Genomic DNA, 72,089 nt, shown 5'->3' on the forward strand with positions numbered 1-72,089 from the left:
TATGTGTTATGTTAGCAAATACGTGTTTATGTTATGCTATGTTCAGACAGTTCCGGACTTCGCTCCGATGCAGTTAGTTCCGGACTCCGGTCCGATGCAGGGGACAAGGTCCCAGTCAGATCCGGACTTCGGTCCGATGCAGCTAGTTCCGGACTTCGGTCCGATGCAGTCAGTTCCGGACTTCGGTCCGATGTAGCTAGTTCCGGACTTCGGTCCGATGCAGTTAGTTCCGGACATCAGTCCGATGCAGTGGGCAAGGCCCAGTATGTGTTTTATTTGTTATTGTGTGGTATGTGGTAGTTTGGGGGAGCTCACTAAGCTTCGTGCTTACGGTTTCAGTTTTTGGTTTCAGGTACTTCCGCAAGTAAAGGGAAGAGCTCGGGATGATGGCATCGCACACACCACATCTTCAGTTTTTGTCCTGGGAGTTGATACAGTTTTCTTAGATATGTTTTGATACAGTTGTGACATAGCTTTCTCACAGTATTTTAGTATGGTTTGAGATACGTAGCGTATGGTTTTATTATATGATACTCAGTTTTATGATTTTTGGTTATATTAAAAATGAAATTTTCGGGTCATATTTTTGGGATGTTTCAACAAAGCTTAGTGAGTTCCCCGAAATACCATGCACAAAATAATTAGCCACTCGAGGCTATTGCTCTGTAAGACCCTCTGGTAAATGTGTCTCAGTGGGACCCTCCAGTCCCATAGCTCATTGGACCCTCCGATACGGTCTAAGTGAGGACCCTCCGGTCTCATAGCTCGTTGGACCCTCCGGTCTGGTCAAAGTATCACATAATATAACAGTTAGCACATATTACACAGAAGATGCATAACTCAAGCAAGAAAATATGACCCTCTGGTCACACATAATTACCACTCTAGGTAAAGTATAGTGAGAAGACTCACCTCGTAGCTAAGAAGTAATAGACACGTACTCGGAAATCTCGAACTAGCCTCCGCCTAACATATTAGATAAGCATCTCTAATCAATATCCCACTCTTACTCAAATACACCAAAAGTTCTCTTACACTCTTTCTATCCCTTGGAATGGGTAAAATACCATTTTACCCCTCCCTTGTCTCAAATGCTCATACTTGACCCAACCATAAAGTCAACAGAAGTCAATACGAGTCAACAGTCAAAGTTGACCTGACTTGCCAAGTCTAATCGTATCCTCAGAGCTCTTCTTAGGGTTTCACTCATCCTGTCGATTTGACCCCTAACTCGTCGAGTTATCACTAGGTCCAGAACACCGGGGCAACCTGATCCGACTCGTCGAGTCATCTCATAGACTCGGCGAGTTGACTCATTCGAATTTCTCATTTGGGAACCTGAGGTTAGAGTAATATATGCCATGCATGTCCATCACTACTCCATTAATGCTTCCAAAACACAAAGCTCCTTGGTTGATTCACTAAGGCTCTAAACTTTTGGACTCTTTGGACCTCACAAGGTCCAGATCTTAAGTCTAAACTTGAAAAGGGGCTTGATGCATCCATAGCCCCATCAAGAAGGTGTTACAATCCCTAAATCTCAAGAACATGAGATCTAATCATTCTATAAGAAAGTTAAAAGCTTTTTACCTTGATCTGAAGCTTGATATGAAGAAGAAACAGATCTACTAGCCCTCCCTTCTTGATCTTTGATGAACCTTCCTTCCTCTTCAAGGAAATGAGCCAAAATGAACACAAGATTAGCTATCCTCACCACTCTAGCTCACTATGGATGTTAGGGTTTCTCTCAAGGGTGTAAGGGTTCTGGTGAGACGAACTGGAGGCTATAAGTGCCCTTAAATAGGCCGCAGGCCCAAGAATTTAGGGTTTCCTTCAGCAACGCTGACTTGGCGAGTCGGCTCTTAGACTCGTCGAGTCAACTCATTAATCCACGTCACCAGTTGCGACTCTACTCGACGAGTCGAGGCACGAACTTGTTGAGTTACTCGGCAAACTTCAAAAGTAAATAAGTAAATTAATATACCTAGGAATCCGGATGCTACAATTCTCCCCCACTAGAACTAGACTTCGCCCTCGAAGTCTTGCTCTGCAAATAATTCAGGATGATGTTCCCGAATCTCTGACTCCGGCTGATGTTCAAGAATCTCTGACTCCGGCTCCCAAGGCAAATCGGACCCCATCCGATGTTACCACTGGACCTGAACCAGGGGCACTTCCTTGTTTCTCAGAACCTTCACCTTTCGATCCAAGATCACGATCGGCCTCTCATAATAATTCAGGCTCGCTTCTACCTGAATATCCTTTAGTGGTACCATTGTCGTCTCATCGACCACACACTTCCTCAACTGGGGCACTTGGAAGGTGTTATGGATCTTACTCAACTATGCAGGTAGCTCCAACTGGTATGTTACTCTACCCACTCTGGCGGTCACTTTGAAAGGACTGATGTATCGGGGTCCCAGCTTACGCTGCTTCTTGAATCGGTTCACCCCTTTCCATGGGGATACCTTCAGGAGCACAAAATCTCCGACCTGAAATTCTAGCTTGGATCGTCGCTTGTCCGCATAACTCTTTTGGCGACTCTGTGCCATCAGTAACCTTTGTCTAACCTGCTGAATCGGCTCGGTCATTTTCAACACTATTTCTGTGCCACCCATCACTCTCTGTCTCACTTCTCCCCAGCAAATTGGAGTCCAACACCTTCTCTCATACAGAAGCTCACAGGGAGGTATACCAATACTCGAATGATAGCTGTTATTGCAGGAAAAATCTGCCAGTGGTATGTAGGTGTCCCAACTTCCTTCGAAGTCCATGACACATGACCGCAACATGTCCTCAAGCGTCTTAATCATCCGCTCGCTCTGCCCGTTCGTTTGTGGGTGATACGTCGTACTGAAATGCAAGCACGTGCCCAACTCCTCATGAAATTTCTTCCAAAACCTAGAAGCAAAACGCATGTCTCGACCCGACACTATCGAGACTGACACACCATGACGCGCTACCACTTCTCTCACATAGATCTCAACCAATCTCTCCGCAGAAGAGCTCTCACTAATAGCAAGGAAGTGAGCACTCTTCGTCAGTCGGTCCACAATCACCCAAATCGCGTCAACTCCACGCGCAGTCCTTGGCAACTCGGTGATAAAGTCCATCGAGATCTGTTCCTACTTCCACTGGGGAATCTCAAGAGGCTGCAATGGACCATTTGGACGCTGGTGCTCTGCCTTGACCCGACGACAGGTCAAGCACCTCTCAACTATCCAAGCAAGATCCCTCTTCATACATGGCCACCAATAATCTTTCTTCATGTCTAAATACATCTTAGTAGTACGGGATGGATTGAGAACCTCGATCTATGCGCCTCCTCCATCAGTATACGCCGAGCTCTACTCGTATAGGGCACCCAAATCCGCCCTCAGAATGTCATAAGTCATCGGCTATCCGTCACAAACTCGGACACCTGCCCAATCACCCGCTCCTTCTTGCGGTTCTCCGGTTTCATGGCCTCCGCCTGGGCCTCTCGAATGATATCCAAGACTGGAGTCATCACTGTCATCCTCATACACACATCTCGAATCGGGGCACTCTCTGCTCTACGGCTCAGGGCGTCCGCTACCACGTTAGCCTTGCCCGGATGATACAGGATCTCACAGTCATAGTCTTTCACCACATCCAACCATCTCCTCTGCCGCATATTCAGTTTGGGCTGATCCATGAGATACTTCAGGATCTTGTGGTTCATGTATATGGTACACCGAACCCATACAAATAGTGGCACCATATCTTGAGGGAGAACACCACCGCCCCCACTCTAGATCGTGGGTGGGGTATCACGTCTCATGAGGCTTCAACTGCCACGATGCGTATGATATCACGTGCCCTCTCTGCATTAGCACCGCACCCAAACCGGATATAGATGCATCGCAATAAACCACAAAGTCCTCCATTCCCTCGGGAAGAGCTAAAATCGGGGCTTCGCACAACCTCTGGCGAAGAGTCTTAAATGAGGTCTGCTACTGGGGACCCCAAGTAAAATAACGCCCTTCCGGGTCAACCTGGTGAGGGGAACGACAATCTTGGATAAATCTCAGATAAATCTTCGATAGTAGTCGACCAATCCCAGAAAACTCCTAATCTCGGTGGGGGATCTCGACAGCTCCCATCTCATAATCGCCTCAGTCTTGGCCGGATCGACCAAAATCCCATTCTGATTAACGAGGTGTCCCAGGAACTGAACCTCTCATAACCAGAAATCACACTTGGAGAATTTGGCATAAAGCCTCTCCGATCTCAATACTCCAAGAAGCTCTCTCAAATGCTCCCCATGCTACTCTATGGATCTCGAATACACCAAAATATCGTCGATGAACACGATCACCGATCGATCCAACATAGACCTACACACCCGGTTCATGAGATCCATGAACGCCGCCGATGTGTTGGTGAGTCCAAAAGGCATCACCACGAACTCGTAATGCCCATAACGAGTCCTAAAGGCCGTCTTCTGGATATCCTCCTTACGTAATCTCATCTGATGATAACCAGACCTCAAATCGATCTTGAAAAACCAAGACGCACCCTGCAACCGATCGAACAGATCGTCGATCCTTGGAAGTGGATAATGGTTCTTGATCGTCATCTTGTTCAACTCCCGATAATCAATGCACATCCGATGTGAACCATCCTTTTTATTGAATAAAAGGATCGGTGCTCCCCATGGTGAGCTGCTCGGTCAGATAAAGCCCTTCCCCAATAGCTCCTAAAGCTGTGAGGATAACTCCTGCATCTCAGGCGGAGCAAGGCAATAAGGTGCCTTGGCGATAGGCGCCACTCCCAGAACTAAATCAATCCGGAACTCCACTTGCCTCTCGAGAGGCACACCCGACAACTCCTTGGGAAAAACAATCGGAAACTCACTCACTATGGGGACCTCCGCGATGGAACTAGGTCTCTCAGCAGCAACTCGTGTATCCATCACATACGCTACAAAACCCATGCAACCCTGCTGTAGACTCTGTCTTGCTCTGGCAGTCGAACAGAATGCTGACCCAGATCGCGTACCCTTTCCATACATTATAAGAACCCCCCCCCCCCCAATAGGGTCTCGTATGGTCACCAACTGACGCTCACAGTCGATCACAACTCCAAATCGACTCAACCAGTCCATGCCCACAATGACACAGACATCACCCATCTCGATCGGGACCAGATCTATCGGGTACTCAACACCAAAAATCTCGAGCACACATCCCCGCATCACATCAGTCGCAAACACCACATGCTCTTTGGCTATGGAAACTCTCAAAGGTCAACTTAATGCCTCTCGTCGGATACTGATGTGATGACTAAACACTAACGATACGAAGGACCGACTCGCACCCGAGTCAAATAACACCAAGGCAGGTACATAAATCACAAGAAAAGTACCTAATCATACCACAATGTAAGCACACTATAAATCGAAACAAAATAAGTAAAAGAACACATGTCGGCCACAACATCAGGTGCTGCACGAACCTCCTCCGCTGTCAGCTGGAAGGCTCTCCCACGAACCCTTGGTAGCTTGGCCTTCACTGGCCGGCTCTTTGTGGCTCGTGTAGCAGCAGGGGCAGATCCATATGCTGATCCATGAAGTAGTTGTGGGCACTCGGCCCTCTGATGGCCAGTCTGGTTGTAGTCAAAGCAAACTACAAACCCCTTGGGGCAATCCCTCGTGATATGCCCCTCCTTGCCACACTTGTAGCACACACCCGCTCTACAAACCCCATCGTGACTCTTTCTGCACTTCCATTAAGTGCGGACCTTCTGGCCTCCAGATCTCGAATCAGCGGGCTTCGCCCGCTTGGATGCCGGCCGAGACTATGCTGGCCGCCGATCCCTCCCCTGAGACTCCGCCTCCTCCCTGGCTTGAGTCTCCAACTCTATCTCCCTCTTCCGGGCATTATCCTGAAGCTCAAAAAATTTCCGGTAAGTCGAGTTTGCTACGAAATTGCGAATGTCTCTCCTCAAAATGCTCAGATACCGGCTCATACGTGCCTGCTCGGTAGACATGTGCTCAGGGAAGAACAACGCCCTCTCATGGAACATCCTCGTAATCACTGTCACTGACTATGTCCTCTGCTTGAGGGACAGAAACTCCTAGGCCAACCATTCCCTCTCCACCGAGGGAACATACTCATCTCAAAACATCGCCGTAAACCTCTCCCATGACATTATAGCGAGCTCTGCAGAAGTGAAACTAGTTGTCACAAACTTCCACCAGTCCTTCGCTCCCAAGCGAAGCTGGTTCAGCGCGAACCGTACCCTCAAATGTTCCGAACAGGAACAAGTGTAGAAACACCCCTCGATGTCAGAGATCCATCTCATTGGGGCAATCGGATCCCGAGTCCCATTAAACTCTGGTGGCTTCGTGTTGCTGAACTCTCGGTACAACAATGAGTCACCCCCTGTGGCCTGACAGCAACAGCCGCCTCGGTAACAGCAACATATCGCTCGTCAAACATCTTAATCCATGTGGTCTTAATAGACCCAAACATCTCTAGTATCGCCTCTCGAATAGCTGCGAACACTTCCTCGTGGATCATCCTATGAATCTCCTCGTCACTGGTACCACTGGTACCGCTGCCCCTGGGTTGTGGCGCGTAACCACCATGATGTCTCTGAAACACAACATAAAATAATCAGAGACTCGCTCGAGTATACTCACACTCGATCACTCGCCCCTATTTGTTCCTTAGCACCCTAAGATTCTTACTTGGACTGCTCATTGATTTGGTATTTCCAGTAGTACGGACCCAATACTACATTCCACACCGCATCCATGTTCACCCCAAGTCTTCCTCCTAGGATTCCAGATCACAAGTACTCTATATCTCATCAAACACAGACTGCTCTCTTAGTAGACTTCTCATAAGCTCATCTCTACTACATACTCGTACTCAAAGCAAATCACAGGTAGCAGTAACCCCGAGGCTAAGGCATAACAAATCATGCCACTCTAGTCCTAAAATATGAAATACCTAGCCTACTCTCTAGCATGCATAATATATCTCATAAATATCTCATAACACTGAAAGTAAGGGTATTTTGGGAAAATCATCGTTCGGGCGCTGGCTGATTATACACACTACTCTTTCCCGTTTTTCTCTTAAAAACTTTTACTCATTTTAGAAAAATCGTTTCTCTTGAAAATATTCACAAATCCTCAGTTTGAGTCCAAACATACCCAAAGGTGCATCCGAATCCCTGAAACCAAGGCTCTAATACCAACTTGTAACAACAAAAATTTCCAAACCAAAATTTTCCATTTTCCAAACACAATAAAACACATATCACATTTCACCAAAAACCTCAAGTATCAAATATCAGTACACTTTTCAAAAATCGTTTGTCACAAATCTAGGATCCAAAATAAATATAACTCCAGCTCAGATGTGTGTGTATACAATCAAGCCGCTGCCTTCCCGCGATCCTCGGAAGTACCTGAAACACATAACACATAACATGGTAAGCACAAAGCTTAGTGAGTTCCCCAAAATACCATGCACAAATTAATTAGCCACTCAAGGCTATAGCTCTGTAAGACCCTCCGGTAAATGTGTCTCAGTGGGACCCTCCAGTCCCATAGCTCGTTGGACCCTCCGGTTCGGTCTAAGTGAGGACCCTCCGGTCTCATAGCTCGTTGGACCCTCCGGTCCGGTCTAAGTATCACATAATATAACAGTTAGCACATATTACATAGAAGATGCATAACTCAAGCAAGCATATATGACCCTCTGGTCACACATAATTACCACTCTAGGTAAAGTATAGTGAGAAGACTCACCTCGTAGCTAGGAAGTAATAGACACGTACTAAGAAATCTCGAACCAGCCTCCGCCTAACATATTAGATAAGCATCTCTAATCAATATCCTACTCTTACTCAAATACACCAAAAGTTCTCTTACACTCTTTCTATCCCTTGGAATGGGTAAAAGACCATTTTACCCCTCCCTTGTCTCAAATGCTCATACTTGACCCAACCATAAAGTCAACAGAAGTCAATACGAGTCAACAGTAAAAGTTGACCTGACTCGCCGAGTCTAATCGTATCCTTAGAGCTCTTTCTAGGGTTTCACTCAACCCATCGAGTTGACCCCTAACTCGTCGAGTTATCACTGGGTCCAGAACGCTGGGGAAACCTGATCCGACTCGTCGAGTCATCTCATAGACTCGACGAGTTGACTCATTCGAATTTCTCATTTGATCTTGATGACCATGCATGGCATATATTGCTCTATATGCGATCACTACTCCATTAATGCTTCCAAAACACAAAACTCCTTGGTTGATTCACTAAGGCTCTAAACTTTTGGACTCTCTGGACCTCACAAGGTCCATATATGAAGTATAAACTCGAAAAGGGGCTTGATGCATCCATAGCCCCATCAAGAAGGTGTTACAAGCCCTAAATCTCAAGAACATGAGATCTAATCATTCTACAAGAAAGGTAAAAGCTTTTTACGTTGATCTGAAGCTTGAGATGAAGAAGAAACAGATCTACTGGCCCTCCCTTCTTGATCTTTGATGAACCTTCCTACCTCTTCAAGGAAATGAGCCAAAATGAACACAAGATTAATTATCCTCACAACTCTAGCTCACTATGGATGTTAGGATTTCTCTCAAGGGTGTAAGGGTTCTCGTGAGACGAAATGGAGGATATAAGTTCCCTTGAATAGGCCATAGGCCCGAGAATTTAGGGTTTCCTTCATCAGCGCTGACTCGGCGAGTCGGCTCTCAGACTCGTCGAGTCAGCTCATTAATCCACGTCACCAGTCGCGACTCTACTTGACGAGTCGAGGCACCAACTTGTCGAGTTACTCGGCAAACTCCAAAAGTAAATAAGTAAATTAATATAACTGAGAATATGGATGCTACAACCAGCAGCTCGTGTGTGAGATTTATTCATTGACCGATTGAGGTGAGTCTCTTCACTATACTCGTGGGTGGAAGGCACCAATGTCGGCCCATTGGTTTGTATGATGCTAGCTGTCTTTGTGAATCTTGCCTGTGATTGTATGTTTTATATGGGCGAGGTCCGATTATGCATGTTCTAGATGAGCGAGGCATTATTATTTGGGAAGGGCTCGTTATGCGGTTTCGGCGGGGCCGATTATGTAGTTTAAGCAGGGCTTGTTTATATGTATGTGGTATGTGGTGTTTTGGGGAACTCACTAAGCTTTGTGTTTACAGTGTAACGTCCCATTTAACCAACAATTTTCATTTTTATTAAGGTAAAATTCCATATAATAAAACCGTATTAAGAAAACATTTGCTCCAGATTACATTTATAAAATCAGAGTAATATTAAAATGTGAAATCTTCATTGTTGCTGATGAATGTGTACAGTCACGACTTCGCCTTCCCATGATAATTGATGATACCTGAAACAATAAACAACTGGATAAACACAAGGCTTAGTGAGTTTCCCCATAAAATACCCCATACAAGAAACATACTAGCATGCATAACAGGCCTACTATGATACCACATGAAGGTTCGTAAATTAGATACAAACAAGTTATAATGAAGAACACATGATTATCAAAATATGTTTTTTCACTAAGAAAAAGTTCTCACAAAGAGAACGGAGGCACAAAGCAGGTCACACAGACGATCACCAAGATCTGTTAGGGTTTACCCTAACACATGATTATATACTAATCTAATTTAGAGAATCCCTTCAAACAAGGGATTGATTCTAATATAATCTAAACATGTAAATTAATCATTATCACCAAGATATCAGATCAATTATCTAAAATACAATAGAATATTATAATTACATACAACATAATATATAAAAGATTACACACTAATGCTGGTGTTGGTGCTGATGGTCAGTATGTGTTAGTTTTTGACTTATCAGATCATAAGGCTTGACCTTACAGCGGGGGGGGGGGGGGGGGGGGGGAGAGAGAGAGAGAGAGAGAGAGAGAGGTGGTGTAGGTTCCATATTTTAATTTAATAAAACATTAAATTAAATAGAAAAAACATAAAAAATTATCAAGAGAGCATATTTGTTATTTCAGTTTATCGAGGAACCAAAATCACACAAAGTTGCTAAAAAAGATCACCAGTCAAAAAAACTTGGGGTTTGGACCAAAACAGAAAAAAATGCATACAACAGGGACCATTTTTATAGTTTTGGCCTATTTATTTTTATATCAACCACTAAAAAATGTTGGAGCATATAAGTTATTTGTTTATTTTGTTAACCACTCAATATATATTTAGTGGTTAGTATATTTCTATGCTTATTAAATCCAATCTCTCATTTTCTAATCATATTTTATTTTATTCCTTTAATTATATTTTAGTTTTAAGGGTTTTATTTATTTATGTTCTAGTTAATAGTTATATTTAATATTTGATGACAATTATATAAAATGTATATCGAGTATATAATATTTTCCATAATTTTTATTTTTACAACTATTGCCTAATATTTTTTTTTTCGTATTTTATTTATATAAATATAAAGACTCAATATAGTTATATATTTTTTTATTTGTTTGTGGCATTTTAGATATAATTTATGTTTAAAAAACAATTAATTAAGTAAACGGTTTTATAGAACATTTTAGATAAATTAGTTAATTTTTTTAAAAAACTATTAAAAAGGTTTAATAATTAGAAAAGTCATTTAATTAGTGATTAAAATTAATAAAATGATAAATTATTTATTTTTAAGTTATAATATAGCATAATCATCTTGTGAACACGAATGAATTACTGGTCAATAATATGGATCAAAGTTTACTTTTTTATTGAACTTGCATTTAGTCACCTTTAATTATAATCCATAGCCAAATTAATAAATTCAGATGATTACTTCGAACGAGAGGGTAATTACATAGATCTTATAACAAAATTTAAATTAAAACGGTAGAAAATGGTGTCAAAACTCAAAACAAAGGGTTTGGAAGCGTTAACTCAAAACGAAGGGTTTGGATTTTGGAACATCTAAATGATCAAGTTGGTGTTTGTTTTTTGGTAAAAAAAGCGTTTTTAGAAAGAAATAGTTTGTTTTTCAAAAGATGTAAAAAACTCTTTTTGACATATTTTCCATAAGACAAAATAGACAAAAGGTAGTTTATGATTTTTGAAGTTCTAACCCTAATTTCATTTTTTCCCCACAAATATTGTTGTTGCTACCACGCCATCAATCTCATCATTGCTACCGCTATTTCTGCAACCTCTGCCATCACATCCACCGACATCACCCCATCACCAACGCCACCACCTTCGGCGCCACCTCCTCTACCAACCCCACCACCTCCATCACCAAAAACCAACATCACCATCGCCGCAACCAAAACCATTGTCGTCTCCACCTCCACCTCCACCACCTGTGCACCACAGCCACCACCTCGAGTCTGTAAGTTTTTAAAAAACAAATAATTTTATATAAGAATCAAATATATGGAAAAATATATGTAATATATATTTTATTCAATAGACATAAAAAAAACCCAAAGGTAAAGAAAAAAAATCACCTAAATGTTTAACGACGAATTATCGAGTTACGTACTTTTTATGTTTAGAAAATGAGAAATCCAACATGCCAATAAATCATGTGGTAGGCATTATGCCTTAGTGTCTCCTGATAGATCCCATCTTTATGATTAATGTTTGACTTTCAACCTCTTTTATATTCCCCTGAAACAATGCCATCCTTTCATTTCCTTTATACATTATTCTAAGTAATAATGTTTTTTCTTTCAACTTTTCCATTATAAAAATACACAAGTGGGAATATATATATATATATATATATATATATATATATATATATATATATATATATATATATATATATATATATATATATATATATATTCCATTATAACAATACATGATTCATCACACTAAAAAAATTCACCAGAAAACAAATACATATGAATGTGTAAACTAACAAAATGATTTATTGGTTGTATGTTACATCCTAAAAGAACCCTCTAATTCTACCCTTTAGGTTATCCGAAATAAATATCAAGGACACATCAGTGGTCTACTTGACAACAACCACTATCTGTAAACACCATCCCGATAGTTAGTGTGTAACGTCCTGATCCTGGTATGTATTTTAAATCAAATTATTTATTTTTGTAAAATGACTCGACGAGTTGGAGGCTGCAAACTCGTCGAATAAGAATGGAATTTGGACACAGGACTTGAAGTCTACTCGAAGAGTTGAGAGCCTCAACTCGACGAGTAGGCTGCCAGAGTGAAACCTTAATATTCAGGGTTTTGCACCCTATTTAAACTCCTTAACCTCCAAAGGTTGGCCTCATTTGCAGCCTCCATCATCCTAAACCCTAGCTACGAAACCCTAATCCACTTTTGAGTGTTTTTGAGCCATTGTTGTGTGTTCTTTGTGATTTTGAAGCTTGAGAAGGAAAGAAAAGCTTGGGGATTCAAGAGGAATCCGAAGTTTGAGCTGCATTTTTGACATTTGAGGTATAAATTTAATACCTTGACTTTCTATTACTTAGATCTTCATTTAAGGTAGTGTGTTGTCACTTTTGGGCCATATTGAAGTCATTTTCGAGATTTGAGTGTATCATGAAGATTTGACTTCAGATCTACGTACTCATGAGCTTATAAGGCTTAAGTGCCAACTTTATCAAGCCTTGGCCCTTCCCCATGCCCTAGATCTCTTATATAGCTTATTTTTGGTATTTCTAGCTTCATGACATCATGCATGAATGTAAGCACCACTCAGCCCTTGTGGCCATGGAGGTTCGCCTGCAGTGACTCCAGGGCATGAGGTAAAGCTTTATGTTTGCAGCGGGGGATTAGTCGGTGCGCGAAAGCTGGCCCGGAAACCCTCGTTAGGGAAGTTCCCTTTCTAAAAAAACTTTACATGGTAACTTAGTCCTAGGGAACCAGATCTATGGTTTGGAAGCATTGAACACGACTGGAGGTGACTGAATGGATTTAGACTAAGGGGGACTCGGCGAGTTGTTTATCCAACTCGGTGAGTTGGGTCGTGGTCCCCCAACCTTTTCTGTTACAGAGCAAACTTGTCGAATCTAGGAGATGAGTCAGCGAGTTGGCTATGGTTTTTGGGCTTTGAAGATTGAAGAACTCGACGAGTTCAAGGAGGAACTCGGCGAGTTGTGAGTGAAATGCCCTGAATCTGTTATGAGGAGGAACTTGACGAGTTAGATCGAGATTTCCAGGGTTTTATAGATCATGGAACTCGATGAGTTGATGGACCAACTCAGCGAGTTGAGTCAACCAGGAAGTTGACTTTGACTTTGACTTTGACCATTGACCGAAGTTAACCCTTAGAGGGGTTATGAGTATGAAAAGGGTAATTAAAGGAAATGCTTATGTGTGGGAGTCTGAGAGGGATTGATTTCAAAGCAGGAGCCTTTACAACTATTTCTCAGTTATCAAGGTGAGTTGCCTTTCGGTAGAAGTGGGTCAAAGGCACCAATGTCGGCCCACTAGTAGTTGATTATAGTTGAGACGATTGTCTTTGTGATAATTGTCTGGTATGCCACTATCTGTTATGCTTTATGCGCTAGCATGCTATGTTATTATGTGGCATTGGTAAGGGTAGGTTAGACCCCGTAGTCGGTTGGGATAAACCGGAGGGTAGGTTGGGCACCTAGATATGCCTGGCAGTATGTTATGCTATGTTATTATGTGGTAGTGGTAGGGATGAAATAGTCCCCATAACTGGTTGAAATAAACCGGAGGGTAAGTCGAAGACTTAGATATGCCTGGCAGGGTAGGTCGAGCACCTAAATATGCTTGACAGGGGTAGGTCGGGCACCTCGGTAAACCTGACAAGGGTAGGTTGAGCACCCAAATATGCTTAGTAGGGTAGGTCGGGCACCCAGATATGCCCGAAAGTATGTTTATTGTATGGTATGTGGTATGATGGGGGAACTCACTAAGCTTTGTGCTTACAGTTTTCAGTTTTTGTTTCAGGTCCTTCTTCTTCGAAGGGAAAGGAGCGGCACGATAGCAACGCATCACACACACGATTTTCCGCACATGAGATTCTTGGGATTTGTACTCTAACATTATTTTCCTATGATATGTTTTTGAGATTGTTGACTTGTGGTATTCATGATATCAGATAACATTGATGACATTTTATGTAATCTGTTTTATGAATCTTTAAATTAAAAATGAAAATTTTGGTCTTGAAATTTAGGATGTGACATAGTGGTCGATAGTGGTTAGTTGTTGTTATGGTCATTTGTGGTGGGAAGGACGAACCATAACGTCCAACTAGTTTATTTCTCATTATCTCTCTTTAACTCTCTCTACAGTTTAATTAGTTAAAAAAAACATATTTTTATTTAAATAATAAAAAATAAGAGATATAATGACGTGGAATGGTGGGTATACCTAGTGATGAAAGTGAGTCCAAATCCGGCTCAGATGGACTCGAACTCGAAAAACCTAGAAACCAGTTAACATGATTTTGTAGTACTGAACCGGTATATATGAACCGATTCAAGTTCGGTTCTAAGCAAAGTGTGTCTAGAACCAAAAAACCCAAAAACGTCAAATTGGGTCGGGTGGAACCGGATAAAGTGGGTTGAGAACCGGAAAACCCGAGAAAACCCGATTTTTTTGATAATTACTTAGTGGGTTGAACTTTAAACGTTTATAGATTTGGTATCAAGACATTGGGGATAGTAAGTCACTGAATTTCAAGCCAAAAATATCAAAATTATAGTCTAAAACCATATACGAACTCTAATATACACGTTGGAAAATTATCACATGCTAATCCGACTTCAAACGAATTAGATATACATGTTCTAAATTTTCACAAAAAAAAAACCTGACATTTTTTAGCTTTAATATCCTGACTTTTGGGGAATATAAGTCAATGAATATGAAATCAAAAATAACAAAATTATAGTATAAAATTATGTACAAAATCTAAACTATACGTTAGAAAAACCTCATGCTAATAAAACTTCAAACAAATTAGAGATGCATGTTTTAAAATTTTCACAAAATACAAAAAAAAAATTGAAAAATCGAAAATTTCCTGATTTGATATCCTGAATTTGGAGGAATTTAATTCAATGAATATGAAACCAAAAATGACACAATTATAGTCTAAAACCTTGTACAAACTCTAAACTACACTCTGGTAAAAACCGCATGCCCATCCGACTTCAAACGAATGAAATATACATATTTTAAACTTTTAGAGAAACTAATTTTGTCCCCTAAAACCGATTCTAGTTCCAAGCATCGGTTCCAGTTCTTAAACCCGATTTATGTTGACCCGAAGGACCCAAACCGAAAACCATTCTTTAAACCCAAAACTCGGACCGGCTGTACATATTCCGGTTATAATGGTTCTGGTTCCGGTTTTAAATCTCATTCCTAGGTATTTCAACCTTTAGTGCATGGCAGATCCAATGTAGAGTCCGGGGTAGCCCATGATGCCCCTTAAATTTTTTTAGGAAAATTTCCTTTTATGTAGTGTACATATACGCATCCTTCACATATAAACACAAACAAACAATTGGTCTGTTGGTTAAGGCACCGACTTATTGAAGCAAATGTCTCAGGATCAATTCTCACTCCTTTACATATCTTTTGTTTACCTTTGTTTTATTTTCCCAACTATTCTATCTCACATTGTCAAACACATATAAACTTAACCATTTTCGTATATTATATAAACTTGTTATCCTCATGCTTTCATTTGATATCTACTTAGTCCTACATCGATTCAAGTATCAAAACATACTTCAACTTCATGTTTATATAACAAGACTTGAGGTTAACTAAGGATTCAATTAATGTTGAGTTTAAAACCAAAAATAAAACAAGGAAACCCGAGATACAAACCGAAACACTGAACCTATGGGTTTGGGTTTGGTTCGGTTTTAAAAGTTTCAAAACCGAGGTTGTCGGTTTTGGGTTCGGTTTTAGGTCAAAACCAACCCAACCTAGCCCATACTCGGTTGTTACTGTGATACCCCATGATTTTTTTTGGAATACTCTTTACTTTGACATTGACTCTCTCATTGCTTCAATGTGATACCCCATGATTTTTTTTGGATGATATGACATCCACCATATCTATGGTTAGTGGTAAGTCTTCATGAAGACTTTACATGTTTGAGATTCTTCTTTACAAGTTTGAACTTCTATAACTTTACAAGCTTTGATTAATATATAAAAGTTTGGAATGCTCATAGTTATTTCATTAAAGAAGAAAACTTTAACTACAAATATCAAGAAAATCATATATCCGATCTTAACCTTCATCTTTCAATTATGACATACGGCTTAGCATACATAAGATCATCCAATTCAAAACTAAATCTCCCATGAACATGAAGTACAAGCTCGTATCCAAATTATGGTTATGCACGATGAGTTAATACGATACAAGGCTTACTTGATCGACCTTGTGGAATTTACAAGGCTTACTAGATCGACCTTGTGGAATTCTAAATGTACAAACAAATACACCCAAAAATACAGATCTTGAATTTTCAACAAGTATTATATATAAAGAAAATTACACAATCATATGTACATGATATATATCTTTTTTTTTTTTTTTTCTGTTTTTGGTGGTTCTATTTCTTGAAAATAAAAAATAAAACCCTCATATATATCACAAAACCACTCAACTCTCCATAACTTCAGAACCTCTCATGATTCTAATTCTTCTACAAGAAGTAAGAAACATATCCCATGGTACATCTCCAACAAGCATCCAATCTCCATCTTTGTCTTCATATGTAGGTGCATGTTCAGACTTGTACCCTTCCCTCTCAGAGTACAACCCTATAATGCACTTAAACATATCTTGTAATCCTTTCGTGAGTTCTCCGTAGCTTTTGTACACTTTTAAGTCAACTTTTCTCAAGTAGGGAGCCCCATCCATGCTTACTTTCACATATATGCCGGAACCAATCTCGGATTCGTATTTTTTCCCTTGAAGTACGTTTTTCCGGTAAGATCTAACCGGCGGCCACCCTACAACTTGTGCCCTGAAAACCATTTAACAGTTTACATAAGTATATGCATCTGAATGTCTTTGTATGTGTATGTGTGTGCCTTAGGTGTGGATTTAGTTAAGATTTTGCATCGGTTTTGTAACTTACTTGGATGGTGGGGGAGATCTTGATGAATCATTTTCATCTGAGATACTTGAATCCATTTCCGATGAGCTTCTTTTGTTGGTGTTCACCGTAGAAGGTGGTGGTTTTGTCTCCGGTAGATCGTCGGTTGTTCCCGGCAATCCTAATCTTAGCTCGGTTGCTTCGAAATTAATTAGATCCATGTATCTGTCTTGTGTAAATCGACCAAAGATGAAAGTAGAGGTCGGAAAAGTGCTCTTGATTCTTGAATGGAAGAAGATGATTTCCGGCGAGGGAGTTTGAGAGGAAATTGGTTTGTGGATTGGTTTTGTGATTGGAAGATAAGTTATATAAAAGATGAGGGCTGTGACATGATTTAGGTGACTTATTCTGTATGTGAATGAATTTCATAACACGAGGAACTCGACGCCCACTCGCATACTCGCCTAACGTGATATTCACTCGCCATTCAATGGAAAAAACTCAAATGGTTTTCCAAAGAGATTAGAAATCACGCGCGTAAAGAGAGTCGGTGGTTAGTTGTCAACGGAGGAGACAAGGAGTTGGATGATACAGCCATGAGATGTTGGTCAATGACCGGCAGTTTCGGGTAAGCTGTGAATACAACAGGGAACATACCCAAGACAGGCTGTGTGGTCCTCCATACCAACGGCTGTGATGCGCTGTTTCTTTTTCCTTTCTGGATATTAAATCCTCAACGTTGGATCACGGACCCATTGAGTGGTGAGAAAACCATGTGATGTAGGCCCGGGTAATGTCGAGGAAGATGGTGACATTGCCCATGTGTCGACTCTGATTGGTGGCACCACGCATGAAAATTGTTCTCTTTTTATTTATTTATTAAATCTAACAAGTATAATATAAATTATAACAGTCAATTATTTTATGGAATAATCACAGATATAGATATATATTTTTGAAACGACAGGATAATCACAAATATAAAACGTCAAAGATGCATCTTATTTTATCATCATCATAATAATAATATATACTTATTAAAACAGTTTTAGAAACTTAAAATTGGTTAAGATTTGTTGCTATGGTTAGAAATTATGTTCGCAAAATTCGAGAACAGTTTGAAAGATTCTATGTTTTAGCGAAATATCCACATTTGGTTACATAAAAAGATGTAGTTTCATGAAGAAATCATAAAATCTTTATTTTCATTATATTTAGTATTTCAAAGAGTGACTACACAAATGTTTCCAATAAAAGTAGACATTCAACCATAAAAGACATCGTGTGGGTTCAGAGACTTATGGTAAACAACTACCATCACCATTTGTGGTTTGATCATTTGGTAAGCAACTATCATCACCATGTATGGTTTAATCACTAATATCTGATGGTACTAACGATCTTGAAACATAATACCATAAACGCGTAGCAAATTACATGGACGTTATTGAGTCGGAGACCAAATGGAAAAGGGAATTAATGTACATCTCATAACTATGAACAAATTTGAAAACAACTTGATGTTTTTAAAAGCTATAAACTTTGTATAAAAACTTTAGCGGAAAATCCCAAAATAATATAAACATTTTAAAATATAAAAAATGCATGATTTTTTTTTTTTTTTTTGATTTTCAATTGCACTTCTATAAAAAAATAAAATTTAAAAAAAGACACAACTGCAACATTGGTCCTTGTGGTATTTAAAAAACTTTAGATAGGATCCAAAAAGTTTCCAATTTGCATAGAAGGTACAAAATCAAAGCATTTATGTGATTTTGATCCAAAAAAACTTAAAAAGACGACTATGCCCCTTTTTGTATTTTTTTTAATTATTGTAATACTATTTTAATCTACTTTAATAAATGAAAATATTTTTGTTACATGTCACATTCTTATGGATTTGACCACATGTTATTTTATAGTTATTTTCAATTAAAATTTTTCTACATGATATTTTGTGGTTTTTTCAATTATATTAAATTGCACATAATATTTAAATATACTAACTGTAATAAATGTAATAACAAATACATATCAATTTTAATAATTGACTTTCCTTCTAATTTCAACATTTCTAAATTCAATTTTCATTAGTTTACTTTGTTTATTTATCTGAGTTATTTGTTTAAATTTAAAAGAAAAAAAAACACATTGATTTTAATAATTCAATATTTTTTTAATTTTCTTATAAATTCAAACATTTTCAAATGTTTAAAATCTTTATATTTAATTTTTTTTAATAAACTCATGTAATACATGAGTCTTATACCCAGTTAAATAATAAAGAAAAAAGAAAAAAAAATTATCCCCACCCCACCCACCCACCGTTCTTTCTTTCTTTCTTTCTTTCTTTCTTTCTCTTTCTCTCTCTCTCTCTCTCTCTCTCACTCTCTCACACACACATACATACGACCTTTTCATTTAGATCTTCTTCCCTACCCTTCATCTTCAACCCATCTTGTTGTATCTTCCACAAATTAGAGACACGACATCGCAAATACTTCACTTCGTGAGGAATTTTCAATTTGTTCACCTCACGCTTCTTCCCCTCGTGTTTCTTCACCTCAAGTTTCTTCTCTGAGATCGACTAAGATCAAATCGGTGATTCCAGCTCCAATGGTGTGCATCAGGGACAACTCCGATTAGGGTCGATGAAGGTTCCCCTGTTCACGTTGCTTTCTGTATCTTTGAACACCATTAAGCCTAGATCGAGCACAACTCTAATCAAATAGGTGATTTTCACAAGGTTATAATCGAGGTTCCTCAAATTACAAAAGCTATTGGAGGATTAAAGCTGATCACGACGGGTATAGCTTCATTTGGTGCTTTTGATCTGCTAGTGTAATTTTAGAGGTGACTTAGAGCTGATTCCCGGGAAATTGTTAAACCCCCCTCCCCCCCCCCACACACACACACAAAAAGAAACCCAACGAAGAGATGATGAAACCTACAAATCAGACCTGCAAATCAGTTTTTGGCAAGATAAGGGAGAACTAGATAATACATCAGACACGGAGTTGAGTGCAAAACGTTGAAGTACAAATGGGGTTTAACAGCTGTCAAAGAGGGATTTGCGAGAGGGGCTCAACCAAACATGCTTTCAAATCCACCTCCTTTAAAATTGGACAATGAAATTCCTACTATTGTTCGAACATAGAGTAAACACAAGTGTGCTTGCGTTTCTTTGTTTTTTCTCAATTATGTTATCGCCAAAGGTGGGTTAAGAGGAGGATGAAGAGAGAGAGAGAGAGAGAGAGAGAGAGAGAGAGATACGGGTGGGTATGAGTGGGGGGATAATTATATTTTTTCTTTTTATTTTTGAAGTAAAATAGTATTAGAATAATTATAAAAAATACAAAAAAGAAAATAAAATGGCATAACCGTCTTTTCAAGTTTTTTTGGATCAAAATCACACGAAGTTTTTCATTTTAGACATTCTATGCAAGTTGAAAACTTTTTTTAAACTTTATCCAAAGTTTTCTGCAAACCACAAAACCAATTTTATAGTTTTGTCTTTAATAAAACATAAATCAACTTTCAAATTAGACCAAAGTGATGGGATGTCACACTTAGGGCGTGTTCGACAAAATTAGTTGGTAGCGGGTAGCGTGTGACATCCCTAATTTTCACGGACAGAAAAGACCGATTTGTTTATTCTTTGTTTTAAAATTAGAGTAATCATTTAAAGGAAATTGTTGCGGGATTTGTTCCGAGAAAACATGATAAATACTTTATCCAAGCATCTCCGAAGAGATGTATTTTATTCGTTTTAAAACATTTGGGATGTCCTGGTCAATACAGACACATAAGCATAAACCGAACTTATATTCATCTACACTAATGATTTACATCTCCTTAATCTCTCAGTGTAATGTGTCTTTGTATCGACACCTGTGATACAAAAATATTGAGTGGGTCAGGTTTGGAAAACCTGGTGAGTACATAGGGATTTCAATCCCACAATGTTATAACATATATATAATTTAGAATTCACACAATATAAAATATTTCTCTCTCTCTCTCTCTCTCTATATATATATATATATATATATATATATATATATATATATATATATATATATATATATATATATATATATATATATATATAATAGACTCTTACCCCACCCCGTCAATCCTCTCAACGAGATTATCCATACCTTTGGACCTTAAATTTTAACTCGTACTCCTGGATCTAATCTATATTCTCGAGTCCATGATTGTGCCCATTCCATACTCCCGGATAAGGGACAATTGGTTTATGTCTAAATCCATACTCCTGGACTAATGACACATTCTATGTCCTGTCCATACTCCCGGACTAAGGGCAACTGACTATGTCTAATCCATACTCCTAGATTAATGACAATTAACTAAGTCCAACCCATACTCTTGGACTAGGGACGAATAACTATGTCTAATCCATGCTTCCGAATCAATGACATATTTTTAAGTTATATTCTCCGTATATATCTCACTCATACTCATAAAGAGATAGTACTCCATAACCATTATAACAAACCTCATGTTTACTCTTTAACCTAAGTTAACATAAACAATCAAGTATGTTCTTTAACACATAATTCAGACATCATCAAATAACTCACACAAAACATATATTTAATACATTCAAACAATAGTTGTATTAAAATCATGTTCATGAAAGGGACTATGCACTCACTTGATGAGACGATTATCAGACAACACTACCGCTCTTAAAGTAGTATTCTTCGATGAAACCGGTGTATCTTCACGAACTGGGCTTCCCGCGGGCAGAGCTTCGACTCGAAAACTCTTTTCTTCTCGGGATCTTCGGAGCATCGGGACTTGCTTCGGGTGTCGGGATGATATCGGGGCTTCGACGGTGCTTCAAAAGGGTTAGAAAGGGTATCGGGAGTGAGAGAGTGAAGGAATTAGCAACCATGGCCGGCTCCCCTTCGATTTCTATTTATAGGACTAAAATTTGACACTCACGTCGTGAGCCACAAGTGCTCACGTTGTGAGCTCGATTTCGTTGCGTTCGTCATCAGGCCACTTGCCCTGGAAGACGTCCATCACCTGCTTACGTAGTGAACACTGTGTTCACATCGTGAACTCTGACACAGGTGGAAGTTCATGCCCCGAAATTCAAAAATTCATATATCTTTCGCATACGAGCTCCGTTTTCGACGTTCTTTATATGCACGCGTAGGTGAGATTATGCTCTACAACTCTCGTTTATATTCCGTCGGCTAATTTTGAATTTAACTTTTATTATATTATTTTTAGTAGGCCGGGACAGGAAAACTCCGTTAGAAATTCACAACTCCTTCATCCGATGTCCGTTTTCGTCTGTCTTTTTACCGTTGGACTACTATCGAAGAGATCTTCGATTCTCGTTTAGATTGTGTCGGCTAGAAACCATTCGATCTCATTTTCGAATTTTGTGCTGCATACCGTTAAGTCGAAACTTCGAAAAATCATAACTTCCTCATACGAAGTTAGATTTAGACGTTCTTTTTATGCACGCTCTCGGTTTAACGTATTCTATGACTTTCGTTTATATCATTAAGGCTAAATATCGCTCTATCATAAATTCACTATTTACGTCACGCAGTTTTGTACCGGTTTTGTCACGAAACTTCGACAGGTCATAACTCTTCGTTATAACTCGGATTTCAGCATTCTTGATATATCCGGAATCCTTGTCACGACCACAACAACCTAGTTAAGATTATTCATTCTAAATAATCTTTTATCAAAAAGTCACTTTTGATGTTTATCGTCTCTAAATTGACTAGCCCGGATCTACGGACGTTACATAGCGAGTAGCTTGTAGCGTTTTGTTAAACGCTACATGAAGTAGCATTTGGATTTAGAGCGTTTTGTTTAAACTAAACACTAGAAGCTTATAGTGCCGAACGATGCTTTCTGTTCAAAACATAACATTTTGTCAAACGCTAAAAGTTAGAAGTTCTCAAACGCTTCTAAATGCTCCATGTCGAACACTCCCTTAATAACAGAGTATTAGTTTAAGTAAAATAGATTTAATAGATATTCCTAGATTTAAACCATATGTAGACACTTAAGTGATGATCTGGTAATGAGTGGTAGCAATTTAAAATTTTAAGCAACAATTTCTAGCATAACCATGGTCCATGGACCCTAAAATCTGAGTTTTCAAAACTCATTTGATGGAGTTTTGGTGGTCATGATGTGGGGAGCAGACAACGTAGATTGGGTGGGTAAACCTAAACAATAGAGGTTAACCTCTATGCAAATAAATATGGTTAACAAAGTAATATAATAGTTAATCATATTACGAAGGGATGACTAGGGAATCATAAAATCCTTGATTTACTAACCATCAAAACTTTTACGGTAACTTAAGAATCTATTTTTTTCTCTTAGTGACATGGTAATATCAGGATGACATTACGACTAACCGTCAATTTTACTTGAACGACGTTGATAGAATACAAAATCATGTTTCCTTAGTATCACATGTCGAAGAATTCATCCATGAAGAAGAAATTTCACTCAAAATATTGTGAGTTATATAACATCCTATTAGTTGTGAGAACTGTATACTATATATATTGATTAAAACAAAATGTTAAATACAAAGTATTGAACGGTAAGTTTATTTGAATTTAAAATTTGAAATAAATGAAAATTACGAGAAAAAAAAATTAAAAAGAAACATACGAAAGTACGTGTTTAATTGTGAGAGTTATTACTAAACGAGTTAATTATAATAAAATGTTAAATACAAAAGTTTAAACATTAAATTTATTTGAAATTGAAATTGAAATTTCAAATTTGAAATTGAAATTTCAAATTTGAAATTAATATAGTCATCATGGTACATTTAATTTATAGAAATTAAATTAATGATATATTGAAAAATAAAAAATGTAATAAATAACAAATGAAAAATTAATATATTAAAATTATGACAAAATGACATGTGACAAATTGAATGATAAAATGACAAATGAATTTTTATTTATTAATATAGAATTACCAATTAAAAAAAACAATTGTTTTCGTGATTCTATGTTCATGTTGCTGTAGTTTTAACCTTGTTATTTTTTGTATTCAAATATAATAAAAGTATATATTTGGTTGGACATAATTTTTTTTTAAAATAAATTAAAAATCAAATATCTGGTTTCAAAATTTCGGTTCTAAATTCTAATCCGTACATACCGGGTCCACTTTTCTTGGGTCAAACCCGGATAAATCTGGGCCGCATTATCTATCCAAAAACCAGGAAACCCGGGATCGGGTTTTTAATATCATATCGGACATGATCCGATATTTGTGCACGTCTACGGCTCTACTTGATACCTATACTTGACTACTTCTGGTCTTCTATATTGAGGATTGGTGAGATTGGTCAACATAGTGTGGGCCATAGTGGGCCAATTGCTTTGCAAACGCATATGAGCCTTTCAACTTAAAAGCCCATCTCATTTAATTTCGCACGGACCACAAAAGAATACAACACCCTGCACAAATTTTGAAAATTTAGGGATAAACTTGTCTTTTACATACCACATGTCCAATAATGTTGTTCTACCTCTTGGAACATTACATGTACGTTTTGGTCCCTACCCCATTTTCCTATGATAAATCAATCCTAGAACTATCAAACTATTTAATTTTCTTTATATGTTTTCTATGGTCTGTAAATTCTTCTAAACATCAACTAAATAAACAATATTGAAATTATTTGTTAGAAGTGGCCAAATGAATGCATGGAGTGTATTGTGTAATAGATCAAAAAATGTCATTTTTGGAATCTAACTCATGATATTTTAATCGGTTTTCTTCAATCCATTTTGACTAATTGGAGACAAAACAAATCGGATTGACTTATTCATAAGTAAAGGAGACGAAGTGATTGGACATCTTATTTCCTATAATTAACTGCATCAGCAAACATACAAGATATTTAAAGAAATTCCATATATTCAGAATTTCCATTTTGAATTTTCACAAAAAATGAAGTCTAGTGTCAAAATTCCTCAATTCAGATTTTAATTAATATTTATATGAAAACGGCCGACCAAAATAGTTACATGCCAACATTAAGAATAGTCACGTTGAATTTTCGTGAAACCTTTTTTCGATAATCATAAAAGTGTTAAAACGAAAGACATTTTTCTTTATTCATTTTGGATAACGCACAACTTTTTCTAGGCTGAGTGGTTTTGTAGAACTTGTTTATTTTGTGTTGCCAAAAAATGTTAGATGTTAAATAAGAGCGGTAGAAGATAGAAAAAAAAATAAGGAAAATGAATTAGGTTTTATTAAAATTTAAAAAATAAAAAAATACAGCTATATCACAAAAACTAAAATAATAAATAACTTAGTAAACCCATGCCGACAAAATATGACAACTCAATATTTATAACCGATCAACCTTCTTATTAGTCAATTTTTGATATAAATGAAATTAATAGATAAAGAACAAATCCGATCAACCTTCTTATTAGTCATTTTTTGATATAAATGAAATTAATACATAAAGAAGAAATTCACTAACTCATTTGGCTAACAAGATGTTTAACATGGTGTTTGTAAGGAGATTTCAAGTTCTATCTTAGACATATACTAACTCGTTTTAGAAAAGAAAAAGATAAATTTCAATAATATAACATTAGAAAATGTATACATTTTAAAGGAAATATTTGTTTATAGCTTACAAAACTAATTATTGTAAATAAAAAAAAATCATGATTTTTGTAATGAAAGAAGAAATTACTTATATGTAGTTAAATACTATATTCATAAAATAGATTCATAATATTATCTGTTTGTAAAGAAAAAAGAACTTACTTCTATTTAACTGTTTATATAAAATAGATTCATAATATGTTATTGTTTTTTGGAATACTTAAGAGATTCATCCCTAGACGGTCTTTATTAGAGTCATATTATGTTCACTTAATTGACTTGTAATTGATATTTAACATCACCTAAAAAAGATTATGTAACCAATCTGTAAAAAGCAAGACATTGTTTTATAACGAATATTTAAAATAGATATAAAATTAAGTTTTGTCGGGTCTATTTTAATCGGATAAAAAGACTTAAATAATGATGTTGGTGCATTTAAAGAAGGTAGATGGGTACACACGTGCAAGTCATTGAATGATGAAGGTGAAATGTGGGCCAATAACCACACGTGGACTGGGTCATGTACTTGGACTTTTTTTGGGTTATGTGAACTGGGCCATATCTACATTCGCTTATGTCTCAATTTTAGGTAACAGGTCAGATCCATGCCATCGCTCATGCACCTTCTATTTCAATTAATACACACACAAAAAACGTACAAGTATCGATGCACACAGTACACTCTGCTACAGTCAAACATGGTCCCCTCACTTAAAACATCCCATCTTTTCTCACGTTACATTTCCAACCGTAGGATCCAATGTTGTTGGTCTATCTACATTCATGGCTTGTACCCTGTTCACATGTAGTGTACTGTTCTTTCTTTGATGAAATATTTAATATTGAAAAATTTTGGTTCTTAAAATCCAATAAAAAGGGATAAACCCAAAATGAACATTTTGTATCACATTTAATGTTTTAAACTTTTTTTAAAAAAGTTGAATGTTGGTGATTTGTATCATAAATATTATTTAAATGTAATGAGATGAACTTGTCGACTAACGTAATCTTAATAAATATTTAATAAGTAATGATGATACGAAATACACACTTATTTGAGTTTACTTTGATGTGAAAATACATTGGTAGTTAGGGGCAAAGACCCTGAACCGGGGGGGTTTAGGGCAGCTCCCTTGATAGCTGGGTCCATGGGACATTATTCTTGAAAAATATATTAAAATCCAAAATTGTGGTTTTAAACTCGATTTTTTGAACCTAATTGTAGACCTGGTTTTATAACAATTGAATATGGTTTTGTAATTGTATAAGACTTTTTGATAGTTTCAAACCCTAGGCTGTCTTCCCATTTTGGTAATTCTCGAATCTGGTACAAGAATCATAACTCTTCATACTCTTTATTCAATAACACTGAGTTTTATCCGGTTGAGATTTCAAAATGTATCATCGGAATATTTTAATCTCAAAGTGTATTACGATTCTCAGTGAATCCAAGCAATCAAAACACCCATATTTTTAACATTTTAGACAAAACTTGAAATTACAGTCTTTTATCAAACTATGTCATCCTAAACTGACAAAGATAAATAAGTTACGGCTCCTTAAGTACTAACAAATTATGTTATTGTTCCGAAGACAATAAATGTGTTCGATCTCCAACCCACTCACCAATCCCCGATGTTGGCCTAAATCATATAAACATTTATAGTCGTCGAGAATTTCTATCCATGATATCCATCCACATGATGACTCACTCCTATACAAACTTGTAAACGAAGTCAACAATAGGACATCAAAAATATATGAAAGTTATTGTACGTTGGGAAATATTATAAAAAAGAAAAAAAATAAATGCCAATTTTATTCAAAAGAAGGATTAAAGTTGCAAAAGAATAGATATCCAATATGGACACTTCTTCTCTTCTTTAAAAGTTCTATCAACTTGACAAGAAAATTCAAAATACACAAGGATTGATTGATGGTAAAAGCCGCTTTATCTTTGTCACAACAATAACAACATTGACATATATGACCTAAAATCTCGTAGCAACGGGTTAATGGGATAAATGTAATCGACATTGCCTCTGTCATGTAGATAAAGTAGTTGTTTTCACACGAGACATTTGATATATGGACTACAAGTACCTATAATTTGGAGAAAATATGAAAATACTACGTCTATGAAACCACTAAACAAATTAATGTAAAAAGTAGGTATATACAATGCATCATAAGATCAATATGGAAAAAGAAGCACAAACTGGACACCAAATAAATATGGAAAATTGTAGGTAAATATGAAATGCTAAACGAAGACAAAACATATACGAAATATAACGATGAACAAGTACCTACATTACCCATCTCCCCTAATTCTAACTTCTAAATCTCCACTAAGGATGACAATTCTCGACATGATATGAAACACAACAAGGTCACAAGGAATATACAAGTAAATAAACAAATTTGGGTTGACCTTAAACGAGTTTAGGTCATTAACGGGTTGACCATAGTAATCCATATAATATATGATATGTGTTCGAGTTGCTAGGCTAGTTTGTTGGTCAACTCGTAAACAATTTAATTACATTAAGTCAAAAAAACTAAAAATACTTATTTTTTTTTTTTAATTGGTGATGTGCCAATGCCCTAACTCAGTAAACAAAAAAGTTCAGTGCAAAAATCAAAATTGATTCCCTAAGTCTCGTCCCGTCTAACGTCAACAAATAACTCATCTATATGTGAATAGCAGCTTCTCATGACCTCAATTATCGTCCTTCATTTATGCAAACATGTTCACTACTTTGCTCAATGTTGATAACTTGATTTTTTTCTTCCAGTCGAGACTTTAAACTTGGTGTTAACTCATAAGTCTCATTCGCTCTAACGCTGACCCACAACATGTTCAATTATGTATTTCATTCCATCTAACCACAACAAATTCTCATTTATTTATGATTTTATTCACCTTAAGATCTGTTTATGATTCATTTCACCCCAAACATGTATTCAATTGTTTTTTAAAATAACAAACACATATACCCACTCATCCTACTCCTAAATCTACACCTTTATCCACCACGAGTAGGGGTGTAAACGAGCCGAGCTGAGCCCAAACCTGACCAAGCTCGAGCTCGACTCGTTTAATTTTGAGGAAGCTCGAGCTCGATTCGAGCCTTAAAATGAAGCTTGAGCTCAGCTCGTGAACAATGCAGTGGGTTCGCGAGCCTAATCGAGTTTAAACGAGTCTCCATGTATATATATATATATATATATATATATATATATATATATGTGTGTGTGTGTGTGTGTGTGTTAGTGTGTGTATGTATGTATGTATGTATGTATGTATATATATATATATATATATATATATATATATATATATATAGAGAGAGAGAGAGAGAGAGAGAGAGAGAGAGAGGCTCGTTTAGGCTCGCGAGCCCACTAAATGAAGCTCGGCTCGAGCTCGTTTAATAAACGAGCCTCATATTTAGGCTCGATCTCGGCTCAGGCTCGTTTAATTCGATCTCAAGTCGAGCTTTTAACGAGTCGATTCCGAGTTGCTCACGAGTAGCTCGGCTCACTTACACCCCTAACCACGAGACTTCAACCATCAACCATTTGGAGAGGAAAATCTTTTCAACACACATTGATACCGCTAGGTCGAAGACATTTTGGTTATCATTTATTTATGATTCCATACGGTAAAATTTGTTTGTAACTTTCTTCAACATGGGCAAACCTAATTGGTTGCAAGAGATAATTCGTTCTACCCCACAAAATTTTCAACAATATGTAATTGTTTTGAAATTTTTTTCGGCGCAATGCATTTTTTCCGATGCATTACCCCCAAATTTTTGTGTGCTACTTCTAAAATTTTGTTATGTATATACTACTACCCTTCACGTATAACAGTGTTGAATCCGTGAACTCGAATATGACCTGTGAACTAGAATAAGAGACGAGAACATGATCTACGAACCCATTAAATCATATAATGAAACGGGTTATACGAACCGTATCTGTGTTTGGCGTATACGAGTTAGTGTTAAAGCCATATATATGACAAGTTTAATAATACGGGTCGTGTCCGTGATATGTGTTCTGACCCGGTAACCTGCAAGCCACAAATCCGAACACGAGACGATTTCTAAGGGTGAAAATTATCGATACGACGCGAACCGGATACACAATTAAACGAGTCTGTAGTGGATATTTCAACTCGCTTAATTAAACAGGTTGACACGACACGACAAAAAATTTATATGTGTAAGGTTATGGTCTAAACTTTCAACATGAAAATGATTCATTTGTTTATATGCAATTCTTTTAATCTTCCAGGTAAATTAGGCATGCACCAAACTAAAATGAAATGTAAAAAAACTTTTGGTTGAGTCGTATCGTAATGTGGAACCCACAAATTAGCCTCCACAATCAATACTTATTTTTACCTTTTTACTTTTTCATTATATTCCACTCTCCACAATCTGACTCACCTACTTCCCCTTTCGTTGTGAATCCCCTTATCTAAACTTATTTTGAATTTCACCCTCACACTCCCAAACTACTACTTAATGTATTTAATGCTACAATTAGCATGACACGATATATTTACAAGGTTTAAACTGTAAACCTGCCAACCCGATAGGATTTCGACATAAAAATAAATGATTTGACACAACATTACACAATAATTAAACTAGTTGGGTTAAATTCAAATGATCTCAACCTTTTAAGTTTTAAAACTTGACACAAACATGGCACGTTTGCCAACCTTAGACTAACTTTAATCATGAGTTTTTCATGTATAAATTTACACTGTCATCTTATTTCATTTTAGCGTTTATCTCATCTCGATTTATCATCCACGTATAACTTTATTAGAAATTTATAAACTATTATAGTGACAATTATCATATCAATATTTTACTTCCATTTGTTCCGTTTTTCATTTTTTATGTGTGTATGTAACATCCCAAAATTGAAGGTAAAATTTTCATTTTTAAAACTCAACCAATACGAAAATTATTTACAACACATTGTTCTTAAAAGCAACAATCACAAATCAAAGTATCTACAAAATTCAATAACATAAAACCGGGATGATGTGCACGATCTCGTTTTTCCTTTCCCGCGATTACCTGAAGTACCTGAAATATAAAACTTAAATTGTAAGTCAATGCTTAGTGAGTTCCTCCAAAGTACCACACACAACCAATACAAATAACAACATGCATATATGAGACTTCAACCTAACTGGACTACCTCGTAAGGCCTGATTGGACCGCCTCGCAGGACCTACAGCCTATCCGGATCGCCTCGAGTATCTTAGCCCTCAGCACAAAGCAGGACCACCTCAACCCAACCACAATATGTCGACATATACAACAGATAAACATAAACACATATCTAGCAAGTACAAGTAATCATACAGATCTACCAATCTATCATATAACCATCATAACATCATCCTATATATTAGGATACATAACCTAGTGGGTCGGCATTTGTGCATTCGACCCACAAGTACAATGAGGAAAACTCACCTCACAGTTTGAAAAGATAACTAAAAAGGTCATAGCTCCTAGTACTGACTCAACATGTCTCTCACACACACACACACACACACACACACATATATATATATATATATATATATATATATATATATATACACACACACACACACACACAAAGTGACCAAATCTCAACTACAACTCAAAATACCCAAACTACCTCTAGGTCAAACTTGTCAAAATCCTAATCAAGGTCAAAGGTCAAAAAGTCAATCGAGTTGATTCAGGCTGGGTCAAAAAGTCAACCGAGTTAATTCAGGCTGAGTACGCCCAACGTACTCAGCGTGTATGCTTGGCGCACATAAAAACTAGACACAGGGGTCTTAAGAGAGTATGTGCTGCATACTCAGAAGTACACCCAACATACTTTGATGCCAACCTTTCCTTTTATTAAGAGCTTAATCTAATAAGTCCTTTCGACCAAATCCCAGATCTGGTCCCCAAATAATGTTCTGAACCATCAAGGTTCCAACTTTATGGGTTTGCATGGCTATTAAGTGCCCAAACCTTAAAACCTTAACTTCTTAACCCGATAAGACGTCATAACCTCTGCATGGAAGGACTAGAAGGGTCAAGATCACATTTTTATCACTCTAGACACTCTAAGACGTCCAAAAGGACAACTCATTTGGTTTAGAGTAGCTCATATTCAAATGGACCAAGATTATGGGGCTAAAAAGTACAAAACCACACAACTAGCAAGATCTAATGAAATAAACAACAAGTTCAGAGATTTATACCTCTAAATGAAGATTAAGGGCAAGACGCTTCTGGATCCAAAGAGGTCTTAAGCTTCTAAGGTGAATCCAATTCCTTCTTCCTCCTTCAAGAACACGGACAACACGGATTAAGGCTCAAAATGCTCGCAAAGTGGATTAGGGTTTGCAAGATACGAAATGGGGATGGAGGTTGATGAGGGAAGGAGTTTTGGGGAGTTAATGATGCTTAAATAGGGTCTAAACCCTACAAATTAGGGTTTGGCCTTCGACCACGTACGCTCAACATACTAGGCAGAGGCGAGATTCTCACTTAAGGCTCATTGGGACCAATTTTGCAAACAATACCATATTAAGGGTCAAAATTATAAATTACCTTAATCGAGATGTTACAATTATCCCCTACTTGAATCAGAATTTGTCTTCGAAGTCTGATGCCACGAATAACTTAGGGTAGTGCTCTCGCATCTCTGCCCCGGGTTCCCAAGTCCATTCGGAACCCTTTCGATGTTGTCGTTGGACCTTGACCAAAGATACCACCTTGGTGCACAAGACCTTCGTCTTCATATCCAAGATCGCCACTGGTCTCTCAACATAGTTCAAACGATTATCAACCTGAATATCATCCAAAGGAACCAATACTTAATCATCGACCATACATTTCCAAAGCTGAGAAACATGGAAGGTGTTGTGAATCTGGCTAAGCTCCTCATGTAAATCCAATCGATAGGCTACCCTACTAACTATGGCATCACTTGAAGTGGACCAATAAACTGGGGCCCCAACTACCCCCTTTTCTTGAAGTGTATTACACCCTCCTAGGGTGATACCTTCAGTAAAACAATGCCGCCAACCTGGATTTCAAACTCGGATTGGAGCTTGTTGGCATAACTCTTCTGCTGAATTTGTATTGTCTGCAATCCCGGTCTGATATGTTGAATAAGCTCTGTTGTCCGAAGAACTACCTTGGTCCTTCCCATGACCCTGTGACCGACCTCCCCCAACATATTGGGGTATGACACTTCCTCCTATAGAGAAGTTCAAACAGTGGTGCCCCGATGCTGGAGTGCTAACTATTGTTGTAAGAAAAATTAGCCAGGGGAAGGTAGGAGTCCCAAATACCAATGAAATTTATGACACAAGCCCTCAACATATCCTTAAGTGTCTGAATTATCTGCTCACTCTGGCTGTTAGTATATGGATGATAAGCAATGCTAAAATGCAACCTCGTACCCAGTTCCTCGTGGAATCTCTGCCAAAATCGAGAAGTGAACCGAACATCCCGATCTAATACAATAGAAACTGGAACACCATGCCAGGTGACGATCTCACGCACATATACATTGGACAATTTATTGACCAAGGAGTCCTCTCGAATAGATAGAAAGTAGGCACTCTTGATCAGACGATCCACTATGAACCAAATCGCATCAAACCCCTTGGCCTCCCGAGGTAACCTGGTGATGAAATCCATGGTGATTTGTTCCTATTTCCATATGGGAACCTCCAAAGGATGAAGCTTGCCATGCGGCCTCTGGTGCTCGGCCTTGACCATCCGACAGGTCAAACACCTGTTAACATACCATGCTATCTCCCTCTTCATACACGACCACCAATAACTAAGTCACAAATCCCGATACATCTTGGTGGCTTAGGTTGTATTGAAAATCTGGACTTGTGTGCATCCTCCAGCACAGTCTGTCTGATCCCACCGAAATCCGGTACCCAAACCCGACCACACTGGGTCAACAATCCATGATTGTCGGTAGAAAACCTGTCGATCTCACCCCTAATTCACTCCTGCTTCCAATTTTCCTTCTTGACTCCCTCGGTCCGAGCCTCCCTAATCAAATCCAGAAGTGGCGAATCGATTGAAATCGTCATACATAAGCTCCCAATCAAAGAACTAGCTGACTTACGACCCAAAGCATCAACGACCACATTTGCTTTTCCCGAGTGATAAAGAATCTCACACTCATAATCCTTGACCATGTCAAGCCATCTATGTTGTCTCATATTCAGATTTGGATGATCCATGAGATACCTCAAACTCTTATGGTCCATGAAAATGGTACGCCTAACTCCATATAGATAATGCAGCCAAATATTGAGGGCAAACACCACGACCCTAACTCCAGATCATGCATAGGATATCGCACCTCGTGCGACTTTTGTTGCCAAGAAGCATAAACAATAACCCTCCCTCACTGCATAATAATTTCTCCCAGACCGGTGATGGACGCATCAAAATATAGAACAAAATAATCGACACCCTCAAGGAGAGTCAACACTGGGGCCTCACATAACTTTTGTTTCAGTGTCTTGAATGCATCATGCTGCTCAGGCGCCCAGTGAAAATCCATGCCCTTCCTCGTCAAACAAGTGAGGGGTACTGCAAGCTTGGAAAAATCCTGAATAAACTCCAATAATACCCTGCTAAACCCAGAAAACTTCTGATCTCTGAGGTAGACTTTGGAGCCTCCCACTGCATAACAGCCTCAATCTTGGTCAGGTGAACCAGAATCCCATTCTGGTTAATGAGGTGCCCTAAGAATTGGACCTCTTGTAACCAAAACTCACACTTTAAGAACTTGGCATACAACCGTTCCCGCCTCAAAACTCCTAGAAGCTCTCGCAGGTGCTCCTCATGTTGCTCCCTGGTCTTGGAATATACCAGGATTGTTGAGTTTTGAGCATTCTAACACACCTAAGGTGTACATGCAACCCTAAATACCTTGGATCTATGTTTTCTCTATTATACATGCAAACTTGAATATTCCAAGGTATTAACCTAACTAGCATATAATCATATGTTACTTGCATAATAAAACTAGATAGAATTACATACCATTTTTCTTGTGGTTGATTCCTTGGAGCTTTAAGAGCCTAGCACCAATAATGTGAATGCCTCAAGTGGAATCACAAATCACCAAAACAACTTAAAAGAACTTTGAGAGAATATGGAGCTCACTAAAATAGGCCACCTTTTCTTTTACACACACTAATGCCAATTTTGTGAGCCAAGGACCCCTTTATATATTATGGAGGATTAGGGTTACATCCATGTAAACCCTAATAACCATGACCTTTCATTTACATAGGATCCATGGGTTAAAAGCTCCATGGACTATCCATGGACTTACATACACTCTTAGCCCATCCTACATAAACCTTGGCCCATTCCATATATATATATATATATATATATATATATATATATATATATATATATAAGAGTCCATATTTAATTAGCCTCTTTTGATCACTAAATTAATTCCAAATTAATTCTTGATTAATACTAATTAAATAATATAATTTCATATTAATATATTATAACTTATAATATATTAATAAATCATAAATATCCTTTTCTCATAAGTCTATCCATACAAATTGTTCCAGTGAAGTGCAACCCAAATGGACCATGTCGGGTCGGGTCAAGTCATACCAATTATAGTTATGGACTTAGACACTAATCCAACAAGGATATCGTCAATAAAAACAATAACTGATCGATCGAGCATCGGGCTGTATACCTGGTTCATTAAATCTATGAATGTTGCAGGCGTATTGGTGAGCCAAACGGCATCACCACAAACTCATAATGACCATAACGGGTCTGAAGCGTTGTCTTCTCCATATCCTCCTCTCAAACCGTCATATGATGATACTTTGTCTCAAATCAATCTTAGAGAACCAATATGCACCATGTAACTGATCGAAGAGATCATCAATCTGTGGAAGTGGGTAACAGTTCTTCACCGTCAACTTGTTAAAATCCCTATAGTCAATACACATGCGATGAGATCCATCATTCTTCATAAACAAGATCGATGTTCCCCATGACGAACTGCTCGATCTGATAAACTTCTTGCCTAACAACTCCTGAAGTTGAGAGGACAACTCCTACATCTTTGGTTAGGGATGAGATGTAGAACCGGAAAACCGGACCGGACCCGGAACCGGTATACTCGGAAATTACTTAAACGGTCCGGGTATTGGGTTTCAAAATTACTCTTATCCGGGTTCCGCCGTTCCGGGTATGGGTCTAACAGGTCCGGTTTAATCCGGGTTTTTTAACCGGATTTGTTTAAAAAACCGGAACCGGGTTTAGTGGGTATTAGAACCGGTTTAGATGTGGAACCGGTATAGGGTATAGGAAATATGGGAACCGGAATACGATTAGTCTCTTTTCACCGTGCCCTCAATGTTCGTCGATCGGAGAAAAGAGAAAAAAAATCCATCGATCACAGAGAGGAATATGTTGTCGTCGCCTACACAATCCTCAGTTCCTCACTCGATTTGCGCCGATATTGAAGCCCAAGCCTCAGTCGATTTACACCGATACTAAGCCTCAGTTCAGGTCGACGATCATCAAATCAATCTCCTACAATCATTCTCAATTGAACTTCAAATCAATCTCCTACAATCAATTAAAGACCAATGGTGGACAATTGGGTAGATAACAATGAAGCTACACAAGTAAGTTGTAGTGTTAAAGTGTTAACTGTTAAGATGTTTTCTAAGCCTCAGTCGATTTGGTTTTTTTTCTTAAGATGTATGCTTCAGAAGTTAATGTAGACTCACCGTTGATTTCTAAATCATCATCAAGTTAAGATGATCTGGCTGGCGGACATAATAAAAGCTAAAAGTCAAATTACAACAATTTTCTTTAAACATAATAAATTAATAATGGAGATAACTATTATAGTATTTCTTACAATGGAAAGCATGAGAGCTGTTGAGGGTAAAATTGCAGTGCCTCCTGGAACATAAAGTCCAACAGAAGAAATGCTCCTTGCCACTCGTTTGCATCTCACACCCTAAAACTCACAAAAGAACCATATTAACTCAAAAGTTGAGGGACTAAATTCGTAAAATGTATAGAACTTACTTTCATATTTTCAACAACTTTCTCCACTGATTTTTGTGCAGCATGGAATGCATAGATGTTGTTTTAATACATAAATATGATAATTCATCCAATATAAACATATTTTGTTTTATGTTTATTTTCATAATAAAAACCAGTGGTAGGCACTCAAATATATTATTACACAAAGTGCAGATGGTCACTGTGATATTAGTTCATATTAGTTCGTATTGGACTGGACTATTGTAGTGCCTAAATGTAATTTCTTTAAACCAACTTTGTTATACCTAGTTATTTTTTTTTTAAAATAAATCAGTGTCGTCAATAACCTAATAACCTAATAACCTAAATGTAATTTTTTGTTTGTTAATTTTTTTAAAAACGGTTGAAAGATTATGCGATTGAGGTAACAAAAAAAATCCAGGTTTTCCGGTTCTAAACCCATTCGACCCGGTTCTACCTTACCCACTTTCCTATTTTCGGGTTTTTCGGTTCTAGACCCACTTTATCCGGAACCGACCCGGACCCGGTTCCTATATACCGGTCCGGTTTCCGGTTCTAAAAAATATCGTTAAACGGGTCCGGGTTTTTCGGGTCCGGGTCCATCCGGTCCGGGTTTGGACCCACTTTTATCATCATCTCTAGTGATGCCAATCAGTATGGCACCTGAGCAATCGGGTCGTACCGGGAACCAAATCAATCCTGAACTCAACCTGCCTCTCAGGGGGCACACTGGGAAATTCCTTCGGAAACACATATGAGAACTCCCTAACCACATGTACATCTGAAACAAAAACCTCTTTCCTAATCTGGGTGTCCACCACATATGTGAGATAACCCATACACCCATGTTGTAAATACCGTCGCGCCCTAGCAACAAAACAAATGCTAATCCAACTCTGGTACCCTCTCCATAAATAATCAGTTCTCCCCCACTTAGGGTTCGAACTACTACCCGCTAACCCTCATAATCAATCATTGCACCAAACCTGCTCAATAGTCCATCCCCACTATCATGCATACATCCCCCATGGGAATAAGGATCTGGTCAATAGGTTAAGACACCCCAAAAATCTCCAAAACACAATCCCTATAAATGCTCGATGCCTAAACCCTGTATTCATTGGCGATAGAAGCTCGCAACAGACACTCCAACTCTCCAAGTGTCACATCAAAACTCCTTCTAAAAGTTTGAGACACAAAAGACCGACTCACACCTGAGTCAAAAAGCACAAGAGTAGGCATAAAGTTCACTAAGAAGGTACCTAGCAGAATCATAACATAAGCATACCCTAAAAATAATTGACAGAATAATAAATGAAAACATACCAGTAACGACGTCTGGCATCGCTCTGGCCTCCTCCGCTATGAGCTGGAAAGCACGTCCTCGACCCCTCGGGGGCTCCGCTCTACCGTGGCATCTATCCAGGATCCTCAAAGTAGCCGAGGCTGGAGCCTGCACCGGCCTGACAACAAGCAAGGGACATTGGGTCTTCATATAGCCTACCTAATCATAATGGTAACAAATCCTGGTACTCGGTATTGGGGCCTACCGATGACACTCCCTCACATAGTTCTCCTCCTTGCCACACTTGTGGCATCCAGAAGAAAAATATCGACAAACACCCTCATAAACTTTGTCGTATTTGCCACAAGTGCGACCATTCTAACTTCCTGATCGTGAATCAACGGACTTGAACCACTTCGCTGCAAGCTGGGACTTAACCGAAACCCAACATTGCTCTCTCGCCCAGGTCTCCATCTCAATCTCTCTCCTCTTCGCAACATCCTAGAGCTCGACGAGGGTAATGTATCGCTGGGTAGACACAAACTGTCGAATATCCGTCTTAAGCATGCTCAAGTACCAAGTCATCTGGGTCTGCTCTGTAGCAGCAAAGTCAGTGCAGAAAAGAGCCCTCTCTGTGAACATCTTGGTGATCTTCGTCACTGTCTCAGTCGTCTGTCTCAAGTCCAAGTACTCCTGAGCCAACCTCTCCCTCTCCACCAGGGGAACATACCTCATGCGAAACATCTCCGAGAACTATTCCCAGGTCACATCAGTCCCCTTCTCAGGAGTGTAGGAACCGGTCACCAAGTTCCACAAATCCTTTGCGCCCAATCGAAGGAAGTTCAGAGGGCACTTGACCTTCTGGTCATCCAGGCACGAACATGTGAAGAAACAATCCTTTACATCTGACAACCACCTCATCGCCATAATCGGGTCCTTGACCTCGTCAAACTATGGGGGCTTCATGTTGTTGAAGTCGTGATACTGGAATGATCTCCCTCCCTGAATCCCTGCAGCAACAACAACCGTGGTAGCTACAACACCAACAACCTCGGTTACAACAATGTACCTCTCATCAAACAAATCAATCATAGCAGTATGTCTTGATAGACCTAAAAACCTCAGGGATGTAACCCCGAATAACAACAACTACCTTAGTAGTGTTCAACTCATGGATGCCATCATCTGTTAATCCCAACCTATCCTAGCCACCAGCTCCACAACCAGATCCTATTGTGAACACCATACTAAAAATAAACCAAAATATATCAGAAAATGCCACAATTCCTTCTATACAATCATCACAGAGAGACTAAACCCTCAGGGTTTGTGACTTCCTTGTTACGCATACAGGTCCTGTGCTTTCAGTAGTGCAGGCCCATACTACCTTCCACACCTACCTGTATTTGTCTCATCAGATTGTCACAAACTACCCAAAAACAAATCTACAACTAGGATACACATACATCCTATACTCACTCTCCATCGAGAGTGGCTAAGCATTCCTCATATGACCGGATGCTTACATACTCACTCATGAAACTTCCACCAACCATATAACTGCTTGTGCATTCTAATCTTACACAACATTGGATCTCATAGACAATCGAATACCTGATTCTACCATAAGCCCACAACCAACCAAGGAAAAGGAAATAAGGCTAAACCAATTATTCTCATGTTATAGGATAACTATGATGCATACAATAAGGGTGCGTTTGGTTGGCAGGAAAGGAATGGAATTCGAGGGAAAAAGATTCCAATTCCCTCGAATTTATGCGTTTGGTTGGACTTAGAGGAGGGAAAAGGATTCCTAAATGAAATAAATTTGCCACCATATGGAGGAAAGTGAATTCCTTCCAAAGTTGGATGGAAAACATTCCTTATCATCAAAGAAAGTGGTAGATTACAAAAATACCCTTTGTACTTATCAGAAAACCCACCACCACTACCACCACCGCCACCATCACCACCACCGCGGCCACCCCACCGACCACCACCACCGCTGTCGCCACAACCACTAACATCGTCACCGTTGCTGCCACTGTCATCGACCACCACTACCACCGCCATGACCACCACCCACCACCATCGCCACTGCCGCCACCTACCGCCACTGTCTGCGATGCCACCACCAACTACCATTATCATCGTTAGCACTGTTGCCACCGCCACCGACCACCACCACCACCACCATGACCATTACCCACCACCACTACCAATGCCATCACCCACCACCACCACCACCACCACTAATGACACTATTATCACCAACACTACCACCATCGCCGCTACCGCCACTAGCCGCCGCTGCAACCACCAGCACCATCACTGCCGTCACTGTCACCACCAGCTGACACTGCCACCATCTCCACCACTTTCTCCACCACAATCAATGCCACCTCCACCATCACCACCACCGTTGCAGCCACCATCACCGCCACCCATCATTGTCACCGCCACCACCGCTACTACCCCCACCACCACTGCCACCACCGCCAAAATTCTACTGTTTTTATAATTTTCATAATGTATTTTTACATATAAGTTAGAAAACAAGGTAAAATTAAGCAAAACAGGCAAAAAGGGTAATTATGTCCGTTTACATGAATTCCAATTCCATTTCATGTGAACCAAATAGATTCTGGAATTAATTCCAATTTATTTCCTACCAACCAAACAACATATGGAATTGGATTCAAATTCCTGACAAATTCCTTTTCCAATTCCAATTCAAATTCTTTCAGCAACATTCTGTGAACAAAACAGCACCTAAGAAACTACAGTAATGATGTCAATTTCATATAACATATCTAAAGTCCTCCTAGGCTATTAGACATCATACATTAGGCAGTTCTATCATGAAGTTCCTGAAGTTTCGTAGCCTATTATCACTAGCATGCAGTTCTATTTTAAGCATTATAACATATTACAGTGTGGGTATTTTGGGGGTATACTTTTCTTGCTCTGGCTAATCGTACACATCTCGTCCTTCCTTGGTTACTTTTGAAAACAATTTTGAAAACTTTTACAGATCCTTAGTTTGAGTATGGATTCACACGAATGCTCATCTAATTCTCTCAAACCAGGGCTCTGATATAGCCTTGTAACATCCAAAAAATCAAGGTAAAATTTTCATTTTTAAAATCCAACCAAAACCACAATTGTTTACAAAACATTGTTCTCAAAAGCAATAATCATAAATTAGAGTATCTCCAAAATCCTATAACATAAAACTAGGAGGATGTGCACGTTCACACCTTTGCTTTCCCACGATCATCTGAAGTACCTGAAACATAAAACTTAAACTATAAGCCAACATTTAGTGAGTTCCCCCTAAAGTACCATACACAACCAATACAAATAACAGTATGCATATATGAGCCTTCTGCCTGACTGGACCGCTTCGCAGGGCCTATAGCCAATTTGGACCGCTCTTCTGGACTTCGGCCTGACTGGACTGCCTCACAGGGCCTACAACCTATCCGAACCGCCCTGGGTATCTTGGCCTTCGACACAAAAGCATGATCCCCTCAACCTATACAGCAGATAAACATAAACACATATCCAACAAGTACATGTAATCATACAGATCGATGAATCTATCATATAACCAACATAACATCATCCTATATATTAGGATACATAACCTCGTGGACCGACATTGGTACCATTGACTCATAAGTACAGTGAGGAAAACTCACCTCACAGTCTTAAAAGATAACTGAACAGGTCACCTATATATATCAAACAGCGACCAAATATCAACTACAACTCAAAATACCCAAAATACCTCTAGGTCAAACTTGTCAAAATCCTGGTCAAGGTGAAAAGTTAAAAAGTCAACCGAGTTGACTCAGGTTGAGTACGCCCAACGTACTCAGCATGTACACTTGGCATACACATAAACCAAATACAAGGTATTATTGTAACGACCGAAAAATACAACCAATTTTAAATTTTTCAAAAACAACTCGATTCCATTAAATCATTACAAAAAGGTTTTCAATACAAAACATTTAGCGCATTCCCAGAATCACATTACTACAAAATCATGAGGAGCGGTACGATCACGCCTTCGCCTTGCCACGGTCTCCTGAAGAACCTGAAAAACATAAAACCACAACTGTAAGCCCGAAAGCTTAGTGACATATCCCCAAAATACCAACCACATATACCATACACGGATAACATGCCACAACATATCTGATCACAGAACAGCCATGCACTTCGGGCCTACTGTGTGACTGGTCCGCCGCACCGGCCTACAGTCCACCTGGTCCACCCTCTGAGTCTAGCCATAAACCTCGAGTCTATAGTGTGATTGGTCCACCCGCATCGGACCTTCAATCCACCTGGTCCACTCTCCGAATCTAACCACATACATCGAGTCTGCAGTGTGATTGGTCCGCCCGCGTCGGGCCTTTAATCCACCTGGTCCACTCTCTGAGTCTACAGTATGACTAGTCCGCCCACACCGGGCCTTCAGTCGGCCCGGTCCACTCTCCGAGCCTCGGCACGTCTGGTCCGCCCTCTTGGGGCCTACAGCCTATCCGGACCGCTCGCTGGGCCTTCGGAACAACCGGTCCGCCCTGGGTATCTTGGCCTACAGCACAAAGCAGGAACCACCTCAACCCAACTCCAGTCCAAACAACCACGTGCACATATACATACAATCATATAGCAATTCACAGTCAACAAGCAGATCAAACAGATCACATAACATATCATCATCCTAACCAGGATACCGACCTATTAGGTCACTAGCATAGCATCTCCCTATCTCTCAAGATACCGATCTCAAGATACCGACCTATTAGGTCACTAGCATAGCATCTCCCTATCTCGCCGAGTTCCAGGCCATCTTCATCCAACTCGCCGAGTTGTTCTTCCAACTCGTCAAGTTCCATCCTATCTTCAAGCAACTCGTCGAGTCCACCCATGTGACTCGCCGAGTACCACCGGTCTGAATCCATACAGAAGCACTCCAGGCCATGCAATTGATCCAAAACATAGATCTAGCCTCCTACAACCCATCCATCACGTAAAGTGGCAAACTTTACTTGAATCCAAAGAGATCTAGGCCTTTAACACTTTAGGGCTAGGGTTTGGGACATGATAGTTTCACTACACACACAAACACAGGGACTTTCAGGCATTCCAACCCTTCTCCATTCCAGATCTGAGGTAGCAACCTCAGATCTAACCTCTAAACTCCAAAACACCAAAAGATAAGCTCCCCACAAACCCCATAATGATGAATCCAAAGAGTAACAACCCAAGGACGAGATATTACCTCAAAAGAACTCCCCAACTGCAATGGAACTCGAATCCAAGCAAAGCCCCTTGCTCCAAGCCTCCTACCCTTCAAGATTTCCTCAACAATTGCTTCTCCAAGCTCCCAAATGCAACTTGATCCACTCACATACGAAGGTTAGGGTTTCTGGACTTGAGGATGAGTAAAGAGGCTGGGGGAATGGATGTTATGTTCTTTATGATGGGTTTTAAGCATAAGAAACATTCCTATGTGCTCATGCAAACCCTAATGCTTGGATCTAGGTTTCACTATTGAACATGCTTTGATTCCAAGACTTACAAACCCTAATCTAGCATATAAACAACTGAAATAACATATAGAATCAGATCTAGATGCTTACCTCTTGAATGGTTGGCTTAGATCTTGTATATCTTCTTCTTTTGAGCCTAGAGTCACAAATGCAACTCCTCTAATGGTTCACAAACCCCACAAGCAAGAAGGCAATATGAGAGAGGGAGAGAGAGGCTAGAACTCGGCCTAGGGTACTCTTAGAATCAAGTGGTAGCCGAATTCATGCCCTAGGGGTCATATTTATACTTACAGGTTACTAGGGTTTCACTCTAAACCCTAATGGACAGCTTAGCCACCAAGCAGCCCATGGAACCTTCTGGAATGAGGCCCTTGGACGAAATTATGATGGATACCCATCATAATTTCGTTCCCCCTTAAGCCCATTAGGTTTCCTTAACCTAAAACCCAACTATCATACATTTGACAGTTTATACCCCTTTATTTAATTAATCTCTTTTGACCACCAAATTAATTCCTAATTAATTCATGACCAATACTAATTAAATAAATATGATTTCTCCTTTAATATATTATTCTTATAATATATTAATAAATCATAATACTCTCTCTTTCTCCTTAAATTACCTTGTCAAATTGCTTTGGAGAAGGCAACCCAAAAGGACCATGTATAACCGGGTCAAGTACATACCAAATATAGTTACGGGCTTAGACACTATTCCAACACTTTATATAGGGCTCAACCCCGAGAATTAGGGTTTTCTCCACTTAGCGCCTACTCGTCGAGTCCATCTTACTGACTCGCCGAGTCGGCTACTTAACACGCGACCAAGTCGCGACTCTACTCGCCGAGTCCACCCGTGGACTCGCCGAGTCGCTCTTTCAGAATTTACTCTTTTAGCCCTTCAACTCTACTCTTGATATTTTGGGATGTTACAATTCTCCCCCACTTAAATTAGGCTTCGTCCTCGAAGCCTACGACAACTCAACTCCAAAATACTCCCACGATGCGCCACCTGGCCCTAACCGGACCAGGTTCCTCAAGGCATAACCATCGAAACTCAAACTGATTTCCTCTTTCCTTGTGGTGTCCTGACCACCGTCTCAAACCGAGCACCGGCTATACCCTCTGATAATCACACTCAACAATCGAGAATTACCCAAGATGCATCACTGCACCAAATCACAACCATCACTCGACCCATATGAGCTAGAAGACCATGAACCATCGGATCCCCGATCCAAATCCCACTCTATCCATTCCATGCTGACGGAAAGACCCATTCTTCAATCTCAGAGGAACTCCCACGAGTTCTCCTCTTGCAATCACATACACATGTTGAACTAGCTCTAGCACCCTTAGGTTGGGAAAACCCGATATACTGATGATATCCTCAAACATCCCCCAGGATGAACCACTAATACATACCCAATTCCCTGATCAGAATCACACTGAGAGCCTAAGACTCTCTCCCTGCATCCCTTCCGAGCCTCTTGGCTCTACACCTGCGGAATTCCCTCCGCGACCTCAGCAGACATCCCAATCCGGATGTGACTCCATTCCACTGCCGCAAACATGTTGCTCAATAACCATACTCGGATCACTCTAATCATAACTCTGCTCTGCCATTTTCACTTCCGTGAACTTGCACTCCCTCTCGGAGTTACACTCCTCTCTCATTCCTTACCAAGGAAATCCACTTGGCTGCCTTGTCACCACAACAAGTGCCACGGTGCTCACCCAACGCTGCACCACCCCTTTATAGCGTAACCGCTATCCATGCAACACAGATGCTCTGAATCTGCTCTCAAGGACTCTCAAGTCCATGCACCATCTCCACTAATCAAGATCAATACCCGGGGCCAGACCTCCTGATGCTAACACATCGCAACATACTCAATCCATCTCCTCAACCGGACTAGCAATACCTGCAGATTCTTCAGCATGACTGGACCGCCTCACCAGGCCTTCAGCCAATCTGGACCACTCTCAGAACCTTCAGCCAATATGGACCGCTCTCAGTGCCTTCAGTTTGGCTGGACCGTTCTCCGAGCCTTCGGCCTGACTGGTACGCCTACCGGCCTTCAGTCTATCCGGACCGCTCAACTAGCATTCATCATTCCGAGCTATCTCTCCCAGAAATCCTCCCATGCATACTGTTCTAACCCTTTAAGGGTTCCGGACTCTGTCTCAATCGCACATGCTCGATCCCGGCCTGCTCCCAGGCCCTCCACAATCGAATGCCCTAGGTCTGTACCCCGCCCCGCATGCCTGCCACTTACTCGTATCAGCCTATACTCTTGACTGACAGAACCACTGCTGAATCCCACAACTAAGCACCCTCAAATACTCATCGATCTCCCGGAGAATTTTCCAATTCTTCCCCACTTGTAGCACTGATTAACAACCACCGGTTGCCAACACCGACCACCCAGAACAACTCTGCACAAAACCAACACTTACACGCGGACTGATTCCCACAAGCATAAACAACCTTAACAAGATCCCACATCAACACTGATAACCCGCTCGAAGGAAATTCAACCTGCATCTAACCACTCCTCAGAAAGCAGATGCTACCCGGCCTTCAAACCAATGTCAGGTTTCCACTAATAACCCTCATGAATGATAACCAACGAAATTCCCAATACCATAACCCATAACCAAACCACAACCCTCAAAACGACGAATACTGCATCGAAAACCACACAAAGATACCAACACATAAACAATACACCACAAATAATCACAAGATAACAAGATATCAAGAAAGAAACATACCCGTAGCTGCATCCGGCACTGCTGCGACTGCACCAGAGCCTGCCTCAGCTCACGCAACTGCAACTCAATCTCTAACTCACGCCGCCTAGCGGCCTCCTGCAACTCCAACAAGGTCTCGCACCTCAAGGTAGACACAAACTGTCTGATATCCCTCTTGAGCATGCTCAGATATCGAGACATCTGAGCCTGCTTCGAAGCGAACTTTGGGCAAAACATTGCCCTCTCAGTGAACATCCTGGTGATCTCAGTCACCGACTCCGAACCCTGCTTCAGCTCAAGGAACTCCTGAGCCAATCTCTCCATCTCAACTTGCGGAACATAACGAGTGCTGAACATCTCCCTGAACTGATCCCATGAAACCGCAGCCCTCTGCGCATCTGATTATGACCCCGTGGTCAATCTCCACCAATCCTTCGCCCCGAGCCTCAACAGGTTCAGAGCACACCTCACCCTCTGATTAGCAGGGCATGAACACGTGAAGAAACACCCCTCCACGTCCGATAACCACCTCATAGCAACAATCGGGTCCTGAACTCCATCAAAGGTGGGAGGCTTCGTATTGTCGAAGTCCCGATACTGAAAGCCCCGACCAGCTCCTCCCCCTGCCGCTGCTACAGCTGCTGTAGCCGCCGCGGCAGCTGTCTTTGTGAGAGCTGCATAGCGCTCATCAAAATACTCAACCATGGCGGTCTTGATCGACCCAAACAGCTCCGGAAACTCAGCCCGGAACAACTCAGCAATCTCATCACGCAGGATCTCACGAATCCTCGCATCCAACTCACACATGCTCATCTGACCGATAACCTCGGGCGGTACTGACCCGCCCGGAACTCCCTCTCCTGCTCCCGATCCTGATCCGAATCCACTCTCATCATGCCTCGGAATCTCCATATTGAAAAACACCACACAAAATCTCAGACTCTTCCCATTATCTTGGGATCCAATTCTCTCAACCCAACCCTAGAGGTCATGGTTTCCCTGATACACGTATGGGTCCTGTGCTTTCAGTAGTACGGGCCCATACTACCTTCCACACCTACCCATATTTGTATGAAGTACTACCACAACACCCTAGTGAAAACATGCATAATAACTCTCAACCCTCACCACTAGAGGAACTCTGAAAATCTCCCACAAGGAAACCCTAAGCTACAGGCATCACAAATCAGACAACATTATCATGAAATCAGGAAGATCCCTAGCCTAACACTAGCATGTTGTTTTATCAAAGCTCAAAAACAAATAACATGCATGGTATTTTGGGGTTACTTACTGGCTCCGGCTGATCGTACCTCCGTGTCCTCCTTTACTTATTTTGAAAACCATTTTAAACTCTCTTTTGAAAACTCTCCTCGATTTGAGACTAGAGTCACACGAGTGTTTCTCCAATTCACTCAAACCAAGGCTCTGATACCAACTTGTAACGACCGAAAAATACAACCAATTTTAAATTTTTCAAAAACAACTCGATTCCATTAAATCATTACAAAAAGGTTTTCAATACAAAACATTTAGCGTATTCCCAGAATCACAATACTACAAAATCATGAGGAGCGGTACGATCACGCCTTCGCCTTGCCACGGTCTCCTGAAGAACCTGAAAAACATAAAACCACAACTGTAAGCCCGAAAGCTTAGTGACATATCCCCAAAATACCAACCACATATACCAAACACGCATAACATGCCACAACATATCTGATCACAGAACAGCCATGCACTTCGGGCCTACTGTGTGACTGGTCCGCCGCACCGGCCTACAGTCCACCTGGTCCACCCTCTGAGTCTAGCCATAAACCTCGAGTCTACAGTGTGATTGGTCCGCCTGCACAGGGCCTTCAATCCACCTGGTCCACTCTCCGAATCTAACCACATACATCGAGTCTGCAGTGTGATTGGTCCGCCCGCGCCGGGCCTTCAATCCACCTGGTCCACTCTCTGAGTCTACAGTATGACTGGTCCGCTCACACCGGGCCTTCAGTCGGCCCGGTCCACTCTCCGAGCCTCGGCACGTCTGGTCCGCCCTCTTGGGGCCTATAGCCTATCCGGACCGCTCGTTGGGCCTTCGGAACAACCGGTCCGCCCTGGGTATCTTGGCCTACAGTACAAAGCAGGACCCGCCTCAACCCAACTCCAGTCCAAACAACCACGTGCACATATACATACAATCATATAGCAATTCACAGTCAACAAGCAGATCAAACAGATCACATAACATATCATCATCCTAACCAGGATACCGACCTATTAGGTCACTAGCATAGCATCTCCCTATCTCTCAAGATACCGATCTCAATCAGGTCTCTAACATATACCATCCTAGCTCTTAGGATGAAAACATATCAAAGCAATATCATAACAACAACTACCCGGATCTCAATCCGATAAGGGCCGGCCTTGGTGCCGTAGACCCTGTTGATATAGTGAGGATAACTCACCTCGATACTGCCGACTAAACAGATAACCCAAGCTGCTCCGACTACTGATACAATCTCCACCACTGGACAACCACCACGGCACTGAACTCAAAACAATAATCACCAATTACCAAAATGCCCCTGGAAACCACTGGTCAACCTTTGGTCAAAGACAAGGTCAAAGTCAACCCCTGACTGACTCTACTCGCCGAGTCAACCCGATGACTCGTCGAGTCCCCATACTCAGAACTTCCCTCAATCCGCGACCTAACTCGCCGAGTCACCCCGAGACTCGTCGAGTCCAACAACTCTGAGTCCACTCGCCCACAACTCACCGAGTCGTCCCTTGACTCGCCGATTCTCGACTCAACCAGAAAATATTGGGACTCTTCGACAAGACTCGCCGAGTTCCAGGCCATCTTCATCCAACTCGTCGAGTTCCATCCTATCTTCAAGCAACTCGTCGAGTCCACCCATGTGACTCGCCGAGTACCACCGGTCTGAATCCATACAGAAGCACTCCAGGCCATGCAATTGATCCAAAACATAGATCTAGCCTCCTACAACCCATCCATCACGTAAAGTGGCAAACTTTACTTGAATCCAAAGAGATCTAGGCCTTTAACACTTTAGGGCTAGGGTTTGGGACATGATAGTTTCACTACACACACAAACACAGGGACTTTCAGGCATTCCAACCCTTCTCCATTCCAGATCTGAGGTAGCAACCTCAGATCTAACCTCTAAACTCCAAAACACCAAAAGATAAGCTCCCCACAAACCCCAAAATGATGAATCCAAAGAGTAACAACCCAAGGACGAGATATTACCTCAAAAGAACGCCCCAACTGCAATGGAACTCGAATCCAAGCAAAGCCCCTTGCTCCAAGCCTCCTACCCTTCAAGATTTCCTCAACAATTGCTTCTCCAAGCTCCCAAATGCCACTTGATCCACTCACATACGAAGGTTAGGGTTTCTGGACTTGAGGATGAGTAAAGAGGCTGGGGGAATGGATGTTATGTTCTTTATATAGGGCTCAACCCCGAGAATTAGGGTTTTCTCCACTCAGCGCCTACTCGCCGAGTCCATCTTACTGACTCGCCAAGTCGGCTACTTAACACGCGACCAAGTCGCGACTCTACTCGCCGAGTCCACCCGTGGACTCGCCGAGTCGCTCTTTCCGAATTTACTCTTTTAGCCCTTCAACTCTACTCTTGATATTTCAGGATGTTACAATTATGGAAGTACATGTAGCGTACTCATAAGTACGCCCAACGTACTCCACTACCACCTTTTCCTTCTATTAAGAGCTTAATCTAATAAGTCCTTTCGTTTAAATCCCAGATCTAGTCCCCAAATAGTGCTCTAAACAATAAAGTTTCCAACTTTATGGGTTTGCATGGCTATTAAGTGCCCAAACCTTAAAATGCTAACTTCTTAACCTAATAAGACATCATAACCTTTATATGGAAGGACCAGAAGAGCCAAGATCACTTTTTTATCACTCTAGACACTCTAAACCATCCAAAAGGACAACTCATTTGGTATAGAGTAGCTCATACTCAAATGGACCAAGATTATGGGACTAAAAAACACAAAACTTCACAATTAGCAAGATCTAATGAAATATCCAACAAGTTCAGAGATTTATACCTCTGAATAAAGCTTGGGGGCAAGACGCTTCTAGATCCAAAGAGGTCTTGAGCTTCTAAGGTGAATCCACTTCCTTCTTCCTCCTTTAAGAACACCAGCAACACACTCTAAGGCTCAAAATGCTCACAAGGTGGATTAGGGTTTGTAAGATACGAAATAGGGCTATATGCTAATGAAGGAAGGAGTGTTGGGGAGTTAATGATGCTTAAGTAGGATTTCAACCCTAAAAATTTGGGTTTGGCCTTTGACTACGTATGCCCAGCGAACAAAGAGTATGCCTAACGTATTAAGGGTCAAAATTATAAATTACCTGAATCGATATGTTACAGTGTATAAAGATGAAATCTAACAATGCTAAGAATTTACTACTTTTTATTTTAGTTTTATAATATAATAGTTTATATTTATTGTTTGTTAATAGTAGTTAAATGACAATATCTTATTATATATATTTATATTTTTTATATCTTATTATTATTACAATTTTATAGATATAACATAATAATAGTTAAGTATCTTGAATAACTTATAAAATTTTTGAATAAAATAGTGGTTGCATAAAAAAAACTAAAAATATATTTAAATATTATTTGATTATTTCTGTTTGTGAGAGTTGATTTACATTTTGTTTCAACTATTGAATGCTATATATATGAGAGGTTAAATATCTTTCTACTAAATATTAATGAGGAAATAGAATTAGTGTTTTACACATGGGTTATGTTAATCATTACATTGGTATAAGGATGAAATAGGAGGATTCATTTTGGATGCAAGATTTTGTTGTCATGGGATGCACAACCTTCTGATCATCAACTACTCCTATTATCTCAAGTTATCGGATCGAAGAGTCTCAATCAACAAAATGATGGATGAACTTGTAGTTTAGCTTCAGATTAGAGATATAGTGTGGAGATCCTAAGAAGAAGAATAAGGAAGATATAAACCAACTCTCCAAGTATTATGATTTCTTGAATTAAAGAAGTACCAATCATGGTGTTAAGTTTTGTATAGCGGGATGTAATGAATAAATTCTCATCTGCAATGAAGCTAAGGAAAAGAGGGGTGAATACTAAAACGAATAGTTGTATTTTGTGCAACACAGATGAGGATACAACAGATCATGTGTTGTGTTATTGCAACTTTGAGAAACTGTTTGGGATTTGTTTTATAGATGTGTGGTGTTCAACCATTACACAATCCTAATTCGACTCGAGAGGTTATTAACTTCGTGTCTCAGTGGGGAAACTATCTTAAAAAAAGGAACACTCTAATTGGTTTCTTTTATGGTACGATGTGGGGAATTTAGAAGGCGCGTAATGATCTTCTGTTCAATAGGAGAAAAATCCCTCCATCTGTGATTATGAATCTTGTTAAATCGATGGTATTTTTATGGTTTAAACACATGCGTAAATTGGTTAAAATTAGGGGGTTGGATCGGTACATATATATATATATATATATATATATATATATATATATATATATATATATATATATATATATATATATATTCCTTTGTTTGTAACTATTCCTATGTATTTCTCCCTGTACTTTCTTTACCTCCGGTCTAATCTCTTGCTAACAGAAGCTTTTTGTTATATATTATCGGCCGGTTACAAAAAAAAAGTAAAAAGCAATTTAATTTATATATATATATATATATATATATATATATATATATATATATATATATATATATAAAGCTAGGTTTAAATGAGGTTGGACGTCTATTGTGCGGACGTATAAATAATGTTATTCTAGTGTTATTGTGTGAGAATGACTAAGAAAATATGTTGTTTGTTAATGTGCATACGTTGAACATCACAAATGAGTGTCATTATCATGCATTCTCAATAATTAAATTGGCTATGAGGGTATTATAGATTTTTTTATGATTCTTATTCTCTCAAAATGTGTTATTGATAATCGTATTCCGTAAAAATGAAAATAAGTGAAAAATGATGCATGAGAACAAAAATGAATAAAAATTAATAAGAATGCATGATAATGACGATAGGTGTGTGAGGTTGAACATATTTACATTACCCAACAACCTATTTTCTTAGTCATTCTTATAGAATAACATTGTTTTCACACGTCCGTACAATACATGTTCATCAATATTAAAACCTCTCTTTCTCTCTCTCTCTCTCACTATATATATATATATATATATATATATATATATATATATATATATATATATATATATATTCTTATTCTAATAAAAAAATAAATTTATTTTTTTTGTCATGTGTCACCCTATTAGACATCCTAATTAATGTCATGCCGCTTGTTAACCTATTGATTTTTTATTTCAAATTTTAAAATTTTCACTCTAGTTATATTAAATTAATAACATCAGAATAAAAATTAAAATAAAATTAATACAGATTATAAGGTTACGTATTTATTTAAATCAACAATTATAATTTTATATAATTAAAATAATATCTCTTAATTAATAGTTTATTTAAAATAATTGATTAATAATTTTGAGTTTTTTTACTATAAAATTTAATTAATTTTGTAACCATGATTCTTACAAATTATAAATTAGATGATAGTATTTGATTAGAATATATTTATAATATAAAAAAACTATAATTTTTTTTATTAAGAAACTTTAGATTTACAAAAAGATATTAATAATCAAAATAGAACTAAAAATTTTAATTACGTGTCGGTTAACCCTATAGCCGAAGGTAAAAACCTAATTATATTTCAACTAAGTAGTGAGATAATTTTAACAATTTTTTCTCTCTCTTTAAAATACATATAAAATTATTACATGAATTTTTATTTTTGAACGGCATCTTAGGACTTAGTAATAGTACATATAGTATTATTAGGAAGAATGATTTGCCCATTTATTCACCAACAGCCCAAACAAAAACCACGAGAGAGCGAGATAGAGGAGAGATGACGTCGTTCGAGGAGACGGAGTTACGGCTAGGGTTGCCCGGCGGCGGCGGAGGAAATAAGACCAGTGAAGTTGGAGATACAGCGGTGCATTGCAACGGAAAGAGAAGTTACGATGAGACAATCATGGATTTGAAGCTGAAACTGTCATCAGATGATCAGGAAACCAAGAATGATCAAGAGAAGAATCTTTTCGAAGCCACAGGCGGAGGCGATGGTAATTGCTCAGTTAACCCACCAGCGAAGTAAGTTTTCTACTTCAGTTTATATATTGTTGAAAACATAAACAAAAACTTATAATAACTTCAATTATTTGTAGGGCACAAGTGGTGGGTTGGCCACCGGTGAGATCTTACCGGAAAAACATGCTATCAATCCAAAAAAACATAAGCCTCCGCGGCCATGAAGAGTTTACCGGCGGTTGTGGTGGGGTAGCGTTTGTGAAGGTGAGTATGGATGGAGCTCCTTACCTTCGTAAAGTGGATCTGAAAATGTACAAAAGCTATCAAGATCTCTCCGATGCTTTGGGCAACATGTTCAGTTCCTTCACTATTGGTAATTAATAAATCAAATTTACTATATTAATTTCTTAACTAATACAGTGATGTTTTTTTAAAAAATAATCACTAACTAATTAATGAATTTCCATTCATTTAAAAAAAAAATCAAATCATTTAGGTAACTGTGGATCGCATGGGTTGAAGGATTTCATGAACGAGAGCAAATTAATGGATCTTTTGAACAGCTCTGACTACGTTCCAACTTATGAGGACAAAGACGGGGATTGGATGCTCGTTGGTGATGTTCCTTGGGAGTAATTACTTTTTATTATCCCCATTGCATTATGATTATCTATAAATAAATGAATGAATTATAACATTCATCAATAAGCTTTTACACACACACACACACATATATATATATATATATATATATATATATATATATATATATATATATATATATATATATATATATATATATATATATATATATATATGTTTAACTTTTCTTAGTTTTTCATGATCAGGATGTTCGTTGATTCATGCAAGCGTTTGCGTATAATGAAAGGGAAGGAAGCTATCGGGCTTGGTAAGTGACATGGAACAAAGTTTTATTATTAAAACAATCAACATAATTAAGTAATATTTTTTTTATTAGATTGTCATTTATCATAATGTAACCAATTATATGTATATCAACCTTCAAGAACACACCTAATAAATCTCATTTAACTTGTAACTTTAGCACCAAAAGCTATGGAGAAGTGCAAGAACCGCAGCTAAAAGCCGCAAACGGGATTAACTACAATCTTTGTGTGGCATTTGGGATCAAGAATACTCTATGTGGATTGAACAAACATTTGGGTTAATTTGTGTATGTATTTATTATATATTTTTACATCAAAATTATTTCAAGATCTGGAGTTTTCTATTGTTGATTATATTGTGAAAGTAATATGTATTATAAACTGTGGTGATTTGAATTCGTGGACATAAAATAGGCACAAACAACAATAAACTCTTGTATAATTAATATGTCCTACCAAATTTAAAGGTTTCCGACTCTTTAATTTGGTGCTTTGTTTTAATATATAGTACAAGTTGTTATTTATACTCTTAATTTAGTGAAAATATTGAATCATTCCAATCATATGATAATAATTGACTAAATTTATGCATTTATGTAATTAACTTTAGTAGACTTGTACTCTTGTTATTCGATGTTAATGTAATCATCCTGCTAATAGACGTAAGTATGAATATGTTATGATTGGACGTTACTTTAAGGCTATCCGGTATAGAGCATCACCTCACGTGTGAAAGCCAACTTGATAGTCCAAGAAACGCGTGAACACCACCCCCATGTCTGGTGGTTTGGCTGTGGAGTCTACAAAAACCGAGGAAGACAACCAATAGGAAACAATATTTGACCGTTTTTCCCTCTGTTGTCTTTCTTCGTTTCCATCTCGTTCTTCCATTCTCGTGTCAACTTCTTCTGGTCCTTCTTGGTCGGCACAGGCAAGGCAACAAGGGGGAAAGGTTTTAGGTTTTGCTGAGTTGAATGAAATAAGGAAGAAAGGGATTGGCTATACTCCAACTCAAAAGAATCCCATACCTAAATTTTGGTTTTTGACACAAAATACCCTTAAGTCTTATTTTCTTATATTATTAGTTTTTCAATTTATAATATAGGGTTTTAATGTAATTTTTTATTAATAAAATGTTTATTTAAGTTTAAAATTTTGTTTTTTTATTAATCGAATGTCAAAAAAAAAGATAAATAATGTGAAGTGCTAATCATTTTCAAGGACTTGTATAGTCGGGAATCTATCGAAGCAAACACTATCCATGCTCTTGCACAAGTCATTTGGAAAAGTTATACATACGACATTTGGACATATCCAATCGATAAATGTCCCTTGCATAGGGTTCGTTTCTTACAGTTAGGGCCGATCGGGAGATTTTGTAGGCCCTGCGCAATTTAACAAAAATAAGACCCTAAAAATTAAAAGACATAAAACTTTAAGCAAAACAATTATAATTTTTCATATTTTATTGCAAAATACATAAATTCATTCAAAATTATACACAAAAAAATTTATAGTAATTTACATTTTTCTTTGAAATAAAAATTTTCATTGAAATAAAATTTTCAATAACATAACTATAAATAACTTTATCTAAAAGGTTTATTGATTCTAAAACTCAAGTAATAAAAGTTTTAACACCACTTGACCTCTAAAAAACTTGTAAAATATTAGAAACACATCATAAAAAAAAATCAAAATGTTAGTATATTTCATTATCGGTAGAGATACAATCTCGTTTGCTTGTAATAAAAAAATTCAGAAATCAGAAATATAATAATTTACATTTTTCTTTTTGAAACTTGAAACAACTATAGAATCAGAAACTTCTAAACCTAAAAGCTGACTTGACATATTTTGTTTCTGACATATTCAAGAAACAAGAAGCGTTAATTATTACTATACAACTTCTAAACAATATCATATATGTATCATATATATATATATATATATATATATATATATATATATATATATATATATATATATATATATATATAAAAGAAGTGTATAATACATTTAGATTTTCGTCCCTATTCCTTATGACCCGAATTCTGATTTTCAACACCTCATGTCGACAATAGAAGGTTTCTGATTTCAGTTTAATTTCAAAGATTAATGAAGATTATTGAAAATGTATGAATATTATTGAAGATTTATGAAGAAAGAGGTATAAAAAAAAGAACTCACAACTTTTAAAATCCGTCTAATATTGTTCAAAGTTATAAGGGTTTCATATGAATGATTTTTTTTATTTTAAGCAAAGAATGAAAGGAGATTGTTACCAAGGAGCTCGACGATTCGCTATTTCACCGACATCATTAATTTATTCACATGTCTAAATCATAATCACTGTTTGCGATATTGAAGGAGCCTAAACATCATTTTTTTCCCCAAAACTTTCAGATTACCGCTTGTCTCATTCCTTTCCTTCGTTTCGTTGATACATAACCTATAAAATTTTGGGCTCCTAGATTTCAATAGTGAGTCATATTCATGGGAACACTTTGAACTCCTTATGGGTCGGCCCTGTGAGAATTGATGTATGATAAATAAAATTAAAGTGACAATCAAAAGACATAAATACTGGTATATTAGAAAGGTTTCCATCAAACTAATATAACCTTAAATCTAACTAAGATTAAAGGTTTTGTTGTGTCCATTAAACTATATAGTCACTTTTATAATTTGCATGCAATTTATAAGCACGAAAAAAATACGTGGAGTAGTTGGATCAATGGATTGACATGATAATTGATATGCATATCCGACACTTTGTAATTGATATACATATGCGACATATTTTTTAATTTTATTTTCTAGTTTTAGGAGACATGAGCATGTGAATGTCAATATTGGCGCATGCATTTATTTTGGCTGGTCGGTCCATGAATAAATGGATTTCCTGAACTAATTTGATTAGGAAATAGATGCAAATAAACGTTTTATATGAAGCATAGTAATATAAGAATTTCGTTTATACTTTAATAAATAATTTTTTTTTTGTCAGGTATCACATTCTTTTTTGTTTGTCATATGTCATTTTTTGATTATTTTAAATTTACTTTTATTCCACATATTATTTTATTGTTTTTCTTTTTATTAAATTTCATATATATTATTTAAATATAATAATAAATACATATCAATTTTATTAGTAGACTTTCCTTCTAATTTTAAAATTACTAAATTAAAGTCTTATTAGTTTCATTTATTTATTTATTTAAATTATTTTTTTAATTTAAAAGAGAAAAAAATTAATTTTAATAATTCAATATTTTTCTTATTATTCTTATAAATTCAAACTTCTCAAATATTTTGAATTTAATATTTAATTTTTCTTTTAAATAAACTCAAGTAATACATGGGTTTCACACCTAATTTATATATATTTAACTTTTTGAATATGTTATTAGGGAAAAATTAAGTAGAAAACCATAATCTTTATCGAAAAAAATTAAAAAAATCTAAATTCATAACTTAACGTTGTGAATGCTAAAAAATAAATTATATATTTTTCGAATTGTGAATCTGCACAGATTCACAGTGCGAATTTGACGAAAAAATTAACTTTTTTTACGAATTTGATATCATTGGAAAAATGATAAAATTAATTTATGAAATTTCTGTAATTTTAGTTTTTTTTTATAAAAAATAAGCTCTAAAAGTTGAAAAAAAAATTGGTTTATTAGTTCAATGGTTAATGATGGTTCTATATTGAACCTCACCCTATGTTATTATATGTATTAGTTTGTATTTTTTATCTTATATAGATTGTTACTTTATATTGAACTAGAAGGAACCACATGCTTCATATGGGGCAGGAGTTATTGTTGGAAAGTTGGCAAGTTCATTATGTTAGATAATTTTGTAATTATAATCGGCATAGTAGATGTTCAAAAAACGACACAAACACTGGCTACAATGGAATAGAAATAACCTTGGAAGTTAGCCTTTTGTTGTTGTAAATATCCATAATGATAAGAGAAAATAATCTTACCTAAATCTGATTTCATCAATAAAGTGTTTACTTGTGTAAACCATCCACCTCGATTGTGTTTTATTTTCGCTAGATATAAACTCTAGCACGTCTGTAAAAGCTCCAAATCGCAAACCACCTCATTACCTAATGACCCTAACTTTGTATTCAACGCCTCCAAATAGTTCTCAATGCATTAGCTGCTTAATCAAACATTTTTTTGTTAAAGGATGTCGGTACATAACTTTAGGTAATCCCATATTTTTTGCCAAGGGCGATTTGAATGTATATTTTCAAAGGTGCAAAGCATACATCAAAGGTACATGAATTATCTAATGTGTTACATGTGCCTTTTTCATGTTTAATACTTTGCCATGAAGCTCTGCATAACCACACATATTGATTTTTGACATTTAGCTTAAACGAGTAAGAAATATTTTCCACCAGCTGCATCAAGTTCCTCTCAAGACATTGAAAATCCTTGGGTGTAACCTCCAATTCAATTTTGTTTATTAAGTGATAACCTTGGAAACCATTATGTAGGCTCTACAGTTATGGCATTTGGAAAGAATTTTCCTAATTGATTCCCTACACGATATCAAGTATATGTAAATCAATAGAGGGCCAATTTTCTTGTAGAAATTCTAATTGATAAGAATTAAAAAGACTTTAAGAAACATGGGAGACTTGGAGTGGAACTCACCATTCCAATTTTTAATTGACATCTAGTGAGAATGTTGATATAATAGGTGGCATGGGCTCCTCTACAGTTTCTACATATTCTTATATGTTATATTGATAGAATCATCCTATTAAACAAAAAAACCATTGTAACCAAATATACCTAAATAAATTGAATATTGCATTAAGTCGTATATCATGCAAATAAAAAAGTCAAATTTCTCGCGTTCACGAAAGATTATATTATGAAGTATACTCCATCGATAGCAGAATCATTCCTAGTTTATTGAATTCACAAATATTTCTATTCATCAAGTCCAAACTAAGATTTGTGTAACACTCGGTTCCAGGTATGAATTAGTTTCAAATGCCTTCATGATTCTCTTTGAACACAGTGTGGTGAAGCCTCACCACGGCGTGTCGATATGCCTTTGGGCCGCAAATTTTATTGGACCAACACAACGTGTTTGTGTCATTACACGACGTGTTGGTGGCTGGTGGAGAAACCCTAATTTTTAGGGTGTTGCACCCTATTTAAAGGCCTTAATTCCTCATGGTTGGCCTCCTTACCAACCTCTATTGCCACTAAAACCCTATAAACGATCCTTAAGCCTCTTGGTGGTGTTTTTGAGCTAGTAAGAAGTTCTTGGTGCTTATTTTTGGCCTTTGTGAAGGAAGAGGAGATCTTGAAGTTGCTTTGGTTGGTGAAAAGACTTTGGATCCAGAATCATCTCCTCTTGTGCAAGCTTTCTAAGGTGTCAATTTTGAACCTTGACTTATAGATGTTTAGATCTCTTCATATGTGCTTTGTTATGTTTTTGGTCCCTTTTTGGGTTGATGAGAATGAAGTCGTTTTAAGGGCTTGTTATTCCAGATATGAGTTTGTATTGGACTCCTTAAGCATAAAGGTGCAAGATTTATGAGATAATTGGTTTCATGCAAGCAATAAGTCACTTATTATGTCTCTTTTAAGCTTAAGAGCTTCATTTGGACTTGCATGAACATAAAGTTGGCAACTTTACGACATTTTCCAGCTCAAGGAAGTCAAATCTATATTTTGGGGTTATGCCTTCAAGGATTAAGTGCTTATTGGTTAAGTCATTGCTCTATCAAGCCTTATGGTTAGGTTTTGGACCTTTTTGGTATTTCCTATGGGTTAAGTTGGAAACTTTACTATTCTAAATCTTATTTTGGTCTAGATATAATCTTTGGAGCTCCTAGAGTCGAAGAAGGCAGCTTAATGTGTTAACTGTTGGAACTCAAGCAAACACGGCGTGTTTGCAAGTCAACATGACGTGTTGGATGGGATTTTCCCCGACTATTTGGATGATGGCAAAACACGACATGTTTGCCAGTAAACACGGCGTGTTGGGTCAACATGGATTGTTGACCTTGACCTTGACATCTGTCTTTGACCAAGTTTGACCCTAAAGGGGGTACTAAGGTATTTTGAGTTGTATATAAGGATTGGTTCTGTTTAAGAACTCATCTTTGGTTTTAATTTGCATTCCAATCTCAAATGAAATAGTTTTTCAGTAGGAGCATTGTGAAGACCAAGAGACCGTTAGAAGCACATATGGTCATTGTTGTCAACATAGTGTTGGATTAGTGTCTAATCCCGTAACTATATTTGGTAAGTACTTGACCCGGTTGTGCATGGTCCTTTTGGGTTGCCTTCACCAAAGCAACATGATAGGATGATTTATCAAGTGAGAGGTTGTTATGGTTTATTAATACATTATATGAATAATATATTAAAAGAGAAATCATATAATTAAATTAATATTATACAAGAATTAATTAAGAAATTAATTATGTGGCTAAAAGACATTAATTTAATATCAGGGACTTAAACTGTCAAATATGTGATAGTTGAGTATTGGGCTGAGGGGCCTCTTGGACTAGGTATGGAGGAAATTAGGATGTGTCCATCCATAATTTCGGCCAGAAGGCCCTTATTCTAGAAGCTTCCTTGGATTGCTTAAGGCCTAAGTTATCCATTAGGGTTTTGACTGAAACCCTAGTAGCACCAGTATAAATAGGACCCCAAGGCATCCAATTTTCGGCTAACTTAAACCCTAGGAGTCTTCATAGCCGAAATTGTGTCTCTCCCCTCTCTCTCAATTAGCATCCTCTTGCTTGTGGTGTTTGTAAGCCATTAGAGGAGTGACATTTGTGACTCTAAGCTCTAAGGACAAGAAGATTCAAGCTTTGAAGAAAAGGTAACCATCTAGATTTGCTTTCTTATGTCAATTTCGAATCATGTATGCTAGATCTAGGGTTTTTAAGTCTTGGATGAATTGCATGTACAATAGAGAATCCTAGATCCAAGCTTTAGGGTTTGCATGAGCACATAGAATGTTATTTTGTGTAAAATCCATCAGTGGTATCAGAGACTTGATTGGATTCTATTGTATTTGATGCTTTGTGTTTCATTCTTGCTTGAAAATCGAGTTTTTATGTCTTCTGCCTGACAGACTTGGCGAGTCCTAATGTAGACTCGACAAGTAGGATGAACTCGACGAGGCAATAAGGGGACTAGGCGAGTCGGGTCGTCAGACAGAGGGATTTTCGGGATTTCTTGTTGTTTTGCTGAAGGATAATTACCAAAATCATTTTTGACTAATAAAATCCAAATTTTATTGTTGTTATATGTTTATCTTTTCCAAAACAAAAGATAATTACCAATTTTTTGAATAATTAATTCCTTATATGATAATATTTGATTATTTAAATTATTTGATGAATTATCTTGTGAATAAAATTGATTAGATCAATTTTAGATAATCAGTAAATTAAATGTTTAATTTTAAATTATTTGCTATTTCATCCTATGTGTTTTGAAAAGTTCAAAACTTGCCCTCAAGTTTTGAAATTTAAATTTTTGATTATAAGTTTAATTTGAACTTTTTGAATTTCAAACCCTAGGATTTTACAAGTTTAAAATTTAACCTTATACTTTATAATATTATAAGATTAATATATATATATATATATATATATATATATATATATATATATATATATATATATATACTTAAATGCTAGTCTTACCGTTAGTAGGCCTCATTTACAAAGCTGGTCTATAAGGGGGTATAAGGTTATGGCGTATAAAATGGTCGTTTAATGGGTGTCCACTCTCACCCACCGCTTCCTTGATTGGTGGAGGATCGTAAGCCGAATGGGTAGGATAGGGCAACCGTTTCCTCACTAAAAGTATAATGAAATTATAAAAGTGACTAAATGTTTTTACAAAATTCTCAATCTTAGTTATTTTAGGCAAAAGTGAGTTGATGCAATTCCATGAAATTAGACTTTGTACCCTTGCTAAGACGTCAGTGGAGCGTGGGTGGTTAACCGGCACACTAATTGGGTTCTAAGCAAAGGTGGCAAAGGGTTACTTGTTGTTTGTCATAGTTCGATGGAGCGTGTGTGGTTAACCGGCACCGCACCATGTATATTTTCATGGTTATTCACACCCGCTTTGTGATCCTCGGCATCCCAATCACAAACTTGAGGGGCATATCGAGATTTAAACATGCCATTGAAATGTTCAATGAATCTCAAAAGATCTAGGAGTTTTCAATACATTTAAAACTTAAATCTCTTTTTCGTTTTTCATGGTGGAGAATTAATGAATCGTCATTCACTTACCTTCAAATTATTTGCATGTTAGATTATAGCATCCCTCTTCTAATTTGTAAATAAGGTTGTTGGATCCTAGCCCTAATTTTTCATTTTGGTGTTTAATTGGGGATTCATTTCTAGTCAAACTTTGTTCTTTTTCCTTTTCAGATGTCGAACGTCAACAACAACGCTTCCGGCTCAAATTCCTCCGACTCATTCTCACTCATGAACTTGTGTGGGAGAGTGATCACGGGTCCAATTTCAATGATTGGATCCGCAACATCCGAATGGTCACTCGTTACGAGGACAAAGAGTATGTCCTCGATGTGAAGCTGAAGGAAATCAACTTCAACATTGCCTCTACTGAAGAAATCACGGCCTTTGAGGCCCATGAGCGTGATGCTACGAAAGTCCATTGCATCATGTTGGAGACTATGACTGCAGAACTCCAAAAGTCCTATAAGGACATGTATCCCTATGAGATGCATCAAGATCTGTTGGACCGGTACCACCAGAGCGCTAGGAAAGAAAGGTACGAGATCATCACTTCGATGATCACTGCCAAAAGAGGTAGCAGAGAGTCCCTTAACGCCCATCTGCAAAAGATGCAGAGATATGTCGATCGCCTGCTAAAGTTGAATGTGAACTTTGATGAAGAGTTGGCAATTGACATCATCCTTCACTCCTTGTCTCCCTGATAAAACCAGTTCCGCATGACCTACCACCTGAATAAGGAAGAGGTTACTTTGAGCAAACTTCAAGGCTTGCTAAGGACTGGTGAGAGCAATCTCAAAGATAAGTTTGTTGCATCAAATCCTACTCCTGCTGCTGCCCCAGTCTTAGCAATTGGGGAAGGGAAGGGTAAGAATAGGAAGGCTCCCTCAAAGAGCCACCATAAGGGAAAGTCCCAAGATGGTACCTCTTCTAGTGGAACCAAAGTTGGTTATGCTAAACCCAAATCCAACCCCAAGGAGGCAGAGTTCCACCACTGCCACAAGATAGGGCATTGGAAACGACGATGCCCAGAGTATCTGCAAGCAATCAAGGATGGGAAGATCAATCCATCCTACGCAGGTATATACACTATTAAATCTAATGATTCATCACATACTATTTCTTGGGTACTTGATACAGGATGTGGTTTTCACATTTGTTCTGATTTGCAGGGCCTAAGAAGAAATAGAGATGTGGAGCATAGGAAGATAAATTTGATCATGGGGAATAGAAGATCGTCTCCTATCACCAAGATCGGAGTTTACTCTTTGATTCTCAGTAGTGGATTAGGATTAGATTTAAATAATTGTTGCTATTCGCCAGATATGGAAATTAAGAAACATCATTTCATTTCATGGTTTGTATAGACAAGGTTTTAGATATTCATTTGATAATGAGAAGGGTTCTATTAATGCTTATCTTAATGGTGTTTTCTATTTTGAAGCATTGCCTTGTAATGGAATATATGAAACTGTGATGGTTGTAGACAATTTAGGAAATGATGTGTTGTGTACTGATTCTTCCAATGGCTTGGATAAAGCATGCTTGTGGTATTGTCGTCTTGGACATGTCAACAAGAAACGCATATCCCAACTCCAAAAGGATGGAGTATTGGAGTCATTCGACCTTAGGGACGATGACGTGTGCGAGGAACTGAAATCATGGAATTCTTTGTAGTACTCCACATTTTTGCTTTTACATCTCACTAACCACATGTTTAGCCCATCATGAAAACCCCATGAGACAATTCCTGTCCTATCACTATACTTGTGTCCAAATTTCTTCCTTTCAAGGTCAGTGACGGTGATTTTGGGTTGATTTCCAGGAGCATTCTGATAAGAGGATTTCTTGAAAAGAAGTTGCTTTTTCTTGTCAAAAGCGTCTAGCTTGGCACGCTTGATTGCAACAACGTTTGGTGCTTGAACAGGTTCCTTGTCGAAGCGATTAACAATCATAGTTCTTCTTTGTGTGGGCGGGTCAACAGGGGATTCTTGAACTTGTTGATCAGCAGACTGGCCAGCGTTGGAATTGTGAACTGAAGACTTGAATTTGTCGCCAAATTCTTCTACCAACTTCTTCTTAAGATCAAAGTAACTTGCAGTTAAGGCTCCCAGATGGGTTTGCAGATCTGAAATTTGCTGAGTTTTTAAGGTTTTATCCACGTTAAGATCTGCAACCTAAATTTCAAGTTGAACCTTTTCAGCTTCAAGATCTGCCACCCAGATATCAAACTCAATATTCTTCTGATTAAGCACGCTGATTTCCTTTTGAAGTCCAGTTATGGTGGGATCATCCTCTTTTGAGTGGCCTTCCTCAATAAAAATTCCCTTATCTCGGGAGGAAGGCACTGAACTTTGTTCGTAGGCCAAATGTATCAGAGGCAACATCATGATAGGGCCTAAGAGGAGATGATCCTGAAGAGACTGAGGAACCACCAGCTTCATAAATTGTGCTTGGTCCAACATTGGATGGATTAGGAGAAGTAGCAACAGAAGTAGTAAATGGTGGAGTTGACAAGCCTTGAGATAGTTCAGGCACAAATACACCCGGTCTAGGATCAAGTATTCTCCTCTTCAATGAAGGCGAGGAGGTCTGAGTTGTTAGAGGTTCACTCTCTAATGGCTCAATAGTAGGAGAAACATTCTCAAAGGGAGGAATCTCTGAAGATGTCTCCATTGGAGTTGAAGTTTCAGCCGTTTGTTTTGGAGAAGGAGGCATAGTCTCAAGAATGTCTTCTAACTCCCTTATCTCCGTTGTTGGATGAGCAACATCATAGATAGTGTCAAAGAAAGTGTCAATATCCTCATTTGACAAGATATTTTCATTTCCTCCAAGGTTCAAGGAAATATCATCCTCGTCAAAGCCCGTAAAATCCAAATCTTCAAAAGAATCAATTTCTTCGTTGAAATCACTCTCAACCTACAGAGTGAAGGTCATGCTCTTCAGCTATAATGGCAGCAGGTGTAGCTTCATCATCTTCGTGATCAGAAACTGTAATGACATCGTCTTCTGAAGACACCTGTTCTGAAGATACACGCTCCGAAGCTACTCTGTCAGAAGACCCGTGAGATTCAGATGGCTCATTCAACTCAGCAAACTTGACAAACTTCACCAGAGGAAACTTTCCTTGAAAAACGACTTTTCCTTTTCGATTTTGTTTGATCAACCCAACAGTTTGTGGACCAAGAGACTTCATATCCAAGGTTTCTCCATCTTTGACTATTTCAGGAAATTTCATATCAATGAACATCTGAATAAACCTGGGATACATCAAGAATGTGTCTCTAGTCTTTGCATTGATGTTCGCAACAAATTCGTCCAGGATAAACCTTGAGAAGTTGAAATTGATTCCTGCAGTAAGAGAGGTAATGGCTCCTGTGTTTCTTAATGAGATCTCATCAGCACCGGTCCGTCTCCCGGATATGCAATTCACAAAGATATGAGCCAAAAATCTCCAGTACGGTGGCAGTAATTTATTTATTGTTGGAGGAAATTCGCATTCATAACCCATCTTGTCAAGAATTTATTGAGCTTCATCAATTGTAATTTCAATAGAGAAGGTAGATTGATCGTCAATTTGTAAGGCGTCTCTGATTGATTGCTCTGTTATGATAACTTTGCACCCTCTTACATCAGCTTCAATAGATATAGATCTATTATTTCCTCTCTTCAACTTAGCAGATTTCCAAAACTCCTTGATGATTCCTTGATAGACTACCGGGTTCACGGTAAGAGCAGTGGACAAGCAACATTCCCTTAACCCATGAATCATTGACTTGAACTCTCCATGAGCAGCAAGAGGTTCAGCCAGAATGATTGCCAGGTTGTGACTGTCAGCAAATTTGAGCTCTGCCATTTCAATCTGCACTAAAACAGGCCAAATGAGAAAACAATATAATTAAATATTTAAAATTTATGTTTTGCTCATGTTTGCAATTTAGATTGGCTTTTAAGTGAAACACACAAAAAAAAGGAGTTCACGGACGTAAACGGCCTGGCCGTAAACGCCGACAGTTGGTTTTTCTTCGATTATAGCTTCAAAACACGACGATTTGATATGATAATAACATATCCATGATCGGAATTGGCATACTTACAGTTTCAATGGATCAATTTCTCAAAACTTCACAAAAAAAATTCAAGGGAGAGAGAGAATCTGGAGAGTTTACGGCCGAGAACTCAGAAAATGATAGGGTGGAGTTGATTTCGGTTGTAAACTCCCTTATATACCCAGTTGAAAAGTTTGGTTGCAATCCACACTGTATAAAACGAAGTCCAATACCCCAAAACTTTTAAAAATAAAACATTTTGAGGGTGAAAAATAAAAATAAAAAATAAAATAAACTAAAATAAAACTAAAAAATAAATTTTTAATGAAAAATGAAAAAATAAAAAATAAAAATTAAATTAAATTAAAAATTGAGAATTAAAAATAAGTCTTATTTCATCTATTCTGATACTAAAAATAATTTTGTAACACTGGGATCAAAGTTATTAGACAGCTTTAGTTCACTTATCGGTACCTCTACCTTCATGTCTATGTCTGGTCGATCGTCGGTATTGTGGTCCACTTAAATACGAAATATTTGTGATAAAATTTAGGACATACCATAAGTGACAAGACATTAAATCCTATGAACTTAGATAATTTTCCAAAAAGACCATTCAGCTGACGACGACCAAGAATATTGTTGTCCACCTAAATTAAGCAGCGAGATCGACAGACAACTTATAGGTGTTCAATTTTAATTGTATTAGAACGTGTTTCCCGCTTCCTGATATACCCCAATAATCAAGGACTTCCAGAATACTCCTTACTTCAGGTGAGTAGACAATTATTAAGGAGGAAAGTAGATTTAGAATGCATATGGTGTTCACTCATGTCGGATCTTTTCCAATCACGCAGAGAGTGAAACATATGACTAAGTAAAGTTTAGAGGGATTGAGAAGTAGAAGGTTGCATATGCTATGTACCAGGTCGAATTTTTAATCACGCAAAGGAGACAGCATATGGCTAACAGGTAGGAAGAATAGCATAGAAGAAGATGCAGAGAAACGAAATTGCATATGTTACAGTCCAGGTCGGATCTTTCGATCACACAGAGGAAGTAACATATGACTGACAGTAAGAAAGAAAGAAAATAACTTTCTACAGACCTAATTTATCGGAATTCCCCAGTCATCCCGTCAATACCAGAATTAAGAACAAAGTCCGCACATCGAGGAAAAGTTAATCCACAGTTCTAAATACAGATCATTTAATGTATCCGCAGATTCCCATGTATATCTCTCTGCTCAACCTACCCAAGCGTCGTATTGTCGGGCTAAATGGAACTATCTAGAACAAGATTTGTCAAGTCTCTAAACTTCCTTAAGTTCATCCGATCCTAGTCAAGTCCATTTTAAAATCTTTCATGCCTACCAGCGCATCAAACACAGAGCACGGACAACTCGACTTTGGCACCTTACACAGATTTAGATTGTCTGTTATCACATTATTATATCACTTCCTAGCACATCACTTACAACCAAAAACAATTAACAGCATAATTTTTTTTAATTTTCTAATTTTCTAATGTTTTTGGGTTTTTGGAGAATTTTCTGGAAAAAAAAAAATAAAACAGAAATAATACTATTTTTGGATTTTTGATTTTCTAAATTTTGTTTGGATTTTGTTTATTTCTCCCCCTAAATTTGTGCATGGTTGAGAATGAAATTAAAATGGGCAAATTTAAACTAACCTAAAACAAAAATCAATCCTCAAAACGAATCATTTTCAAAAAGCTCACAAGCACATCGAATCGAGCTCTGTTGAACGGCCTTGTGAACAGATCTGCCACATTATTAGCAGTGGGAACCTGTTCCAGCCGAATGAGTGAACGCTCATAACAATCTCTGATGAAATGAATTTGATGTCAATGTGCTTGGTTTTCGAGTGTTGGACTGGGTTTTTAGCAATCTGAATTGCAACCTCATTATCACAAAATATAGGGGTTTCTAAATAATTCAAACCGTAATCCAACAGCTGATGTTGGATCCATATAACTTGAGAGCAACAAGCAGAGTGTGACATTCCCATTTTCACAGCCAGAAAAGACCGATTTTGTTTATGCTTTGTTTAAAAATCAGAGTAATATTTTAAATAAAAGTGTTGCGGAATTTGTCCCAAAACAATATATGATAAAGATTTATCAAAAGCATTTCCATAGAAATGTATATCATTAAAAAGACTCGGGATGTCATGTTCGATACAGATCATAAGCATAAACAATACAACATAGGCCTTAATACATTATTCCGTATTTACAGGCCTAAAATCCATTAATCTCTCATCCCAAGACATCACATCTATGCTCATGCGCCACTACCTGTAATACAAGAAACTAAGTGGGTCAGGCTTGGGAGCCTGGTGAGCACATAGGGTTTTCAACCCACAATAAATAAGTTTATTAACTTTATCAAACCAAACAAACCCGATTACCCGTTCCCGTTATCCTCACTTTACGTCCCTAAGACATCTAACACAAGGGACCTACTCTAAGGACTATCATCGAGATGGACACTACTGCTAAGGGGATTCCTCAGCAATAAATGTCCTTAAGGAAACCATGTGGAGGATGGAGTACACCTGGTGAGCACACAGTTCAAATAAACACCTACAGGTTGCGAGCCTACTAGTGTTCCACTAGACTGTATAGAATAGTCTGTGGTCGTCATCTATACTCTGCTAGATGACTGGATCATTAATAACATCTATAACGAGGCCTCTCATTATTTCATTTTATCACACAGCAACTAATACATCTACCCATTTTTATCCCAACATTTTCGTAGATATAAAATACATATACAGTTTAAATCATTGAAAACATGTATAAAACGTTCATCCAGCATAGATAGCAAGTATTCAGATAATATGCACACTTAGCACGTAATTTATATAAAATACTTCATATCTATGTGTAAGCTGAAAGTAACTATGCACTTACCTGAAAGGTGGTGACTCAGCACTCGGACAACGCTTCGATACTCTCAAAACAATTTTCCTTTGATAAAACCTAGTACCAATACCACTAGAGTTTAGTCTAACGATAACCGCGACAAATTATTAGTCTAGCTAAATAACACTCAATATAACTCATAATAATAGCACAAATAATTATTTTAAGGACCTAATAACATTCCTATAATTATTTGAAAGTTATATTAAAAATTGCGTAAACGTAACTCACTTACAGCGGATTTTAAAGAAAACCGGACTTTATTTGGAGCAGCCTTTCGAAACCGCAAGACACTTTTTCTCGGGACTCCGGGAGCCTCGAGGCTTCCTTAGGGTGCTAGGGGTTCACCTAGACTTTAGGGGACTCAAAAGGGGCTAGAGAGAGAAAGTTCTTAGAGAGAGTGTGGGTTCACCTCGAGGCTGCCCTCGCTGCCTTTTTATAGCATGTGAGGCCTCGGACTACGCTGGGCGTAGTCCTTGGCTATGCGGGGCGTAAGGCTCGGATAAGAACAACAGGTGGCGCTCCTCGGATGGGTCATCGTGGCATGCTCCGGAACCGTTCAACCGAAGACCGTTGGGCGTAACCTCCTTCCGACGCGGGGCGTTCCTTTCGTACGCGAGGCATAACAAGGCCAGGTGTCCGAATCCAAAGACCAGACTGTGACCAGCAAGCTACGGCCCTGATCGAGCCACGTCATCACCCTCGCACCAGCTTCGCAAATTCGAGTTACAACTTCAAAAATTCGTATCTTCTTCGTACGAGCTTCGTTTTCAACGTTCTTTATATGCACGCGAAGGTGGGAATGTACTCTACAACTTTCGTTTAGAATCTGTCGACTAATTTTGACTCTATTTTAAAAGTTATATTATTAACAGGCCGGGACAGGATTGATTCGTTAAATTCTCATAACTTCTTCATCCGACGTCCGTTTGCGCCCATCTTTTTCTCGTTACGCTACTCTTAACGAGATACTCGATTCTTGTTCAGGTCGTGTTGGCTAAAAACCGCTTGATCTAATATTCGAATTTCGAGTTGTACACTGCTAATCCGAAACTTCGAAAAATCATAACTTCCTCATACGAAGTCAGATTTGGGCGTTCTTTTTATGGACGCTCTCGGTTTAACGTATTCTATGACTTTTGTTTAGATCTCTAAGGCTAAATCTCTTTCTATCGTAAATTCACTATTTACACTTTCTGGTATCGTGTCGGTTCTGTCGCGAAACTTCAACAGGTCATAACTTCTTCGTTATAACACGGACTTCGGCGTTCTTTATATCCTCGGAATCCTTGTTTCGACCACTAAAACTTTATATAAAGATATAGGGCTTATCTCACACTTTAATTTTTTAAGATTATTTTTATTCTTTATTAAATATATATTTATAATAAAGTAATAAGCACACAAATACACATAATTCACATAATACTCAAATATTTCATCTTTATTACTTCAAAAAGAGTTACAAGAGTTGACCTAGACTATTACATTGTCAAAAATGCTTAGTCCTGAAACCCGGGCGTTACACAGAGGCAGCAACATATTCGGCTTCTGTTGTTGAGGTTGAGACGGTGTGTTGTTTCTTGCACTGCCAAGACACCAGTCGGTCACCAAGGAATTGACACCCTCATGATGTAGATTTCACGTCAAGCTCACAGCCTCCATAATTACTGTCAACAAATGCATATAAATCAAATTCAGAATTTTTCGGATACCAAAGACCCAAATTTGGGCTGCCTTTGAGATACCGAAAGATTCTTTTGACAGCAGTAGGATGTGCAAGTTTAGGATTAGCCTGATAGCGTGCGCATTGACAAACTGCAAACATTATGTCTGGACGGCTTGCAGTTAGATACATCAACGATCCGATCATCGATATGTAGTGAGTTTGATCTACGGATTCGTCGTCAGTATCTGGAGTCAGCAGGGGTCTCTTAGCCATTGGCGTCAAGGCAGGTTTTGCGTCTTGAAACCCGAACTTCTCAAGTATATCGACCACATACTTTGCTTGATGGATCAGGATTCCGGTTGATCTTTGTTGGACCTGAAGCCCTAAAAACATGGTCATCTCTCCTAACGAGCTCATCTCGAACTGCTTTTTCATCACTCCTTCAAACTTTGTGCAAAGTTGTGGGCTTGTAGACCCGAAGATAATTTCGTCAACATAGATTTGGACTAGAATCTGATCATTACCTACATGCTTAATGAACAAAGTTTG

The 72,089-nt window shown here is 38.2% G+C and overlaps 3 protein-coding genes across 3 annotated transcripts; 1 reads left to right on the forward strand and 2 right to left on the reverse strand.

Moving 5' to 3' along the window:
- Nucleotides 1–16,482: 16,482 nt before the first annotated feature.
- On the reverse strand, nucleotides 16,483–17,439 carry LOC111881263 (auxin-induced protein 22D). The gene is made up of 2 exons (XM_023877677.3): nucleotides 17,117–17,439; nucleotides 16,483–17,002 (listed from the first exon to the last, which is right to left on the reverse strand). The coding sequence occupies exons 1-2, from the start codon at nucleotides 17,293–17,295 to the stop codon at nucleotides 16,636–16,638; spliced, it is 546 nt and encodes a 181-aa protein (XP_023733445.1). The 5' UTR covers nucleotides 17,296–17,439; the 3' UTR covers nucleotides 16,483–16,635.
- A 21,920-nt stretch (nucleotides 17,440–39,359) lies between these two features.
- Nucleotides 39,360–40,484, reverse strand: LOC128128840 (uncharacterized). Its single transcript, XM_052767611.1, has 3 exons — nucleotides 40,391–40,484; nucleotides 40,074–40,275; nucleotides 39,360–39,402 (listed from the first exon to the last, which is right to left on the reverse strand). The coding sequence occupies exons 1-3, from the start codon at nucleotides 40,482–40,484 to the stop codon at nucleotides 39,360–39,362; spliced, it is 339 nt and encodes a 112-aa protein (XP_052623571.1).
- Nucleotides 40,485–53,437: 12,953 nt separating this feature from the next.
- Nucleotides 53,438–55,113, forward strand: LOC111881233 (auxin-responsive protein IAA16). The gene is made up of 5 exons (XM_023877651.3): nucleotides 53,438–53,744; nucleotides 53,819–54,054; nucleotides 54,178–54,313; nucleotides 54,530–54,591; nucleotides 54,748–55,113. Exons 1-5 carry the CDS (start codon nucleotides 53,500–53,502, stop codon nucleotides 54,783–54,785), a joined length of 717 nt encoding a protein of 238 aa, XP_023733419.1. The 5' UTR covers nucleotides 53,438–53,499; the 3' UTR covers nucleotides 54,786–55,113.
- Nucleotides 55,114–72,089: the final 16,976 nt, after the last annotated feature.

This window comes from Lactuca sativa, chromosome 9 (genome assembly GCF_002870075.4).
Source record: "Lactuca sativa cultivar Salinas chromosome 9, Lsat_Salinas_v11, whole genome shotgun sequence".
NCBI classification, from domain to species: Eukaryota; Viridiplantae; Streptophyta; class Magnoliopsida; order Asterales; family Asteraceae; genus Lactuca; species Lactuca sativa.

Bases quoted from the DNA above. Each gene is read 5' to 3' on its own strand.
- LOC111881263 (XM_023877677.3), bottom strand. From the start codon at position 17,295: ATGGATCTAATTAATTTCGAAGCAACCGAGCTAAGATTAGGATTGCCG. The intron at 17,003-17,116 runs GTAAGTTACAAA...AATGGTTTTCAG, and splicing joins AGATCTCCCCCACCATCCAA to GGCACAAGTTGTAGGGTGGC.
- LOC128128840 (XM_052767611.1), bottom strand. From the start codon at position 40,484: ATGGTGCTGGTGGTTGCAGCGGCGGCTAGTGGCGGTAGCGGCGATGGT. The intron at 40,276-40,390 runs GTGGGTGATGGC...GTGGCATCGCAG, and splicing joins TAGTGGTGGTGGTGGTGGTG to ACAGTGGCGGTAGGTGGCGG. The intron at 39,403-40,073 runs GTATTTTTGTAA...GTTTATTTTTAG, and splicing joins TTTTCTGATAAGTACAAAGG to TATGGTGTTCACAATAGGAT.
- LOC111881233 (XM_023877651.3), top strand. From the start codon at position 53,500: ATGACGTCGTTCGAGGAGACGGAGTTACGGCTAGGGTTGCCCGGCGGC. The intron at 54,314-54,529 runs GTAATTACTTTT...TTTCATGATCAG, and splicing joins GTTGGTGATGTTCCTTGGGA to GATGTTCGTTGATTCATGCA. The intron at 54,592-54,747 runs GTAAGTGACATG...TTGTAACTTTAG, and splicing joins GAAGGAAGCTATCGGGCTTG to CACCAAAAGCTATGGAGAAG.